This window comes from Epinephelus fuscoguttatus, linkage group LG7 (assembly GCF_011397635.1).
Source record: "Epinephelus fuscoguttatus linkage group LG7, E.fuscoguttatus.final_Chr_v1".
NCBI lineage: Eukaryota > Metazoa > Chordata > Actinopteri > Perciformes > Serranidae > Epinephelus > Epinephelus fuscoguttatus.
The window spans coordinates 38,790,548-38,862,636 of NC_064758.1; the positions used below are offsets into that span (position 1 = coordinate 38,790,548).

General features: G+C 41.3%; 2 protein-coding genes across 2 annotated transcripts; one reads left to right on the top strand and one right to left on the bottom strand.

Moving 5' to 3' along the window:
• Nucleotides 1–8,341: 8,341 nt before the first annotated feature.
• On the top strand, nt 8,342–23,648 carry olfml3a (olfactomedin-like 3a). The gene is made up of 3 exons (XM_049581419.1): nt 8,342–8,672; nt 12,135–12,447; nt 17,982–23,648. The coding sequence occupies exons 1-3, from the start codon at nt 8,562–8,564 to the stop codon at nt 18,764–18,766; spliced, it is 1,209 nt and encodes a 402-aa protein (XP_049437376.1). The 5' UTR covers nt 8,342–8,561; the 3' UTR covers nt 18,767–23,648.
• Nucleotides 23,649–26,580: 2,932 nt separating this feature from the next.
• On the bottom strand, nt 26,581–50,266 carry syt6a (synaptotagmin VIa). Its single transcript, XM_049580998.1, has 7 exons — nt 50,212–50,266; nt 49,016–49,409; nt 47,199–47,760; nt 35,391–35,511; nt 34,155–34,326; nt 30,949–31,099; nt 26,581–27,142 (listed from the first exon to the last, which is right to left on the bottom strand). The coding sequence occupies exons 1-7, from the start codon at nt 50,264–50,266 to the stop codon at nt 27,071–27,073; spliced, it is 1,527 nt and encodes a 508-aa protein (XP_049436955.1). The 3' UTR covers nt 26,581–27,070.
• Between the last annotated feature and the right edge of the window lie 21,823 nt (nt 50,267–72,089).

Consider the following 72,089-nt stretch of genomic DNA (forward strand, 5'->3'; position numbering starts at 1 on the left):
GTGATATTACATTTAGTCTATATGCATAATTTATCTTGATAGTTCTGATTATTCAACACTGTATTTGTCTTTTAATGACTTTTGTCGCCCCCTAGTGTCTCTCTAACCTATTGCATCAACGTTGATTACTAAATTAAGTGTTTGATATTTTTATTGGATCTTTTGTGACCTACTGATCAGATGTTTGGGGGGGGGTTATTAGCCTGAGAAAAGCCTGTAGTTGGTCAAAACATTGCGTATAAAGTTAAAGGAGTCGTACTTCCAGTGTGCAGATACATTCTGTATTGTAACTATTGATTTGTTTTGTGTCCGGCGTCTGTGCAGTTGAGGTTTTGTGGGTTTTGCAGGCTCAGTTTGTGGCAAGGAGAAACACTTTCTCACATATTGGGAAAAAGTATCTAAAGGAAAAAACTGTTAGCAGTGGAGCTCCAAACGATGAGGAAATCAGTTTCAGAAAAACACAACCAGTAATGTCCAGCTGAGAGGAGACAATGAAGCCGATCGCACTGGCGGTCAGTGATGGAAAGTAATTAAACTTTTAACAGAAGTAGGCTCGAATTTTGAAGCATTTGTGGTTTACATAAGTATTTTCATTTCCTGCTACTTTATATTTCTGCTCCACAACAATTCAGAGGGAAATATTTTACTTTTTTCACTACATGTGTTTATGTGTTTAGTTTTTGTGAAATAAACATATCATTTTGTAAACACTGCATTTAGTAATTTCTCAAAAAAGAAAGAAAGAAACCATGATAGATTCCATATACAGCAGATGGCACCATGTGAGTTAGTTTTCTGAACACATGCGTATTTCTGACGTGGCGATCTGAATCACTTGCTTTCTTTGCGCTGCCTATATTTACGCCCCTGGTCTGAGGCGCAGAGAGGTTAGATTATTTAATGTTTCACAAAAAAGCAAAAATCAGAAAAAAAGTCCCCAAATCTTCAAACAGAATTTTGTGGCAGAGCTTTATTTTTCGTCTTTCCTTCCCCATTAATCACCTTACGACCCCTCAGATTTATCTTGTGACCCTTTGGAGGGGCCCAGCCCTTAGGTTGCAAACCACTGGATGACCCAGCTGCATCTAAAGTAGTTGAAAGTGGCTTCACCTCAAACACTGATTAATCTGTATTAATGGTATTTTTTGTGAAATATAATACGTGCCATTTTTCTGTAGAACTAGCACTTTTACTTACTTTAAGTACATTGTGGTGATTATAATGTTGTATTTTACTTAGGTAGGATTTTAAATATAAAATAGAAATATAACTGTAAGGTATAAAAAGTAATATAAAACTTTCAATGGAGTTGTGTTGTTTGAGTGTTTCTTCCACAGCTGACGTTCTCACATAAAGACAGATGCTGCCATCTTGTGGATATTTTCGCAAAGAACCCATGCACCGTGGAGAGTCAGTGAAGCTTGTCACAGGACATTTCTGTCATTTCTTTCCCTTGAATAAATTGAATCAGTGAGTCCCACCCTCAAACAAATGTCTGGACTACAGTTACACCCTTTCATTGTGCACCAGCCTCCAGCTAAAAGGTTATGAGACTGCAATATGCCAATGTTTAGTCGAACATAATGAATCCTGAATGATGCCCTTTGATCACATCACAGTACAGTATGGTGCAATTAAGCAGATAATTAATAATAGATTAAAAATCCACACTGAGTGGCAGGCAGCACAGGACGCATGCCTCAAATCGATTTAGCAAAATGGAGAAAAAAAAAAGGGATAAAACTGTAATTACTCACATCAATCAAGAAGTATGATTGAAAAATAGCCTCTGGGGCATAAACACACACACACACACACACACACACACACACACACACACACAGCCATTGGCCTGTCAATGCTCTCGCCTGCCAGCTCCAGACAGGCAATGTGTTCCAGATTAGATCAAACTCCAGGTTGCCCATTTCGATTTCTAAAAGCAGCTGTACGGCACTTTGTTACCATGACAACACTCGCAGTCTGGTCTGCCGTCTGTGGTCATAAAAATAGACAGGGGGTTGTGGTTCAGTTCAGGACTTGCTGAGATCATAGTGGGCAGCAGACAATCAAAGGAGAGCATGATTAGGCCTCAGTCATTAGGCTGCTGGAGTGTCTGGCACCGGCCCTTAATCAGACAATTATGATGATACAGCATCAAGCTGCAAGAACTGAACCCAACTGAACTGAACTCTGACTTGGTGCTTTGTTTTCTGATGTGTAAACAGCCTCTAGCGATCATAGTTTGATCTGTTGTGACCGCCCCACCCAACCTACTTACCTGCCTCATCAGAGGGTAGCCAACAGGCCCAACAGGTAAAGGGCACATTTAAAGGGAACATTTCTAGTTGGTAAGTCAATCAAATGACTACAAAGAGACACAAAACAACCACAAAGAGACATAAAATAATCTCAAAGACATAAAAACAATTTCATAGTGATGTCACATGTTCCCAAAGAAAACAGAAGCGAAACAAATAGAGGTGCAAAGCGACCACAAACAGATGCGAAAATACCAAGAGGCACAAATTAATGACAAAATGGTGCAAACTGACCACAAAGAGACACAAAGCGACTACAAAGAGACACTGATCAACCGTAAAGACGGACAAAACAACAACAAAGATCCAAAATGACTAGAGAAATGCAGCATAATGACAAAGAGATGCAAAACGACCACAAAAAAAGTGACGTAAAACGACTTAAAAGAGATGCAAAATGACCACGGAAAGGTGCCAAACGGTGATAAAGACATTTAAACAATGACAGAGGTGCAAAAGCACAAATGGGAGGGAGGCACAAAATGACCACAAAGAGACACAAAAGAATCACAGAGAGGAGCATAAGAACCTCAAAGAACTGCAAAATGATTACAAGATGCAAAATGATCCCAAAGAAAAAGAGGCACGAAACGACCACAGAGACGATGAAAATGACCACAAAGAGATGCAAAGCACTGGAAAAAAAAGACAAAAACCAACTGTAAAGTCAGATAAAACAACCACAAAGAACTGCAATACAATGACGAAGATGCACAAAATGACCACAAATACATGCAAAGACTACAAAGAGATGCAAAACAGTGACTATGAGATTCAAAACAACCACAAAAAAGAGATGTAAAATGACTAAAAAGAGATGAAAAATTACCACAGAGACGGCAAACAACAATAAAGAGATTCAAAATGATGACAGAGGTGCAAAATGACTACAGAAAGATGCAACACAATGAAAAGGAGGTGCAGAATGACTACAAAGAGATGCAAAACAACCACAAAAAAGAGATGTCAAACGACTAAAAAGATTCCTAAAATGACCACAAAGACATGGCAAAAAACGATAGAGATTAAAAACGGTGACAACGGTGACCACAAAAAGATACATGATCCCAAAGAAAAAGAGGGACAAAATGACCACAAAGACACGCAACACAACTAAAAAGAGATGCAAATCAACTGTAAAGACATAAAACAACAAAGACGCAAAACGACCAAAAAGAGAGTGACAAACCGGTGCAAAATTATCTCAAAAAAGAAATGTAAAACAACAAAAAAGAGACGCAAAATGAGCACAAAGAGAAGCCAAACAACCATAGAGAGATTTAAAACCATGACAGAGGTGCAGAACAACCACAAAAAGATGCAAAAAATGAGAAGGAAGTGCAAAATGACCACAAATAGATGCAAAATTACCTCAGAGTCACAAATAGACTGAAAAAAGATGCAAAACAACCACAAAGAAATACAAAGCAATGACAAAGACATGCAAAATGATTAGAAAGAGACACTAAACATGGCTGATTTAATTGTATTTATTTTGCGTCTTTCAGTCCGGATGTCTTGCTCCTATGTCGGACAGGTGGAAGGCCTTTAACATGTTTGTATCCAGGGGCCTGTTGTCTCACAATCTGTCCACGTCTGTAGGCTACACGGAGTTATTTAAAAGTTTCTAAACCTGCCTCCTGGGGTGAAAGGTCAGACGTTGTCAGTCAGTGTGATCGCCTGTGTAATCAAACCCTCATGCACCGCTGCCTCTGCAGGGAGGACAATCTATAGCATATACACTGTTCGCTCACATCAGAGCAAAGCAATCTCCTTCCAAGCAGCAATGAAGTGTGATCGACTAATTCCAGCTGTCAGTGTGAAGAGAGAGCTTAATGTTGGAACCAACAAGGCACGGTGAAGACATAAATGTCCAACTCTTGTTTAATGGAGTAGAGTCGCCACTGCAGATGTTTTTTTCTTAACTTTTAGATAACTGTAGTTTGCTACAAGTTCAACAGTTCACATCGTAATGTTCAAACCTAAAACATGGTACTTCACTGGACTTTTTCCCCCAGAGTATCTTGACTTCTTCTTTTAATGCCTTTTTGTTTAATCTCCTTTTATTACCTCGTTCTTGTTGTGTGGTGTTGTTCTATAATAATGATGATGATGATGATGATGATGATGGTTTCGTCTTTTTAGTGAGCTGTTTGAACTCTGCTGGCCTTATATTGACCTTAACAGCGTGAGGGACTGGAAGCTCTGAAAGGAAATGAGAGACTTTTGATCAGAGAGTCTTACCTGCAGCCAAGTACACAGAGCCACCACAGCAGGTTCACCAGAGAGGGGAAGAGATGGCTAAAGCCCATAATACAAACAAACACAATGACCTCAGGGTGGTAGCACCTTAAACTGTGTGTTGTTCAAATTAAACACAATAAAGTTTGTTGTTTTTGAGTTTTGACGACACAAAACTGTTCTAAGCCCTAATATTATGACCATTGCAAGGTTAGTATCGGTACAAATAATGTACTTTTTATGAGTATTATCCGAGTAAAATGTGCCAATATTCAGCACACTCTCATCCAAACTCATCTCATATCGGCACTTTTTCAGTGGCCTTTCACATCTACATATTACGTGCTAGGTATTCCCCTTCGTCCGCTGTTGATGTTCCGGGAGACCACACTAGAGACTGGAGACCAACTTCGGGATGTCAACGAGAGCACATGGTTTAGTTTAGAAAAAAACATCATGGTTTGGCTCTACATTCATACAGGAAGCAAACAGTGGGCTCTTGGGTGAAAGTCCGGACTTTGTTGAACCCATCCGCCACCTCTCCCACTCACCCTATGGGGACTTTCTAGCTCCTTATATTGCCAGGTTACTGGCAGCGTTTTAAACTGACGCCGCCCAGTGGCGTATCATACCACCATAAACGGTGTCTTTTGGCATCAGTGTCTGATGCTGAAATCAGGAACCAAGCGGTGGCATTTAATGACTTCGGAATGAGAACAGGTTGCAATATCCGTCCTATTGACACAGGAAAATCTTTATTTGCATTGCTATGATCAATCTGTTATTCATTTGTTACAAGATTAAATCCTGGGATTGTTCTGTAAATATTTTTTAATAGATAATAAATAAAGCAAATTTTAATTGAACCATATCAATTTTAGGCTTCCCAGCAAGCATTTTTTGGTTTAAAAAACGTCTAATAGCCGTCTACATGAAGACCTGACATCTAGGCTAAATCACGGCTGAATTTGGGCTGTCAGTGAAAATTTGGTAGATATCTAACCATAGCCAAAGTGTAGACGTCATCAATTATATGGCTATGTAGAGACCATGTCCAAAAAATGGAGATAAACATATTTTAATTACTGTTGACTCTCCATATGTGATTGAATATCATACCGCACGCCATCTGCAATGGCGAAAATTACATTCAATCAATTTCAAAATTAAATCAGCTAGATTTGGGTTACATGTAGCTAGACTAAATCGGAGCTAAATATAGCCAATACGTGTAAATCACGACTATTGCTTGCTGGGTTAGGTCCCACCTATGTCTGGTTTAAAGTCAGCCCGTTCCAAGTACAGATACGGATACAGATAATTTAGTGGGATGAACAAATACAGATACAGATACAGATAACAATGAACTCCCTCATCCCTAAAAACTTTCATAGATCTACAAAAGTGGACATCCTTCTTTGCAGGTATCAGCTAATGTTTTCTCCCAGCCCAGTGGCCTTGATAAAATTTTGCCATTGTATGTTTCTGCAAATCACAGATACGTCACATTGGTACATTTCACACATGCTCAATAACAATGTTTTTAAAGTGATGAAATATATCTTCCTGAGACCCTGTGTCCTCATATGAGGGTATCACATTTTGAATTTACTTGACCTTATACTTCATTCTACTTAACTCAGTCCCATTGTCCTCGTTCGTGGACACTTTTGTGCCATCTAGTGGTAGTGAGAGCACAATACACTAATCCATGTAAACATAAAATGGCAGCCATCTCTGCCAAGTCAGTCTAAGGACTCATTTATGCTCCCTTTACGTATGAAAATGTATACGTCCATTTCAAACAATGTTACTGTCACTGCCCACATACTTCCATCCGCCCTTTACGTTGGCATGGATGTTAACCAATATGTCCACCAGGAGGCAGCCCAGCGTCAAAAGTTTATGACAACAACAAACTCAAAAACAAACATGGCAACTGTGGAGAAGATATTGATAATGTACCTCTTGCATAAAAGACAAAAACAGAGGCAGCGTTGTAGGAGGCGGTGGTCGGTGAGGCTGTTAAATACATCGCGACTGGAGGACGGAGAATTCTTTTCTCTAATACTGCCGATGAAAGAAATTGAATTGTTATTTCTTCTTTGTGTCTCACTAGAGCTACGTATCAGGTAGTGACAGCAACACTGCCCCCACGGTTCCCGGTGGTACTGCTCCGTTTGGCCCGTATCCGTAAGCTTTATGGAAACGTGCAGAAATACGGACGAAATGAACGCAGAGCACGGACAGAAGGCTCCGTCCGTATCCGGATCCGTATTTAACGTTGAGCATAAATGAGCCTTGAAGCTGATACCGACACAAAAGTCGTCAAGGTCCAAAACCTGATCACATTTTATGGTTGACACTTGATTGTTTATGATTAATAACGTTTGTAGTTTGATATGACAACAAATTTGGCCAATTTTAGCAACAGTACCAAGATAAGACACTGTTAACTAGGAAGTTCTTGTTTGAGGACATTAGGACTTTATAATTGTTGACAGTGTTTAGTTTTTTATACTTACTGAGTCCTACTGATCCCAAATAACTAGGAGAATTTAAAAATGCATACCAAACAAAAGTTCGGGTGTCTGGAGGATATAAGCTGACTTTTGTCATCGAGAGGTAGAGGAAATGGTGGGTGGCATGTCACTTAGGTGATGCCATCTTGGCGAGACATCTGCCAAGTAGCAGACCAACAACATCAGACGACAGGATAACCTTTTGGCAGCCTTCGCTGTTTGTCTTGAACCTGACTGTTTTTCACCGACCGGTCCCTGCTTTTCCAGCAGTTTTTGTGCCACCAACACGTGATCTTTTTTCTGACCATAACCAAGTGGTTTTTGTGCCTAAACCTAACCACACCTTCACCACAGCGTTGTTAAGAAAGTTTAAGTGTATCTGCTTTAAAATAATGTACAAATGTACGTATTCGTGGTTTGCAGAAGTGTACAATACAAACATTTTTTATGGCAATTGGGTGGTTTTCTCCACTGCAACAATAACAAGGATTTTATTTTGAGCTTAATGTCATCTGCCTCTCTGTCCCTCCCTCCAGCCACATTCCCACTTCCCCAGAACCCCTTATTGCCATTCTCTACCTGTCCACCAGATGTCATCATAGTATTCAATCCCTGCCCACCTGCTCACCTGCTTCCACTTTACCTCGTCAGCCATGCAGTATTTAACCGACTCATTTTCACTTATAACTGGCCAGATTTTTAAAGTCGCAAGGTAACCCTTCCTTTGCTCTCCAGCCTCTGAGCCCTGCAACCTTGACCCCTGGATGTGGATCTTGACCTACCAGAACCTTCCGCTGCCTTATCCCTGCTATCCTCTGGACTTATTAACTCTGTTTGGACTTGCCAGGAAGCTTCACACACTATCATACCTTCAAAAAACTGTTCCTGTCTGCCTGATTGTTGCCGTTCGAGTTCTCCTTTTGTTGCCTGTACTCACCAGCGCTGACAGGCACCATTTATTTCCTTGCAGAATCCAAAATGTTAGTTGTTTTTACCCATTTTCCCCCTGAACAATACCACTGTACCCTGCTGTTATCAACTCCATCTAAACACTGTAAGCAGCAACAGTTTACAGAGCTGTTTAGTTTTGTCCTGTCGATGCTATAATCCCTGCGTCCGTGCCAAAGACAGTGTGTACAACATGTGCAACAAACACCAACACGCACACATGCAGACTGGAGCACATTCACTTTTGGAGGACAGAGAGGGGTAAGAGGCTGAAGGCTCCTCCCTGAGAGTTTGTGAAAACATTCCAGCAAAGTGAGAGCGGTCAAAGAATTGGAAACTCTCACAGCGGCCTCTTATACTTACTCTCTGTCCTTTCTCACCTCGTTGCACATGTAGTTGCACTGTATACAGTGTTTATACAGGCTGCGTGAAGCTCTGCAGGGGCAACACGTCAAGGAGGGGGGAACCCGAAGGAACATCCAAAGTCTGGACAGACAAAGAAAACTCAGCTGTCCCCACTGATCGGCTCATAATGAAGCCGGTGTTTGTCCTTCTTGTTTCCACTGCCTGGACTTTGACTGGAGCCCAGTATTACTACCAGGGGCTGATGGATTATCTGGAGAACAGGTTGTTGGCTATTGAGGTAAGAAGCAAAACCCCTTTGAATGACTGATATCTGATCAATATACTGTAGATTTCCATGAGTTGAGTGATGGCACAGATCTCTACATGGAATTTTCTTTGGTATCTTTGATGCATAGCAATAAGAGAAAAAAACGTCAAGGATCATAAACTGAAAATAGAAAAAATACAGTAAAAACTACATCTTAAATATGTAAAATATGTTTTTAAAATGAAAAAACTCTGCAAAAGTTCACATTATTAAGTATAAAAATATTTCCAATGTGCAGAGTTAACAATCCCCCACCTAAAATGTGCATTGATCTAACCCCTTGAGTGAGATGTCTGAAGTAGTAGTCATTAAAAAATTAGATTTACAAGTTGATATTTTCCTGATTGCTTCCTTTTATGTGGATTTAATGTCTTATCTAATGCAGTCCAATTAATGCAATCTCTGCCCAGCTCATCAACTTTGCAGGGGCCTCCGAGGGAAAAGCAGACCATGCACACAGCATGCAGTTTCTGTCCGACAACATTACCATTTCTGCAAAGTTTCAAGACAATGACACAACGGTAATGAGTACAAGCTCAACCTTTGCTGCCTCGCCATCAAACATCGGAACAGCCTTAATAGAAAGATGTGTTCTGCAAAGGTAAAAGGAAGCTGTGCTACAACAAAGTGCCTCAGGGAAGGAATCAAATTACTGAGAGTTCAGCATTGTGTTCTTAAAGGGAGGTTATGAGACGGCAGAGTTTGTGTAAGGGAAGACTTTTGTTGGCTTACGATATGAAATGCAAGAGGATTACATGTCTGGTTGCCTCGGTGAGTAATTTCAGTGAACTCTCATTTAAATAATTCTTTTAATGTATTCTTTTGGAGTATATTTTCAGAGTCAGAAATTTTCTTTTTATCCTCGGTGCGGCTTGCATTGCAAAAATGACAATCTTAATGCTGTTATCCGCATGAAATGAATTGTCTATTTACAGCTAAATCCTGCTTTCTTCAGCCCCCCTGTGGCATCCCTGCAGTCTCACTTCCAATATGCTGGTTCAACTTCTGCATTGATATGAACACGACAATTCATCAAGCAAGTTTTCATTGAACTTTCATTTCCATTTGACCACAGGCCCACAGCAAGCAGCGAGAAAATGAAACTGTGGTGGAGGAGACAGTGGAGGAGCCGTCGGTGCTGTTATTACATCTTGCTCTGAATAATTTACCTGTCACTCTGAACATGTCAATCACTACGCTGAGAAACTGTGTTTCTGTTTGGTGATGGTGATAATGATTTGATTAAATCAGGACTAAGAGTGGACAGCTGCTCTGTGAGGCTTTAAAATGAGCTAAATACTAACATAGGTGATGCTAACACAGTGAGGTTTTGCAAACAGTTATTGACCATTTTGGTTTCGCGTGCTTGCATGCTAACATTTTGTAATCAGCCCTGAGCACAAAGTACAGCTCAGCCTGATGGGAATGTCACCTGATTTTTTTGTGTAACTGATTTCTTGGCCTAGACATGGTAATGCTGGTCCACCATTTTGGTCAAGACTAAAATAACCTCAACAGCTATTGGATGGATTATCATAATTTATTAGACATTCATGCTAGCCAGATAATGAATCCCACCAACTTTGATCCTCTGACTTTTCATGTAGCACCACCGACAGGTTGACATTTTGGGCTTTTAGTAAGATAGCCTATCTCAGCAGCTACTGCATGGATTCAAATTACATTTACACACATTCATGTTTCCCTCAGGATAACTTAAAATAACTTTGGTGGTTTCCTGAGTTTTCATGAAGCACTGTGGCACCATGGTTAGCATTATCGCCTCACAGCAAGAGGCATCCATCCTTGTTGGAACCCAGGGTGGGGATGCCCTTCTGTGCGGAGTTTGCATGTTCTCCCCGTGTCTGTAGCCAAAATTCGAATTAAAATCCCCTGATTCACACAAACTAAAATACGCTTGCTTTAGCCGGGTTTTGGTTGATTCAAAAAAATGTTGATTCGCAAAACGGGGGATGGAAACAGAAATGTTTGAATTAAGTCTGACGTAGCGCACCTCTCTCCATGGTGATATCCACACTCCGGGTCGGGAAGGTGGTAATGCATTTACAAGCTGGTTGCCAACCGCCAGAAAATGTAGAAGAAGAAGAATGCGAGACTTGTTTTGTTTCCGGTTCTGCGGAAAACTTGCGCAAGTTCATAGTTTTCACCAAAGTCCGTACATTTAATGGAAACACACAGAATGTGTATTTCTTTTTATGCGCATTTCCCAATGATTCGAATCACTTTTGGATGGAAACATAGCTAGTGTGGGTTTTCTCCGGGTACTCCAGCTTCCTCCCACAGTCCAAAGACATGCAGGTTAATTGGTGACTCTAAATTGTCCGTAGGTGTGAATGTGAGTGTGAATGTCTGTCTCTGTGTGTCAGCCCTGTGATAGTCTGGCGACCTGTCCAGGGTGTACCCTGCCTAGGCTCCAGCCCCCCACCGACCCCAAACAGGATAAGCGGCTACGGAAAATGAATGAATGAACTGGTCAATTATCAATCCCCTGCTAAACTAAAGACAGACTTTGTGTTCAGTGCTAATAATTGTAGCATGTAAGCATGCTAACGCCTTGACCTAAAATGGTGAACATGTGTACATGCTAAGCATCATCGTGTTAGCATTATCATTGCTGTGTCTCAAATCGCATACTTCTGTACTTACACTTAATATTTTGAGTGCATAAGTGCGTTCACACTGATGGAAAAATGCAGTGCACTATGAGTACCCGGATGGTGCACTCAAAACGGTCAAGAAGTTGAGTGTGGAACTATGGACACTTCTTGCCCTCAATGGTTGCCATCTTGGCTACGTAGCGGAAGGGGAGGGACCACTTTTCAAACTGGAAATGGCGGCCAAGGACTGTGCGACCATGAACGTCACTGCATTGTACAAATACACATGTTTTTTGCACTAAGCACCACTATACTGTTGTGTTGGGTATAAGTCAGCAGTATGTTTACTGGGTTAATTTAGCATTCTGTAATGATTTGGTACTGTGAACGATAATGCGAATGCTAATGCTAGTTTGCTAACTAGCTAACAGCTGCGGTCGTCATTTCCGGGAAGTGCACAATGGCCATGTTTGATTTGAGACAACGCTACCCTGTCGAAATTCACACACTACGCCAATAAGTACATAGTGCACATAGTATACTACATGGAAGTGTACTAACGGAAGTATGTGATTTGAGACACAGATATTAGCATTTAGCTCAAAGTACTGCTGTACAACCTCAGAGCTGCTTACATGGGTGCTGAGGATTTTTTTTTTTTGCCTCCATAACACACTTCAAATGCCCACATCGTGTTGTATGGTCACTCTGAGTGGTACTTCTATTTGTCACACCAGTGGCTCGAGTAAAAACCAGAGAGAAGACATCCTGCAGTTTATTATAACACTTGTTTTGCTGTGCCCATGTCTGCCAGGACCGCATGCAGTTGTGGCATGAACAATCCCATCGCTACCACACAGAGATGCTGGATTTCAAAAAGCTAACTGCTGAGGCCATGGATGGGCTGAAGAATGAGCACAGCATGATGTTCAAAGACCTGGAGGGAGCTGCGGCCCGAGTGGACCGGGTGGAGCGAGAGATGGACTACGTTGAGACCCAGACTTCCCCTCGGGCCTGCGCGAATAAAGCAGACAAGGTTGTGGAGCAGGGAGCCTGGGGGTTGCAGGAGAGCAGAGGAGGGGAAGAGGAGGAAGAGGACTGGGAGGAGCTGCGCTCCAGAGTCTCTGGTGAGCTGCAGAGAGGCACACACACACACACACTTCAGCCAAAAGCCCTCTGTGGGATGGCTGCGTTTGATCTTTCATTTTCATTCATAGCGGAGCTCTGGCACAGTCAGAACCTATGGGACATAAAGGCCGTATGTTCTATAGTTAATTTTAGCTTTACACATCACACCCGGCTCCACACCACACATTCTGCAGAGTTGCTGTCTTGGAAAAGCCGTGCGTCTGGAAAATGGGAAACAAGCACGCTGCTGTTACAACTCATTTAATGGAGTGCTTTGAGTCAGTTGAATCAGTCATGTTTTCCAGGAGAAATGTGGCTTGATGCAACTCATTTATTTCTGCAGAGTTACTCCCCTGCTTGCACTGTTTGAGCACAGCGTTTGTCTTTATAATCTCCAGATCCCAAGGCGTGCTGCTACAAACAATGCTGAGATATAACTGCAGCACTGAGTCATTCAGTCAGTGTAATGCAGAGACTTATAACCCTGTTAGAGCGTGCATGTGGAAGAGGAGTGAAACTAAACTTGTTAATTCCATGAAACACATCAGACTTTATGATGGCAGATTTCACTGAATGTGCACAGTGAGCAAAAAAAATCTATATTTTTAATTGGTTTCAAAAGCTTAGTCCCCAAAGATGAATCAGTAAATTCTCTGGTACCATTTATACAGACTCTCCTTTCAAAACCAAATGAAAAAATATTGATTTATATTAATTCACGCTGACTTAATAAGACAATCGATAGCACATAAATTCAAGAATTATTTAGTAATATGATAAATGGCCTGCTCAGAATCATAACGCCAGTCATGCTTCACATAATCAGGGGAGATTTCTCTTGTTCAGATGTTTTAATACGAATTAGATGATGGTACAATGCAGAGCAAAGGCTACTCCAGCGTCTCCTGCGCAATCTGGAGCTGCGTCTGTGTGTCTCTGCACAGAGGAGGGACAGGAAGCTCCCCTGAGGTCAGCGGCATTTCTCTCTGAGCTCATGTTCGCTCTGCGCACAATGATCCATTGTAAATGTTTGTCAAGTGACCCAAAACGAACTTCACCGTATTGAAGGGACCCATTTCAGATTTGTGAACATGATGTTAATTTCGCTTCAGGACACAACAGGGGGACATCCTTTGTTCGTGTGTTTGAGTGAAAGCATGGTATTAATCTTACGTCTTTTACTGAGAGCATCTTCGTGCCGTCTGTGTGCTGCGCTCATACTTCCTCTCATTATGAGTCTGTCTGTCCAATTTCCCCCTGACTGGTTTGAATTTGCCTTAATTTGGAGAGCCGGATAGTGACTGCTGCAGGCTGCGTGATGCTTTCTGAATGTTAGGTTGCAAATACACATTTCAGCTGAGGAGTGGAAGTGAAACAACTGAAACGTGCAAGTGGAACTAATCGTGCCAGCTGGGAGATTGAGATCTAAATCATTATAATGAGATTAACTTCACACCTGTGAGATGTTTTTTATAGTAATTGCGTAATTTCTCACAACAGATAGCAGCCCAGTCGCCAGAAGATGCTGGCATGTACGTCACTGCAAACCACGGATACATTACATTTGGCGTGGTGGCATGGTGGTGCAGTGATTAGCATTGTCACCTCCCAGTAAGAGGGTTCCTGGTTGGAACCTGGGTCAGTTTGGCTTTTCCCTAGGTACTCTGTCTTCCTCCCACAGTCCAAAGACATGCAGGTTAACTGGTGACTCTAAATTGTCCGTAGGTGTGAATGTGAGTGTGAATGGTTGTCTGTCTCTATGTGTCAGCCCTGTGATAGTCTGGTGACCTGTCCAGGGTGAACCCTGCCTCTCGCCCAGTGTCAGCTGGGATAGGCTCCAGCCCCCGTGACCCTCAACAGGATAAGCAGTTCCAGAAAATGAATGAATGAATGACTGCATATCAAAACAACATTTGTAAAGTGACACACATGGGCTGACATCTGGATATGAAGAGGATGGTTGATGGTGTGACATCTAGGTGACATGCCTGCCAAGCTGAGACCAGCAAACAACCAAAACCAGTTTTTTAGTTAGTCATTATTGCTGTGTTTCCAGCAGGGATTGTGCCACCAAAAGCAGGTATTTTAAGCCAAAACACGATCTTTTCGTGATCATAACGAGGTGGTTTTGTGCATAAACCGAATTGTACCTTAACCACGGCATTGTTAAAGAGGAACTAATGTTTTTTTTTCAACCTGGGCCCTATTTTCTGATCTACTTTTGTCTAAATGAGTGATAGGATGTTCAATATTTGACATTTCTCCAGTACGAAGCTAGGGCTGACCTGCCTGCAGCCCGTGAGCGCATGCTATATTAAATAATAGGGCACTCAGACAGCGTCAAACAATGTCAAAATACGTCATTGAAACTGAAGAGCGGACGAGGAGAGAGAGGGAGCAGCGACAGGCAGAGGAACATGTCCGAATCCAGCTAAAGGTAAACACAGGCGTTCATTTCTCCTTTCTGTTATGTTGTCGAATAATTATACTAACAATCCGAGCCTATCTGTGTGAAAAAAATGCTCTTTTAGTGGACGTATTTTGACGTTTGACGTTGTCAGAGTGCCCTATTATTTAATATAGCGTGCGCTCACGGGCTGCAGGCAGGTCAGCCCTAGCTTCGTACTGGAGAAATGTCAAATACTGAACATCCTATCACTCATTTAGACAAAAGTAGATCAGAAAGTAGGGCCCAGGTTGAAAAAAAACCCCTTAGTTCCCCTTTAAAACGTAAAGGAAACGTGAAGTTTTTTGTATCCGCTACGTCAGTGGTTCCCAACTGGTCCAGCCATGGGGTCCAGATTTGTCCTTAGTCATTAGTTCAAGGTCCACACAGTTTAAAATATTCAACATCATACTTGTATCTGGTTGTATCGTCAATCTAGTTTGCTGTGTCTGTTAAGTAGCTGTTCATTGTTCTCTCATTCAGTAGAAGGAAACGGCACTTCAAAATAAAACTCTGTGCTGGAAAGTCACTTTACTTCAAAATAAAGTGTGTTTTTTACAAACTTGTCCATTCAGAATGGACCCATGACCCACTTTTGGACCGCACCCCACCAGTTGGGAACCACTGTGCTCTGTAATGTGCAAATGTATTGTGTCAGCTGTTTGCAGGAACATGTAATGCCTGGTGATTGGGCTGTAAACTGACTGATCTGAGGTGCAGTGGTTTACAGTTATCCCTTTTATTTCCTCTTATGACACTTTAAAGCTTTAAATATTGATGAAACATAACGCCTGGATAATGCATTATTTATTAGGAGTTTAACTCTATAAAACTGTACAAATCTGCTGCGTCAGGACTGTGAGGATGTAGTGTGGTCGGTCTTACTCAAACCTGCTGCAATGAGGAGGGCCATACGTACCATTACTGAAGCCGCAGAGAAAGCCAGTTGGTGGTGATAGATAAAGAGGGCGAGCCTGTGGATTGCTGCTGCTGGGTCGAATCTGGGACTTGATCAACCGTGGATGATCACCTGGGTGCAGCGGTCTGATGTTGAAAGACCCGAAACCCCCTGTGACCCCAGGAACGTCACGGATGATGCACCCCAGTGCATCCTAGAGATGTGTCTTGAAACCAAATGTTTATTTCTGCATGACATCAAATGGAAATATTCCAAATGTTTCTGCATCACTTTACACATTGTCTTAAACATCCAGCCCATATGAATCTTCAGAAACTCGCTAACTATAACTGAGAATCTCCACTAGAAGTTAGAACAATTTTCTGGGGTTTTTGGCTGCACAGTGTAAGCGTGTAACTACCACACAGGAGGGTTGTAAGACCTGTTATCTCCATCTGCTTCTTACTGTGAGCGATGTGGTCCCACGTGAACAAAAGTTTCTGCCAAAGTCAAAACCGTTTTGGTCATTTAAGAGATTTCTGTTTTTGTCCTTGGCTGCTTTTCTCTCAGGGGGAGAGAAACCCATTTTATTTAAAGGTGAATTTGAAACCGAGATTAAGAAAGAAATCTATCTCCATCTCTTTATGTGTATCATAGTCAACGGAGACTGATATGAACTGTCCATTTGCTAAAACCAAACAGCGATTTTCATGCACACTATCATCTAGCTCATAATGGCTTATTTACAGGAGCTGTATGCAACATTCAGAGCCCGGGGGGGGGGGTCACAGGGGGCGGGTTGAGGTGTCACACGTTTTCCGTTGTAACCACTGTGTGAGCGTAGTGCAGGACGGCAGCAATTACATCACCAGTGGGATATACCCACACGTGCGGCTGGACCAGCTACCACAACAAACCAGAGAGAAGCTAACATTACAGCACAGACACAGGTAGCGTCTTTACTCTTTAATATCTTTACATAGCAAATAGTTGTTGGCTGCTGTATTGATGTTCCAAAAGTTGCATCGAGCAACTACAAGACCATTTTTACCAATCTCATTTTAAGATGAGTCAGCAGGAAACATTATTAAGTCAGCCGGAGACAGCGTTTTCAACCAACTCATGGCGCTGACGTTACTGCCAGCTTAATTAGCTCCCATTCAGTTTTCACATATGGGAGACTTTCATGCCGACAAAGACAATGTGACTCACATTTGGACCGCTTCAGTGATTTGGATCAGCTTGAATCTCTCCCTCTTGAATCATCAATAACAAAGATTAAAAAAACTGATAGAAAAGATCTGGTTCTTTGATGTAAGAAGCTGATGATAAAAGCCTCCGCACAGAAAAACTTTGCATTGCATTTGGGCAGGAAACATCTAATCACTGAGTTGAAAACTAATCTTAAAGATGCTTGACACAACATTCAGAGCATTAAAAGCACACCACTATTCGCTGAGTGAAGATATAGTCAAGTAATGGCATTCTGAGCCAAGAATGAAGTCAGACTCCCTCTGTGTGTGTTATAGTCTGAGCTTCTCTGTCCTGTGTTGTGGAGGACTGTCTGTCTGAGCTCCTGTGTGTGTGTCCCACTGGCTAACTAATTGCTGCCGCTCTCATGTGACAGTTACCACTGATAACGCCATCCTGTCATTGCAGAAGCGTAAAGCTGGATTTATACTTCCGCGTGACGCCACACCTATGGCATAGGCTGTAGGCTGTGATGCAAAGCCTGACGTGCACCTCACCAGAAATGTAACACGTTGTGGCGATGCAGACCTCCTGTGTATGTCTGTAAGCTAAAAACTGACAGTGCTCGCCTCCCCTTCTGCAAATGTTCCACCAAAACAAGACCCCACCCACCCATCCCCCTCGCCACTGTTTTGCAATCACACCATCGCTGGATCCTGGGCTTTGAGCCGCCCAAGATGATTGTGATTGGTTTTAAGATATACAAAAAAGTCGCCGCATTTTCTCCCTACAGTATAGCAGAGAGATGATGTGTGCTTCCAGACCTTTCTCTAGCACTGATACAGCACTGTAGAGATGTCTGGCTTCGTTAGACTATGCTACGTAACACTGAGGACATTATTTAACAGTGAAAGCTTGACGTGTGTAGCAACAGTACAGTAAACAGTCACTTTCTTAATGCACAAAACCTGATCCCTCTGTTTGTTGTCTCACGGCAGACTGTGTTGAAATCATCTCTGGCATCAGATCAGTGAAGATCCTGAAGAGAGTCGGCAGTCCCAAAGGCATGTGGACCAGAGACCCAAGGTCGTCCAAAGTTTACGTCTTCAATGGGACATCAGGAGACAGCATCTACCAGTTCATCTCTGTGCGAGACTTTTCCAGCTCTCCTGGCGTCACCAGCAGCCGACAGATCAGACCTCCCTCTGAGTGGAGCGGCCCAGGCAGCGCTGTCTATAACGGCTATTTGTACTACATACAGCAGGAGGCTGATACAGACGTGCAGGTGGTCAAATATGACCTGCTGAGTGGCTCGGTGACAGATGTTGCCATGTTCCCCATGGAGAGCCACGCTGCGGTTTACAGCCTCAACCCAGAAACTGTTGCGGACCTCGCAGCAGACGACGAAGGCCTCTGGCTCCTGTACGCCTCCAGCGACAGTGAACCAAACATCAACCTGGCAAAAATGGACCCTGACACGCTTGATATAGAACAAATCTGGGACACCCGGTGCCCACGGGAGAACGCAGAGGCAGCTTTTGTGGTGTGTGGGACCGTCTATGTCGTTTACAACACCCGCATGCCCAGCAGGTCCCGAATCCAATGCCTGTTTGATGTCAATGACATGGTGATCAGCGAGGAGGCTCCCCTGATATACTTTCCCAGGAAGTACGGAGCCCACGCCAGCCTGAAATACAACCCCGAGGAGAGACAGCTCTACGGCTGGGACGATGGCTACCAAATCATTTACAGACTGAGCATGAAGAAGAAGCTCCTGGTGTGACAGCAGGGAGGTGGTGTCAGGTTTCCACAGGCAATAATAAAGCAAAGGAGCGGTAAATTTATACACGCTATGCCGAAAAGTATTTCAGTAGCCTGAAGACTCTTCATTCATGGTAGATTTAAAGGTTCAGTGTGTAAAATTTAGGGGGATTTAGTGGCATCTAGTGGTGAGGATTGCAGATTGCAACCAGCTAAAACTTCTCCTGGTTAGAATTCCCTCAGTGTTCATTGTTAAGGAGGTTTTTACCAGGAGTTGAATTATCCGCAGAGGTCTGTTCCTCTCCAAAACAAACAGACCAGGTGATTTTCACAAGTAAAAAGCGAATAGAGGGGTTTCATGTTGAAATTAGTGTTTCTCCTATGCTGTTTTGGATGTCGCAGACGTTTTCTCGGATAACTTATGACCCAGATGTTCAGGAGGTTTTTACTTGGAGCTGACTTATCTGAGGAAGTGTTCTCCTCTCCAAAACAAATGCACCCGGTGATTAAAACCGATTAAACTCTGAATAAAGCAGTTTCATGTTACAAATCAGTGTTTCTCTTGCGCTGTTTGGGACGTGACAAAGGGCTACTAGCCGAGTAACACTTTGTCACATCTGATTTAGACTTTCAAGAGGTTTTTACCAGGAGCCGAATGATCCGCAGAGGTCTCTTCCTCTCCCAAACAAAGGCACCCCTTCATTAAAACTGGCTAAACAATGAGGAAAGAAGTTTAACATTAAAAATCAGTGTTTTTCTGATGCTGTTCAGCTCGTCAGAGACAGACAGCTAGCTCAGCACCTGCTTATATGTGCTCACCTTTTTACTGATTATTTAAATCCAGATGCTCAGGAGGATTTTACTGGGAGCCAAGTTATTTGCAGAGGTCTTTTCCTCTCAAAAACAAATGAACCAGGTGATTTAAACTGGTAAAACACTGAATAAAGAAGTTGCATGATCAAAAAAATCTGTGTTTTGCTGACACTACATGTTGTATAGGGGCTGCTAACTATGGTGGCCAACACAAAAACGTGAACAGCCCTATCTAGAGCCAGTGTCTAGTTTGTCCGTTCTGGGCTGCTGTAGAAATATGGCAGTGCAACCTGCCAGTCTATTCTTATTTTCAGAAAACCTAATATTATATTCCATTTCTGCCAAAGTATCCTCCTGATTTCTACACACTGGACCGTTAATACAGATCGGCCATAAAATCACACAAATTAGCCATTGCACTGCTATTTATTAATTTGACCTTTTTCTTTTGTGTGTAAAATACCAAAACAAACATGAAAATGCCACTTGGTTTATTAGAGGCTGTCAAGTCGTACTTGCTATGTGGTGTTCTGTGTCCTCCTCTCAGTTTAATTTGACCATTAGATTCAGACGAAATCTCATTTCCTTTGTGCCCGTTCCTGCTTGTTAAACCGCTGGCTGCGTCGTTATTATATGCTGTGTTTTATTGCCACAAACTCACAGCGTGGCGCCCATTTTTTTTTTTTTTTTTTGTCTTTTAATCAAAGAAAAGAAAATCATCTCACAGAACTGATAACACAGGGGAAAAAAACAACAGTCTTTTTCTGCCGCTGATTTTCAGACGTGTCGGAACAAAAGAACGACAATTTGTGGCTGAAACGATGTAAGATATTTCAGTTTACTTTATTACACACTGGGTCACTCATATGGTGAGTCTCGATAATGATCTAGGAACTCAGAGTAGACGTTTGTCTCGACTAACTGTTGATATCAATCACCTGCACATTTCTCAAACATTTCTATTATTACAAATACAAAATGTTCAATAAAAAATTGGAAATTCAGTGCTATCATAACAGTTGGAAGGGATACAAGATCATATCAAGAAACGTTACAATATTAGGCAAAGCTAGAAGGTCTCCAAACAGTCCATAAAGTGAGGCAAGTGATTTAACAGGTTTCTTCTACTATGAAAACACACCACACTGTCAGAGAAATATATGACCATCGTAAAGCACAGGTTTTAAAAACAAAATTATTACTCAACCACTTGTTTCAACACTAAAAGAAGATAATATAAATCTATGAATAATGCCATTATAGAGGAATTTTACCATCAAAACAACTGTGTGAAAATTTCAAACATTTGTGGAGGGGTGTTGATGTGATGGTGGATTACGTCAAGCACGAACAATAATGCACTGACTCCTTCTCGCTGTAACAAGTGCCAATTAGAGAAATGCCACTGCTCTGTAGATGCTGACCCGTCCACCCATCAGCTGCCCCCGCGCTGCCGTCTCAGCCTCCCAGACACACACTGGGCTACTAAACAGCTCAGACCCTAACTTACACATGAAGGAAATGGCTAAAACAGATCTGTCTGGGTCTGCTGAACGCATCTGCTCGCGTCTTGATGTCTGCCCACCGATTTCACAAGCTCTGTGATATATGGCTTATTCACTGTACAGTAGTTTGAGCCGTAGTATCACTCGTCCTCTGCTGCTGAATCAGGCACCAGCAGTCTAGACCAGTGGAAGCCACGGCCAAGAACATTGTTACATATCAGATTTAAGTGTCTGTCGAGATAATGCGGATGCTATTCAGTAAATTGTCCTCATATCAAGAAGACATGATCTGTACAAGCCGTACCAAATATAATCTGTGAATGCTTCCTGCCTGTATCACTCTGACTCTGTAACTCAACATTTCCCAGCCTGAATGTACTGATGGTATCTGTGCCTGTCCATTATAGCAAAACAAAACTATTACTGCTGAAGGGCAAACCTGAAACTTGAAGTCAATTTTAATAGAAGTCGAATTATCAGGATTTATTCTCATCACAGAGACCTGCATTAATCACTGTTTTTAATGAAAAGCTATAGACTGCTTTCCCTCTTACAGTAAACTGAGGATGTGTGTGCAGCAGGAGGGTCGACAACTCAATGCACCAAAGTCACAGTGGCTTATATATATATGGCTTATATATTTCCATTGTTTAGAAATAAAGAAACTTGCAGTTTTTATGTGTATTTTGTATGTGGCATCTTAAATTTCCAGAATTCGTATTTGTTTTACACACACTGACCGTCGGCTCTAACATGGCTTTTGCACTGCAGTGAAAAACTGTAATTGGTGGGGAAAGTTGGTGTTTCCTCTGAAGCAAAATGTGACAATAGACTTAGATTTAATCAACACTCACTCAGTTTTTAGATTGCAAGAATGGTGTGTCAAGTTTCCACAGTTTTTCAAGATAAACTGACAACGTAGGTAAAAAAAAAAACTTTGTTCTAAATTTGCGACCTAGATTAAGGCAACAAAAATATACAGATGAGTTTGGAAAAAAACATCATGGTTTGGCTTAAAGTAAGTACATTTGTTTCTAACAAAACATCACATGACACATGTCACTAGCATAGTGTGCTACACATATTAGCATACTATGTTATTAAAATAACTCGATTGGCTTTTGGTTTCAAGCAGAACATGATGGCACAGTGGTGCATTGGCTAGCATTGTCGCTTTACAGCAAGAGGGGTTCAAACCCCGGGGTGAGGGAGCCCTTCTGTGCAGAGTTTGCATGTTCTCCCCATGTTAGCGTGGGTTTTCTCCGGTACTCCAGCTTCCTCCCACAGTCCAAAGACATGCAGGTTAACTGGTGACTCTAAATTGTCCGTAGGTGTGAATGTGAGTGTGAATGGTTGTCTGTCTCTATGTGTCAGCCCTGTGATAGTCTGGTGACCTGTCCAGGGTTAGACTCACAAGTCAGTCTTTAGACGCTTTGCTTAACTAAAGACTGATGACTTTCTCCCTGATTTTGTGTTTAGATGGGCGGATACAATTTCAGAGTTTAAAAAACTCCCTACGTTGCAGAACCAATAGTAAATCCACAGGGCGGTCCTTCGGTGGCTCGCTGAACTCTTGTGCTTGTAAACATAGTCCGACTAGAAACATGTGTAGCGGTACAAAATGGCTCAGCCGCGCTTGCAGAAAACGCCGTCAAAGTTAGTGGATGTTTGTCGCGTTTGCGGCGACACATTCTCGCCAACTAAAAGAAACAAACATAATCTTTTACAGGGCCATGACTCATCCGTCCGGCCGGACTATAGAGGGAATCGCCTTGTTGTTCACAAATACTTTGGGTAGAAAACCAGCAGAGCTTTTAGTTATATATATATATATATACACACATATATAGCCTATATATCACATTTTTCACATCACTGTATCTCCGTTTAGACTAATCCAATGTTTGTAAAGTCTATAAACACAATGATTGAACAAACATTACTATTTCTGTGTGCACGTTTAGCTGGGCTAACCGTTAGCTGTTAGCCCTGTTAGCCGTTAGCGGTGTCTGTAATAGGTAATAACTCATTAAACGGTCTGTGAAAAAAATATTTTTTCCAGCGGTTATCTTAGTTACATCATGATTGACCTAGCAAAGCAGTTTTGTGTTGCTATGTGTGGTATTTATTCAGTTTTGGGAAATCACGATGTCTAGAAAGCATCAGTGGCTGCAGCTGACAGGGACAGCTAACAGCAGCAGCAAAGCTAACATCAGGACGTCATCTGTTAAAAGCCTCCCGTGGTCGGATACGACATGAAACTACTCCAGTTAGCTCAATCATGTTGTCACTAAGACATCCGCTGGAAAAAATATTTTCTTCACGAATGAGCACACGTTTGATAAAACGGAGTTAAATCTCTCTGCATCCATTTGCAAGCTCTGTGTGTTTGTTTCCTTGTGGACGAGAAAAGGGGGAGCGCACATTTCTGAGAAGGCGTGTCCTTTTCAAAAATGCAAGAGGCGTTGCTTTGTTGCCGGCCGTTTTCGCCAGTGTGTTAAACTCACTTTAGAAAGGAGCGTCCTCAGACTATCAGAAGGCGGAGATCTCTGATTGTCTGGTGGCGAGACTAGTCCAGGGTGAACCCCACCTCTCGCCCAGTGTCAGCTGGGATAGGCTCCAGCCCCCACGCGACCCCCAACAGGATAAGCTGTTACAGAAAATTAATAAATACGTGGCTTTTGGTTTCAAATGGGACACCAACAGTGGTCTCCTGAGTGAAAGTCCGGAGTTTCATACTAAAGCAGTTGCTTCAAGCTTCAGAAAACGCTGTGGCCTTGTGTGTCTCATACCGCTGCAAAGGGGTGTGCAGCGAGTATTTGACGAGTTGGAGTGACACAGGGTTGACTTAATGAATTAATTACGACCATATGAAGCAGGGGACTTTGTGAAATTGGGGCAGATGAAACATCAGATCTGTGTGGAATAATTACCATCATGTTTTCTATTTGGTTTTCCACCGCTTGAGGTTTGACTGACGCTCTTTTAATTATATTATGTTCGCATCTTCCTCTTCGGCAATTAGTGCCACCAACTGTTTATTTCAATGAACCAACTTCTAACATTTGCATTACAGTAGTGGATGGATACGAGCATTATTTTGTGTTTTCATTTTCTAGCTTTGTCAGAATTTGCACTACGATTGGATAGAAACCAGACTAGTAACAGTGTGAACTGTCTTACATTAAAACCGGCTTCGTTTCTTCATCCTGTGCAAAACTATAAGAGATCTTATTAAAATACGATACTATCCTCTAAAATACAACCATATAGGTTCGTTTGTACAAGCAGCAGTTACTACACATATTTGTGTTAATTGTAAGTCAGTAGCAAACATAGTTATTTTAAGCCATGATCTTTTTTTCTAGATGTAACCATGTAGTTTTGGTGCAGCTATGACCATTTAATGTCACCCATTCATTTAAAACTTCGACTGTGAGTGGTCATATCACAGATAATCTGTCACCCACTGGTAAGGGCGCTAGTTTTGAAACACTTCTGTGGATTGTATTCAGAGGAAGGAACAAACAACCTTGTGGTTTTATTGGTTGGAGGACCAATACACACATCACATTGGTCGTTTGTACAAGCAGTGGTTACTACACATATTTTCGTTAACTGTTAAGCGGCAACTTCTAGTAACTGTAGTTATTACGACAGTTGCAATGGAGGAAGTCAGGTTACGTGGCGCTTATGGTGGGAGGAAAGGAGGGAGAGGAGGTAGATGGATCAAACAAACACAGGAGGTTCATCCATGAGACCTGTGTTTGTGTCCAGTGTGAAACAAATGTCGGTTTATAATAATTTTAATAATGTATAATGTCGACGTCTGTCACGTTACATTAATTTACAAACACACATACTTCCTTTCAGCCATGATCTTTTTTCCTAAACCTGACCATGTAGTTTTGGTGCCGTTTCAATTAAAAACTTCGACTGTGAAGGGTCATATACGAGCTATTCTGTCATCGACCAGTAGGGGTGCTAATTCAGGAAACACTTTGGTGGGTTGTCGTATTCATAGGTTGGAACAAACGACCTATGTGGTCGTATTGGTGGTATGAGCTCTGACCTGAACTAATTATGTTTAAACACTGTGAGCTGAAAAAAGGTTTCTATCTTGGGACATTTTTCGTACATCATGTATGCCGTATGTGCATTGTCCTGTACCCCTGTATGCACACACATCTCAGTGCTCGGAAACAAAATTACTACGACTACTGGAAGCTTAAACTGGAGGAAAATTATGCATAAACCAAATTATTTTTTGATTTAGTTTTATTCTCATCACGAAGATATAACTCCCATTATGCAATACTTTTTAATTAAAGACTATTAATGCTTCACTGTTTTTCACCTGAATAATTAAAGAATCAGGCCTTAATTGAAATTTTGTGCATCTTTTATCTGACTAAAACTTTGAGTTAGCGAAATTAAAGCACATTAAATGCAGGGAACCGTTGAAGGAAAGTATCCTGATGAGAAGAAAACTGATAAAACAGCAGTGCCGCAGTCTTTTTCTTATAATCACATCAAATATCTTCAAAAAATAATCCATTTACCACACGCTGCAGATCAAGCATCTCGCTGGCAAGTTCAACCCGCTCTCCCTGTACAACATTATGATTAATGAAAGGATAAACATCAAGAAAGTTGCATGTTTCTAAGTTCAAAAGACAAATATGTTCACCTTTTTCTCAATCGTCACCACAAAGAAGCTACATATATTCAAAATGTCAGGTTTTTTTTTTTTTTGTTTTTTTTTTAAATCTTCACCTATCGTGTCTTTTCTGGCTTTAAAAAGAATGAAACATACAGATGGCTGTACATGAAACTATACACATCCACCAAAACCTGTTCAGAAAAAGAACAAGAGGAGACAACGAAGTGCTTCGAACAGGAAAACATGAGCGTTTGTGTGAATTTCATTTGGAAGAAAAGGGTGAGAGCTGCTCAAAAGCAAACACCAGAGACAGAGGTAAGGAAGTGTAAAGTGTGCTCGCAGTTTCCCTGTTTGCAGAAACCACCTTCAGAGCGCCATCGACAAAATGTTTATCCGAACTGTAAAGTCTGTCTGAGTCATTGTTGTGTCTAATGAGACATTTGTGCCTTTGTCAGGTAATTTAACCTTATACTTGTATCGAAAATTAAAAATTTGTTATAGAATTGAAATCACTATTGACACAGTTTGCTCTCATGTGAAAACCAATAATCCTGTTGTTGCTTCGTCTTCATTACATAAAACGTCTCGTCTCGGCTGCTTGTGAAAACACACTAAAACTGCAAATTGCCAGGTTGAGAATATTTTCCCTTCAACCCGCTACAGATCAGATAATTGCTTATGTTACTGATGAAACTTGAAGTACAGTGAACTCAGCTGGAGCTTTGAAATTCATTTGTTTTGCTATTCACAAACAATAACGACGAATGGAGCAGTTTAACATCTAATAGTTCCAAAATGCTACAGTTCAGTCTGGTTTTTATGCTAATACAGCACTTTAAAATTCAACAAGAAATCGCTTCAGATCCAGTTAAAGTCTCTTTTCTACCGCGGCCGAGTCCTCAGCACCACTCTGTGAAACTACCGCTGCTCTCCATCAAAGAGTCTCTGCAGCACAAAGCTGAATCTTCAGCGTCTGGAAAGTGTCCACGTGAGGACACTGAGATCCGTCCACCTCGGCTCGGACAGCTCCGTATTAAATGTCTGCACACCGGATGTCCAGGCAGTCTCCTCTGAGGACAACCAGGGCAGCTCTGGGTCATCACAACACCCACACTTCAAACCCTAAAACCCGAAAAGACTTCACTTCACACAACTAACCGACTTGACGGTGGTCCTAGATCAGTTCTTTGGAGTGCTCTGGGACCAGACTTGAGGAAGGGAGGGACAGTGAGAGAGGGAGGGAGAGACAGTGGGGTTGTGTTTCTCCTCAATCAGACAGACAGGAAGTGGATCAGCAGGAGGGAGGAAACCCCCTTCTGGGCTGCTGGGTCACAGGTGGCTCTGCTCAGGGACTAGCAGGGGGCCGGGGTGAGGGGCAGGAGCCTTGGCTGTCAAAGCTGGCTGTCCTCGCCTTCCACTGCAGGACACACAGACACAAGGAAGTGATTCATAACACATATGTTGCCTTTTTTATTTGCAGCACCGTCACTCTCAGGTCTCAACACAAGACACATATCAGTCTAACGGTGTGTGCTGCAGGAATATAAGAACAGTGGGCCTCATACACAGATTTTTTTCTTATTTTTGTTCTTACTTTCAATTTCTGGGATTCACCAATGTTCTCTTATTTCTACTCTTTTTATAGGTAAGAAAAAATGTGGAGAAGCACGGACTAATAGACTGTGGTGACGTCTCGCAGGCAGCCTGTCAGTCATGCAGCCCCGCCCTTAAATATGCGTAGCTTTAAGCCTTAAAAAAATGTAGCGTAAGTGTATTTTATTACAGTTGACCCCGTGTACAGTTGTCACGAACCAGGAAATTATATATGGAGACCAAAACCGTTTTTGTACCAGGCTGTAAACATGTTTATTCCTCTTGTAAAGTCGGGCATTTTAACAAAGGGGTCTGTGGGAATTGACTCACTCTTGGAGCCAGCCTCAAGTGGCCATTAGAGGAACTGCAGTCTTCTGCACTTTAGTGTTGGCTTCATTTTTCAGCCCCCCAATGCTGTCACTTAACGGTAAGTGATACACAGATTTTTTTCATATTTCTGTTTGTATCCACAATTTGTTCTTATTTTTTATATCTGGGATTCACCAATATTTTCTTATTTTTGCTCTTCTTATAGGTAAGGGGAAATTTTATGAGTAGTCGAGAGCACTCTGACCAAGACAGGAGAAAAACAATTTGTTTTCACAGTCCATAAATTGTTTGACTATTAGGTTTGAAAATGCATGTATGTTATCAAATTTAGATTCAACCAGTAGAATGGACACCCCATGTCTTTGCCATCGGAGCTGTTGCTTTGATTTCAACCTGCTTTGCTGCATGTCACCTCCGCCCTTCATTCTTGATCTTGATCTGTCTATCTATCTAAGGTTGCAAAAAAAAACTTTAAAAAATCAGATTATGTTTTAGAGTTATTATAATGATTAGATTATGGAATTTGTAGGCTAAAGAAAGACTATTGTACTTGTTCCACTGATCCCAATTACTGTGGTTTCAGTTGTTCATCCGTCTGCTGACCAGTGCTGGAATGTAACTAAGTACATTTAAGTACTGTACTTAAGCACATTTTGAGGTACTTTTACTTAAGTGTTTAATCTCATGCAACTTTCTACATCTACTCCGCTACACTTGAGATGGAAATATTGTACTCTTTACTCCACCACAATTATTTGATAACTTTAGTCACTAGTCACTTTACAAGTAAAGTTTTTTGGCACACAGACTATATGAAGATAAACAAGTGCAGCTAAGATGATTAGTTGATTGATTAGAATATTAATTGGCAACTGTTTCAATTAAAGTTTAATATTATTTTTCATGCAAAAACATTTCATGGCTCCAGCTTCTCAACTATAATGACTCGCTGCTTTCCTTTTCATTAATTTGATTGATTAAACTGATTTAATTTTCTTCAGCATTGAGTACTTACTTTTAATACTTAAATACACTTTCCTGATTGTACTTACACACTTTTACTTAAGTTAAATTTTCAATGCAAGACTTCTACTAGTAACAGAGTATTTTAACACTCTGGCAATAGTACCTTTACTTAGTAAAGTAAAAGATATGAAAACTTCCTCCACCACTAGTGCTGATGCAGACTTTGCAGTGTCACAACTGTGTAGCCATTCCTTTTTTTCCCCTGTAATGCTATCTGTAATCACTTTATTCAAGTTTATTCAACCGTAAGTCAGTGTCACTACTGCTGAAGTCCTTCTTCTTCTTACAGTCTTTTTTTTGGTGGCATCTCTCTAGATCCTGGGCATGTGCCTGAGTCATTGCATATGGCACAACACCTGCCCTTATATAGTGTTTAGGAGGCATATATGCTAATATGTGACTTATGATCAAGTGGGATTTAGCACACCTGGGTAAGAGCAGATTTGGATGCATCTGGAGTTTACTTCTTTTATTTTTTTCTCAGCAGAAAATATAAGAGAAGTTCAAGAGAATGTTGCTGCATGAGGCCCATTGTCTGATTTAACATTTATGTTTCCATTTAGTGCGGTAGGGGTTCAGGAAAAGGACTTAATGATAATAATTAAAAAGACTGAAAGCATTCATTCAAAGAACATAGACTCAAAAATTAGTATCTCACAGGATACCTGCATTATTATCTCATCAAAAACACAGACACAGTGTTATCATCTCTGTCTTGCCTCTTTATAGAATCAAAACAACAACAACAACAACAACCCCTTTATGCTCTCTTTTTAACCAGAATCAAGAATTACGATCACATCACAGTGATTTTAGCCTCTTTACATCGGCTCCCTTTTCGTTTCAGGGTTGATTTTAAGACCTTATTGATTATTTTTAAGGCTCCTCACAGCCTGGCTCCTGATTATATTTCTGACCTTTTAGCCCCTCATGAACTTATGTGTAGTTTGAAGTCTTTTTGTCTGTTCCAGAGTCCAGGCTGAAGACTAAAGGGGACAGAGCTTTTGAAATCAGGGTCCTGAGACTCTGGAACGACCTGCCTGAGGATGAAAGCCTGTCTGAGCCAGCGTCTTTGTTTAAGCCTCTCCTAAAAACATACTTTTATCTGAGCTGTCTGTCTATCTTATTGCTTTTTTATTGATTTTTATTCTTGTTTGATATCTTTATTTTAGTTTTGGCCCTCTTGTATTTTATCTTTTACTCTGGTGACAGTTTGATGACGTTTTAATTAATTTCATTCTCCTTTTTTGTAGTTTTATTGTAAAGCACTGAGTGTTATCATGATTATTATTACTATTATTATTACATAGCTGCAGAAAAAAAAGGCTAAATAAGTAAACAAATAAAATAGATGGCTTTTTCTTTTAGAAAAGCATTTTAAAGTATCATTTGTGTTAAAAATATATTTAAAAATACAATAAAATAAAAGAACATTGTTGATGGGATGTTTTGAGCCTTAGCAATGCAGGAAAATTACAGAAAATACAACATTAAAGAAGTTCATACTAATATATTTTGTCACTCCTGTTATTGTGGAGTTCCCATCATGCTCCGGGGGATGTAAATAGGAAGTATAAAGATGCTATTAATGTAGTGAGATCTGACTTGGGCTACGACTTTAGCCGAGTTTTTCAATTTAGCATCGATATTTGTTAGCGCTGCTGAAAGTTAGCGCCATTTAAAATATGCCGAATTAGTTAATAGAAGTTCCTTTTTCTATTAAACTAATAAAATTACAGACAACTATCACCGGATAATTTAAAAACTGAAGAAAAGCTTAAATCGCGATGATTTTCAGTGAAGTTCTGGACTCACAAGTAGCGTCTTTTTTCTTTGACTTCTACGCGAATTTAAGGACGTTTACTCGTGATGTACATCAAAGATAATGGCATCTTCTGAAAGAGTAAGTCACACAAAATTTAAAAATATATGTATCATGTTTGTGTGTTGAGATTTGACTGAGTTATGAGACCGAGAAGGAGTCCGGTTTGTGACGCAGTTAGCTTAATTGCCTCTACAGGCCGTTTATTAGACATTCCTGCTGTTGCTCCTTGTTGAGTGTTGGCGGGCATCCAAACTACATAAACGACCACTTGTATGCACTTGTCCCTTCGCCACATGCCTCATGTCACTCCCACTGTGCCCCTTAAACTCATAGCACGGTATAATTTAAACTCTTGGACGTGAAAATGACCATCCAAGCTCCTGAGTCCTCATCCAAAATGATATAAATATACAGAATGCTCCTTTAAAATGACTCCAATCCAAACCTACCTCCTTCTCAGACTTCTTGGACTCCAGCAGGGGGTGCCAGTGTGCAATGGGCTTGCGTGGATAAGCCAGCATCTCGTTCCAGTGGTCCCTGCCAAGTCCCTCGGCATGGCATCCAACCCTCATCACACCAATGATCTCATTATGACCTACCCTGTGGGGACACACATACACACACACACACACGTACTGTATGAATACATCTGACTTAACCTGACAGGACAACTCATACATCAAATTGTGTTTTTTGTCTAATTGCAAGAAGGACAGCTTGTAATACAAGGAGACACACATCTGAGTGTGGTTGTCCTGACGATTGACACAGTGAATCCGCAGCTGTTTGTCTCTGTGACTCATCTCAGGAAGGAGATCTTCGCTCCTTTAACAATGCCTGAAGTGTAAATGAAAGCACTATTAATCCCCTATTATTAGCACAGCCTGATTTAATCCTAAGCATGAGAGCGGACAGTAAATGAAACACAAGAGGGTAGGTTTCTAAATCGTGTCTGCTCCTTTTATACTACACAGTTAAAAAAAAAAAAAAAAAAAAAAATCAGTTCGACCTTTAACACACGTGCTCTCATTCTGTCAGCTGTCTGCACTTTTTCCCTTTCCTATTATAGCTTCATACTGTAAAGGTGCAGTGCTCTCTTTTTCTGAAGAACCACAATTGGAAAATGAGGAATAATTGAAATCTTTTTTTATTAATAATCTCCTCCAGATATATTTGCACAGAAATGAAAATACTGTGAGTATGCAAATATTGTTCATGTGAAAATGTAACTATGAAATATCTCCTACGCTGCTGAAACACACTTGTGTAAGTTGCATTTTGGACCATGATTAGCTCCAAAACTAGTTTTGATGCCCCGAAATTATGCACGTCTTACGGCGCATTCCCACTAGATCTGGTGACAGAGGGCGTCTCAGTGCTCTACATTCCTTTCATTGGAGAGAGGAGAAGCAGTCACGCAGTGCATGGTGGGTGTGTTGTGGCGAGTTTGATGGGATTGTGGTGTGTTCCCGGTCTGTCTTTGCATAAAGTAGACTAAATTCAGCTTTATGTATATTATTCCGTCCAAGGCTGATGCGTCTGGCTCACAGAACTTGGACCAAGCTGTCAAACTAGGTGACGTAGTTCTAAAATGAAACAAGATTCAGCTGATGCATTGCCTATTTCTTGGCTTTAATGTTTTTGGAAAGAGATTTTTGGATAGAGTCACAGAAAGTTTGTGAGCATGTTGTTTCCTGTTTGAAATGGCGAGCAGAGAACCAGGGACCGCCCAAGTAGCAGTGCATTCCACTGCTGGGTATGTCAAAAGCGGGAAGCCCATCAAGCTAGCAGTTAAGTGGAGTTAGTGTGTCCTCCAGCATCCTTACTGGATCTGGTGGAACTGTATGGTTAGGCTGGAGATAAACTTGCTTTGAACTATGCATTTGCGTGCGCATGATGGCTGCCCCGTGTATCCTGGCTCTGTTTGCAGCCTTGGTTTTGCATGTCCTCAGAAATGAAAGCTGTGTGTCCATAGGATTCAATACGTGCATAGCAGTAGAGGCAGTGTGAGAAACAAACTCGCCACTGTAACAACGTGCTTGATTTTCGTGGGCCTCACATATTATCTATAATGGTGCCACTTGTTTACATCATAAAAATTTACAAGTTCAAAACAGTTTGAACCATCAATTCTTTGATGTGCTCTCTGGCAGTATCCTCCAGTAACACGTGTACATAGGCAAGTATGTGACAGTTCTGTTCAGGATGCATCTGGTTGTCTACGTAATTTTGGTGGGCTTTTTGCCTTTATTTGATAAGAGCAGCAAAGGGCCGTGGATTGGAATCAAACCTGGGGCCTCTGCGGCAAGGACAAAGCCTTTTGTACATGGGGCGCCTACTCTACCAGGTGAGCTTCTGGGCACCCCTGTCTATGTGAATTTATCTATGAGGTATATCTCCTGCCTGACACTTAGATTTGAAGTTCCAGTGTGTAGGATTTATTTCAGAAATACAATGTATTACAATGAGTATGTTAACTTTACGCCCAGTTCAGACTGCACAGTTCAGCCCGCTTACAGCCCGACGCGGTTGTCGCACGGTGTCATAGTAGACGCCAACAGACTGGGATGCCTCATGACGTCCCAATAGAAAGTCTAGCATTTTTGATTTTCTTTTTCTTCGACGACCTCTCCAGTCACAGCTGTCATTTTGACCAATAGGAACACAGACTGATGTGCTGCTGTAGATAACTGTATGGAACTTGTTGTGGAGGATTCACTGACTTGCACGGTTTTCAGGCGGTACTTCAAGTGTAGCTCCTGCCATTTGGTGACACTTTTTACGTTACTACAAAGACTGTTCGACTGGGACATTAACACCCACAGTGACTGAAATAACAGTAATAATCAAAACAGGACGTGGACCAATGAGTAGTCTGTCATCACAGTCAGGTAATCCATAATCGCCTAATCTGACATAGGCCTTGTGACAGTCAGAGAGGACAAAAATGTTGTGTTGTCTGAACCTGGCATTAGTGTATAATCACCTAGGAATTGTTGTGTTTTGTTACTTTAGAATGAGTCATTTATATCGACACAAAGTCGTCTGTCTTGCACTGCAATCTACAGTAGCCCAGAAAAGACAAACCAAACACTCGCTCTAGACGGGGCCATTCGCATTTTTATGTTGGCCACTGTTGTTAGCAGCCCCTTTGCGACAAGTGCATCAGAAAAACTCAGTTTGTTTTTTCTAGAGGAGGCGACCTCTGCAGATGATTCGGCTCCTGGTAATATCCTCCTGAACAATGAATAATTAAGGAATTCTAACTGGGAGAAGTTTAAGCTGGTTGCGATCTGCAATCCTCACCACTGGATGCCACTAAATCTCCCTAAATCTTACACACTGTTCATAGGAGCTATCTCAAGTGTAAAATGTGTGTGTGGGATGCTAATTTGTCCTGTAGGGGTCACTGTTCTGTCATGGATGTCTGTCAGTAAAGGTAGGAACCATTCATTGAGGGACAGGTGTTGCTAGACGGAGGAGCACACATAGTTTTTTGACTGCAACGCCTAGCTATGTGAAGTCAGGTGTATGCTGCTCAGTGTAATGGTGAAAATGTGTACCTCTGAATGGTTCATGGACACAGATTCATGAATGTTTGCATGTTTTTCATTGAAGACTAGAGCAGTGAGAAATAAATTATGCATGTACGTACAAGTCGTAATCCATGACAGAGATGTGCAGGCTGACGTGGTCCATGCTGTCTGGCGGGATGTCAAAGATGATGGCCTCGTTGTAGGTGGGATTCAGAGTGTTCTTCTTTATGCTCGTCTTCTTCTTTTTCAAACGCCTCCCGTCACATATGAGCGACACTTTGACGTAGGGATCTAATCGGTGAGAGAAAGAGAGGATGGAGAAGTGACTATCAAAACAGGAAGCGCTGATAATTGAATCTCATCATGTTTCAAGTTATCCATCTTTTTTTTTTTTTTTTTTTTTTTTTTTTTGGGCGAAACTGCCAGAGCAGTAATTAGCATGAAGATCAGGCTTGTGGGATTATTAAGAACAGAGCTTTTACAAATGTTTGCCTTGACTGCCAAAACATCTTCAAAGAAGTCCGTGAAGATAGAGCCATCAGTGGCCTATTTCATCATCCAGCGTGTGTGTGTTTTTTCTACTTAAGCATGAAAGCAACCCTGGAGGAGCAGGCATCGGTAATGTGCATAAATGTAGATGAGTCAACGGCTTGTGTAAACACAGAGCATGAGAGGCCATAGATAGCTTAAACAGCATGACTGAGAAAGCTTCCTGATGAATGCTGATCTTGATCTGTATCAGTCAGTATTATAGTTATAGTATTATACCACGTTTTTAGTCAGATGTAAGCTGCCTTGAATCTATAAGCAACAAACAAGAGTGCTTGCTTCGCAGCCCAGTACGCTCCAAGGCACAACTTGATAGCTACTGGTTTACGACCCACAGATTGAGATAAAGGCAGACAGTTAAACCCCTAAAAACTGAAACGGGGATTAAAATTGGGACTCACTTTAAAATCGTGAAATGTCATCAAACATGTGAGGGGAAAAAATGCCACGTTCACTCTGAATTACACCTGAACCCTGGCATTTAATGCACAATAAATGTCACATTTTACGAGTCATATCAGTATTGTGGGGGAAAGTGGTAATGGAGAAGTGGAGCAGCAGTCTATTACAATAAACAGACCCCCTGCAACTATTTGCTGACAATGTCTTAATATTGCAAGTGTTGAATATTAATAACTGCTGAAATAAACAGAACGCAGCTGTGGAGACGGCTCTCCGCTGTTTGCTCACTTTATCTGACATGCTTACAATTGGATATTAAAAAGACGGATCATTCCTGTTGAGCCGCTGCAGCTGTATGTGAATCACACAAACACACACACACACACACACACATGCAAACACACCTGAGTATCCAGTGATGTCCATGGCCTTGAGGTTCCTGCACTTGATGACAGTAAGTGTGAGTCTGCCTGCGGTGGGCAGGTAGCATAGTGAGAACATGATCTCCCCAAGGTCAACACTTTCCTGTGGAAAAACACAAACGCAAGCAAAAAATCTCTTTGTTTCACATTTACATTCAATGCAGATGATCCTGAGTCTTGTACAAGTGTCTCATCCTCATGTTCTGTTTCCTGGATCAATACTGTAGTCTGCTCACACCATCAGTGTGGAAGTACTCAGATCTTTGACTTAGGTGAAAGTAGTAATGTCACAGTGTCGGAATACTGTTACAAGTAAAAGTCATGCATTCAAACTATTACTGAGGTAAAACTGCGAAAGTTATAGCATCAAAACATACTTGAAGTACACAGAGTTAAAGTACTCATAATGCAAAGTGGCCCATGTCTGTGTAAATATATTTTGGAGTAATGGGTTGCTTGAGCAGAGAATAAAGTCACGCTTCATACCACTCTTTGTTATGGTAGACAGTTGGGCCATGCTTGCATGTTAATGCATGTGAGTCACATATATGTACTGTATAAAGTGACCTGGATACAGTGTTGGAGGCGAGACCCGGCCTGTTCATTCCTATTAAAGCTGCTCAGTGGCACATGAAGCCAAAATCGGTCAAGAGTGCTCCAGGAGTGAGTCCTAAAACCTGGAAATTTAGCACTCCTGATTGCCTTGTCTTGAAGTCAGTGGCTTTTTGAATGTGTATTTGGTTTGATGCCTGAAATAAGGTCTGTGGTCAACACAAGCTTAAGAGACTTTCACATTTTGTTCTGCAACATAGGTAAATTTTGAAGCCTTTACGTGTCTTAAAAAGGCAGTTGCTAGCTAGAGGCTTAGTGAGGCTACAGAACATCATCACACTGAATATGGTTTTACAATCTTGTTGCAGTGGTGACATTAGGTCATGCGATTGTAGTGTAGTTCATTTATAGCCCAACGTTAGCTTTTTACTTCTGGTGATTGCATTTTGGCTTCAATAATCATAAAAGTAGTGTTAATTTGTGTTAAGTTATTTTGCTGAACACAACGTGTACGTATCATAAACATTTGTTTGCCACAGTGTTTATTTTTTGAGATAATCCAAAAAACCCTTTTGGATTTTTGTTGGGGGCACCTCCGCATTCGCCAACAAAAAAATGGTTATCTATCAGCACTCTATGGAGCAGGACCACTAGAGACTTCTGCTGACCAAGCTGACAACTTCCGGTTTAGCGCTTCGCTAACTTGAACTGGGATAAAATTATTTAACCCTGTGGCTCTTCTAGACTTTCCAAATGTCATCAGACTAAATGGTTTAAATCCTGATAATGAAGCAAGTCATTCAGTTGGGGTTGGGATGTGCATAATAATGTATCCACTGATTTACAGATGTCTCTTTCACAATGTAAATCTCAGGTAAAAAGTGTTTTTAGGGCCCCATGGCATCACATGATAAGTTTGGAAGTTGTAATTCCACTGTTTGGACACTACGAAAATTGGGTTCAAACCCCGGTACACTTCCTTGAGGCCTGGTGAGTTCCTGTGTGTGTATCCCCCTGGCTAGCTAATCGCCACTGCTCTGCACTGCGCTCATTTGGCAGTTACAGCTGATAATGTCTTCCTGACCCTCGGTGGTGGAACAACGTCTTCGCAGAATTGTAACGCCCACCCTCCGGTTCCCCTCTTATGTTAATACTGTCGGCTATTTAAGTCCTGTTGCCGTTGTTAGCACTGTTAGCATTATTAGCTGCCTTCATGTTGAGAGCCATGTGTAGACAATCCCTACTCAGACTCCTGATCATTGATATACTCTGCATGTCCTACATAACTCCTTTGACCTATAATAATGTAAGTTGATTTATATTTTGTATTAATAATCTAAATAGCAACGTAGCTACTAACTAAAGTTATCAAAATTATCGAAATAGTGGTGGATAGTCGTGCAGAAGAAGCATAAAGAAGCATAGCACCTGAGTAAATGTGCTTAGGCACGTTCCACCACAGGTGAAGACTAACACAAGGAATTAATATATTTGATGTAGCCCACCACAGGGTTATCTGCTATCCCTCTATCATGAAATAACAAAAACATGGCGCATTTAATGCCTCTTTGTTGCCACAAGGAATAAAACCTCACAGCTGAGACTGTAAACTAGTTCATTAGAGTACAGACTGCACACAAAGGTATATAAAAAGGTAATATGATGCAAAATAATGCAACTTCTCTATTTGCATTTTTGCCTTGAAAAATAACCGCATTATGAATCTGCTGTTTGGTTACTGCAGCTTTGTATTTAGATGAGGCACTGGAGGGATGCAGGGGGATGGTGAGTTGTGTTAAAGACAAATGGAGAATATTTGTTGTAAAGCACACAGCAAGATAGAGGATGAGTTGTGTTGTCATTTTGTCGCACAGGACATTTTATATCTTAATGTCCGCTTTTTTTTTCCTAAAGAAATAGTTTGACATTTTGGGTAAAGTGTTTTTTTTTTTTTTCAGAGATGATGAGCTTATTTTCGTATAAAGAGTGAAAGCAGTGGGAAACTGCTGGCCTGGTTCTGCTCAAGGCCTGGTCCCAACTGAAAGTGGCAGACGGCTATACATCATTTGATTTTATTAAAGGTTTTATTAAAGAGGGGGAAAAACTCTCTGAGGAAACAAGCTCTGCTGTCATTAGTTCCTACAGTGGTGCAGTTTATGTACCATAAACTCATGTCTTGTAACTCTCTGCAAACATTCATGAGGCTGTTCACACTTAGACGGAGGAGGTTAAAGTGGATGGTGCTGCATGGCTAACGAGCAAACTGCCGTTTTTACATTTCTGTTTGTCTCCAGATGAAACGAATGACATACAGTGTGATATAAGAGTATTAGATCATCAAAATTTGTGTTTTTTCTTATTAACAGGAAGAAAAAAGGTCAGAAATGCTTCCTCTCGTCTCAGCCAGCTGGTGGGGCGTGTCTGGGTTTGACTGACAGCAGCTAGCAGCCCTGCCAGAGAGCCAGTGTTACACCCCAGGGAACATGTCATGGTCAGACAGCGTGTTGTTAGTGGTATTTAAGAGTAACGGCCACGCCAGCATTTAAATGGACCAAAGTGACATTTGCAGGTGCGTTTACATGCTGTTTAATGTGCTGCAGCTGAGCACTTAATTAGCTGTCTGGCCTGCAGACTGATGTGAGCACTGAACTTTTCTTGGGTGCATGTTTGTTTGGTTGCTGGTTTAGCAAGCTGAAGAGCAGGATGTGTGTTCATGTGTGCAACTTAGAAGAGAAGGAGACTTTAGCAGGAAAACTAATGAATGTAATTGATGCAAAACTAAGGAGTGCCAATCTGAAAGGAGAACACAAGGCATGTTATTTACAGAGCAGATATGTTGGTTGTAGAAGACATACAGATGCTGTTTCATTTCAACTGGACTTCATTTTAGAAGGAGCAAAGCTAGCTGCTACTCTCAGCTTCTAGTCTTTATGCTAAGCTAAGCTACTCATCTCTGGGTTTCAGCTCCTTATGCTGCAATTAGGTATGTCAGAATCAGCTGATTTTGCTTTTGACAGGCTGACACCCATAAACCAGTAACTAACCAGTTGGCAAAGATTCTCCATTGACTCAGTGAGCCACCTCATTTCAAAGCACTATCCATTTAGAGAGGGTGAAATTTTAATATTTAATGTTTTTCTTTTAATTTAATTGTCTCTTGGCTTTGCTGACAGACAGCTAACTGAGGTCACACGCAGAAACATAGAGCCCACTGCCCACCCTCCTGTCTCCTCCAGTTAGCTAATGTTAGCTTAGCCTCTCTGCACTGCACACCTCCTGGGTTGGGTAGGGGCTAGCTGGTGGCGCTGCTCATTTGGCAGTCACCACATCTAATGCTGTCCTGACCCAATGGCGTTTCTGTGAAAACACTGTGCCCACCCTCTGGTCTCCACACAGGTCGCCCTGGTGAGTAAGTGGCTCAGTTAAGAGCCGCAAACTCCCTTTAGCATTTTTGTTAGCGCTGTTAGCAGTGTCAGCATGGCTAGTGGTGCTAAAATTGTTGACAGTGCTAAAGGGGTTTTGCTGCTCAAAATGCAGCTGCTTGCTTGCGTCCCGATGGTGCCCCCCCCCCAGGTTGCCCTGGTGAGTAAGTGGCTTCATTTAAAGCAGCAAAACCCCTTTAGCACTGTTAACTATGTTAACATCACTAGCCATACTGACACTGCTATCGGTGCCAATAGAGCTAACATTGTTCACAATGCTAAAGGGGGTTTGTGGCTAAAAATGAAACCACTTACTCACCGGGGCAACCTTGGGGGAGACTGGAGGGTGGGCACGTTTTTATAGCAAGGCTGTTGGGTCTGGAGGGCTTTACAAGTGGTAATTGCTGACAGAGTGGTGCTGCTAGCTAATGTTCATCTCGCCACCAGACAATCAGAGATCTCCGCCTTCTGCTAGTCTGGGGACACTCCTTTCTAAAATGTGATTAACACACCGACGAAAACGGCCGGCAACAAAGCAACGCCTCTTGCATTTTTGAAAAGGACACGCCCTCCCGGAAATGTGCGCTCCCCCTTTTCTCGTCCACAAGGCAACAAACACACAGAGAGCATGAAGATGGATGCCGAGAGATTTAACTCCGTTTTATCAAACATGTGCTGAGTCCACAAGATTGTGGAAATGAAGGACGTACAGCGACTTGAGCCATTTTGTATCGCTACAAGTGTTTCTAGTCGGACTATGTTTACGAGCACAAAAGTTCAGCGAGCCACCGAAGGACCGCCCTGCGGATTTACTATTGGTTCTGCAACGTAGGGAGTTTTTTTAAACTCTGAAATTGTATCCGCCCATCTAAACACAAAACCAGGGAGAAAGTCATCAGTCTTTAGTTAAGCAAAACGTCTTAAGACTGACTTGTGAGTCTAAGCTAACGTTAGCTCCCACTAGATGTGTGCAGTAAACTGAAGTGTAGCATTCCATTGTACTGGGAAATTGTAAAAAAAAATAATCTTCAATGCAGAAAACTACAATGAAACTTACTCAAGTTGTAAACTTGGGCAAGATCCACCCTGCCCGAGTTCTCCTGTAAACACACCTGATGTTACAGCAACATGTAACAGTGTTGTAGCTGCCATTTCGTTCAGTTTATTGGTGCTTGATACAAGCCTTTGTGATCATGTGTGTCTCTATCTCTGACCACACAAAACAATTGCATACAAGTTATACAACTATGTGCTATTGGCTGTGGTTGTTCACGCTGTTAGGCTTGACACCTGTTTACATGATTTTGAGCTGTTGTACATTAGTTTAATCAGCAATGATGATAGTTGATCTTTTACTTTATGGGCTCTTTCTCTTCACTTATAGTGGTGGTAATTGATGTAGGCCCTGTGTAGATGCTTGTGAAGCTCAGGGACGTTATATACAAACATTAGTTTGCTGTGGAGGTCCATGTTTTCCCGGGCAGATGCACTGAGATGCATTTAGATTAGAGGTCGGGAATACCAACTTGGAATTATCGACTTCTGACTTGCAATGAATCGATTGCAGCATTTATGCAGAGCTATTAGACTGATCTTCTCATTTAACCAGCATGTCTTGGTGATTAAATTATAAAGTTTTAAGAAGAAATATGAGTGAGAAATAATTGAGTTCAAACAGAAAATAAATTCTGATCTTTTATACCCTGATGCAGTTAGATGAGCCACAGACTTCACCACCAATAGTATGGAGCTATTTAATTGAGTAAAGTGAGCTGAACAACTGGGCTTCACTTCAAGTCCTTGAGGTCATTTAGCTGTCAGTATCTCCTGGAAACAATTTGGTTTCATTCTGAAATTATGGCCAACCTCCCGATAAACTCTTTTGCCAAATGGCGAATTTCATTATTCTCATGGAACTTTGATTACATTATCAAAAAAACATAAATTCTGTTTCCAAATGATGATCATCACTCAAGACAGAGAATTAAAACAAAAACAGAGAAGAAATCGAATTTACAGCTCAGCACTTTAACCTAATGTAACCTAAATTACCCACATCATCAGCGAGTGAATGAGTCTTTTTTTTTTTTTAAAGAGAATTCCATCACTTAGGTCCCTCGTGTAAGAATGTTTTCTATACTTTAAATTACTTTTGAGACGAGCAAAACCTGCCTACGAAAATATTAGCTTTTACTTGTGTGGAGACATGCTGTATGAGTCCCTACTGAGCTAATGAGAGTCCTGTTATCTGCCTCATGTGAGTTCTTAGCCTCATCCTATAAACAGTATTAAGGTCGCACAGACCCCTAATCACTCCGAATGAGCTCAGTGAGAACCCCACTGATTGGCAAACCCCAGCACGTCTGTCTGAGCGCTGCAGTCTTAACGTCTCCTCACACATGCAGCTGCGATTTGGCTTTCTCTGCTGTGGAAAGTGAGGGATTTCGTTTGAAGGGTGTGAAGGTTCAGCCGTAATGTGAGAGCGCAGCAGAAATGTCAAGTGTTGTAAAAGCATGAAGTGACACTTTGATTGTCCTTGTAGAAACACAGGCCGTTTTGATGCCAGTCTGTATAATCTGTACTGCATTAATCATATTTTAGCCATGCTTAGTGGCAAAGCGCCAGAGATGTCATTCTGTCCATCGATTGTCAGGTCAGTCCACCACCTTGATCCAGACTTTAACATCTACAGTATGTCTATAATTATAACAACACGTTCTTTTGGGTCAGGTCTTCAAATACCGATGCTTTCTCACTCCCCTTGGCTTGCGACATAGTGTTTTTATGTGACACACAGTTGTCTTCTGGGTGAAACATTTTGCAACCCATCATTTAAGTTGTGAAATGGTCATGGTTAGGTTTAGGCAACCAAAGTGTATTGTTAGGTATAGAGAAAACATTTTGGGTTAAAATAAGTATGTAACATGACCTAAAGAGGTCATGTGAGAGACAGAAGTACGTGACAAATGGATGTACATAACCTTACGATGAAACTGCACTGACTTTTGGTTTTACACAGGAAACTAACAGTGGTCTCCTGGGTGAGTCTATGTTAGTTTGACCCATCAGCGTCCCCTCTCTTACCCCCAATGTGAACTTTCTCGCTCTTTATACTACCTGAGTTTCTCTGAGCATCATATTGCCACAGATGGGTATAGGTTGGAGTTAGCTGAAAGCGCAGTTGGTCTCATAGAGATGCCAAAGGGTGCTTTCCGTGTCGGCATCACACACTGAGGGGCCTGATAAAGCATCTGTATTTGTCAACCTAGGAATGACAACGGGCTGAAAATAATATCGGGCATGCAGACATTGACGTTCCCCTGATGATGAGGTGTACTTACTCAATTTTCCTTTGGCGCCTCACTTATCCATTGGAATATCTTACAATCTAACGGAGGGACTGTCACAAATTTTCATACAGACATTCACGGCTCTTTGAGGATATATCGGATCCAATCACAGAATCCCTCAGCTACTGTCTGATGAATATATAGCAACAACCAATACCTCAGCAGAGCCGGTGTAGCCAGTGGATATCCTTTTCTGAGTGCCAGTCATTGTTTACAGTTAGATTAGCAACTTATACGTGAGTATGGCTGTCCAGATAACATTTTGGCTAATTTCTATAAACAGATATATGTATATAAATGCAGAATAATTAGAAAAAAATGAATCAGAAGCTAAATTGTTGTCAGACAAGTCAGTTGATTCAGAGATTGCATTGCAGTCAATGTGTTCTACCTCTCCTGCTCGGTTTACCTGCCCCTCAAACGTGACTGGTCAATACTACATGCTCTCCAAAAAGACTACAAACGGCAACCAGGACTTTTCCATAGCCTTCCAAAGTCCATCCACAGTTTATGAATACACGCAGTTATCTGTTAATCGAGACCATATCAGATCCTATTGATTTTGGTAACCCCCAAACTTCTTCTTCTCTTGATCTAGCGCCATCATCTGGTCAAAATATGCATTTTATTCAGTACTTTGGTTTATGACTTGATTGCCGTCAACCTCCGCTGTTCTTTGTGTTTAGTGCCAATTAACCATTGTTAGCATGCTAACTGAGATGTTGATCATTTGTGCTTATGATGGAAATGTCACAACAATAATAGTGCTGCAGGGATGATGTTTTTTGTAGCTACTTAGAAATCAACACTGCCCTGGTTCCCCTAACAAAAAGCCTATGAGTTTTTTTGTATTTTACGCTTTGGGGGAAACAAAAGTTTACGATACATGTTTTGTTAAGCAAGATGAACTTCAAAAATGAACACCACTTTTATGATTTTTGAATCGTAAATGGAATCGCTAGAGCTAAAAAGCTAAAGTTATGCTATAAACAAACTACACCATGGTAGCATGACTTAACGTCGCCGCCACAAAGACGCTGTAAAGCGGTGTTCGGCATGATGACGTTCTGTAGTCTCATTTTGCCAGTTGTTAGCAATTATGTTTTTTAAATTATGTAAAGGCTTCGAAATTTACGAGTGGGGTATTTACTGGCGTATTTTATGTTGTAGACCAAATACCCATTCAAAACACCAATTAACTTTCAGATGAGGGAACCAGGAGTGCTAAAATGCTAACCCATTTCCGGATTTTAGGACTTATTCCTGGTTCACTCTTTTCTACTGATTGCCATAAAGCTAATGTACAGATGCTCATGTTCCCCTTGGGATGAATTGTAATGACTTTGGTGATCTCCTGCCTTTTGATTTAGCACCACCATCAGGTCAGAATTACACAGTCTAAAACTGTTTTCTCTGTTTAATGCTAATTTGCAAACGTTGGCATGCTAACACGCTGAACTATGAGGGTTAACATTAACCCTAAACATCAGCACCTTAGCATTGTCACTGTGAGCATTTTAGCATGTTACATTAGCATTTAGCTGCTAGCGTGGCAGTAAACTCCTCATGAGTCAAGTCAATTACTTATTAGTCACTGACTGTATTTACATTTTCATCGCTGTATTCATTATACATTATGGATGCTTTATTAAAAGAGAATGATTACCTCTCTGTTTTAGTCACTTCCATGATAAATGAACTCAACCATTCAAGCTGCTGATTAGAATGTAAAAACCTCCCAAAAATAGTTTGCTCAGATCGTACACACATGAGAATTAGTCGAAAGTCAATAGGTATACTCCTCCCCTCCGCACTCTTTATCTTAGTAGTGCTAAGTTGGTGTTATTGATGAATATCTCTCCTTGATCTATGAACTGAGGAAAGCTGCTGGCTCTTTTCTTTCGCCCTTCCCTCGTCTGCTAAATACTGGTGTCTCTTCCACTCATTAAGCTGCACAGTGTTTATAAAGCAGCGTCTTTATCTTACCCTGGACTTGCCTTACACTCCACTTTCTGTTTGTTTTTTGTTTCTCCTGAACTCCACCATCTGTGCATTCTTTATGTTGCCAATCTTGAGTTTAATGTGAGCAAGGGACTTTGTCATAAAATCATTTGGTGGTTCAATAAAGTTTGTGTGCCAAGGAGAGGGCCGGTTGCTTTTCTGCCTTCTAAGCAATAACGTTGAGATTATTGAACAACCCTTGAAGAAGCTCAAGTTCAACAACTGAAGGAGGAAGAACTCTCAGATATAAGGGCTCTGTGGAGGTGATAAAGTGATGGGGAACACGTTGTTCTTGCAAAACAGCCCCTGGACATCATCTACAAGTAACAAAGCCAACAGAAAAATAATTGCGCGAGTGAGCTGTGAGTCAGATGTATCCTTTTATGTTTGAGATGTTAACACCTCCCGACTGCAGCCAGTCCCTTTATGTATTTTAATAAGTGAAAATTATGTTTATGTAGGAGAAAAAAACAAACTATGTGTCTGATTTTTGGTGATTCATTTGCTATTTTACTGCATTTCTAGTCATTTAATTCAAATTACAGGGCTGCTGCCAGGATTTTAATTCCCTCAACACGCCCCTTAAGCAATCAGAAAATGTTGGCCAGATATTTCTAATTATTTAGTTCACTGCTGCATTAGATTTTCTCGAAATTTCAATTCCCTATATGAAGATGCTGAAATGCTGCTCAGATGAAGAAATACTGCATCCTTTATTTACTGGCCTAAAAGTGGTGAACATTTTACATTTTGGTCCTGTTTTAATAGCATAGACGCAACACCCAGTGCAAAGTGTCAGGTCTTGGGATGGCGTGGGTGTCGTCAAGCACACTTGTTATTTTGGTTCATGGATGTGCAACAGCACAAGTTGCAAAAGGGCGAGTTAAAGTTGAATGTAGATTGGAGGGTGTGCAGATTAATAAATACACCCTAAGCCAGTCTTATTGCTCTGAAAAAGCTGGACCAATCACAGTGAAAGCATGAAAACAGCAGGTCAACAAGTAACTTTTCTCCTTTACTTTTGGCTAGCTGGTAGCTTTGTCGAGCTACTGCTGGACTGAGAGGCTACATCTGTCAAGCCGACTACCTTCAGGTTTTCTGATTGGACCAACTACAAAGAACAGAACTTGAACAAGACATCTTTGACGCACGCTGCTTGGGTTACCCACTGATGCCAACTCAAGGTAAGCCCCAAACAACCCACTACCAGCCAGCCTTTAAATTTCCTTCCTTTGGTCATTACCCCTAGAAAATGACCTTGGCCTTGACACTCATAAAGAGCCCATTGCCAGTCATTCTCATAACACAACAGAGTGACTTTGCACCAGAAATAGACCTGGTTCTGAGATGTCTAATATAAACCACTTACAGAATTCGCAAGGCCATAAAATCCCTGGAGAAGTTATTGTGTTATGGTGTTAACAGTCTCCATTGGGGTTTATACTGCAGTTTGAGACACGCTGCCTCTTGTCTGTTTACGGTTGGCTCTGTGTGTTGTCATGGATACGCTGTACACAAACCAACTCGCCAACACTTTGGAAGGCTGGTGTAGCGATACACCCTCAAAAGAAAAGCCCATGTTTCTGGTCAGAAGGAGAAACACACCTACTTTTAAACATTATGAAAGACTTGGATATCAACAGGATTTGCACAAACATTGCAACACCGAACTTTTTGAGAAGGTGGTTGAAGGGATGAGAAAAGGAGGCTGTGTTGGCGTGGTCGAACAAGTCTGAAAGAATCCTACTTTTATGCAGCGAAGCAAATTTGCAAGACGTATGTTGACCTGATAAACAACATTTCAGGACACATTAATCTGAGTATGCGTGGCTACATGTAAACAGGAATATTAGGGGAATAATTATTTTCAATAGCTATGTAATCAGCTTAGTGGGAATGTTGTCTTTTTTGGAATAAGGGCAAAAAATGTAATGTGACAAAAAAGAGTGAAAGGTGCCATTACTTTGTACAAGTTGAAGTTAATTTTTATATAACGAGTCTCATTTAAAGACTGCAGGTTTAACTACAACCTGTAAAATATTACTCCACTAATATAAAAACAAGCTCACTCCAGTTTATAATGCAAGAGTGATTGAATGAACAGCGATATGGGAAATCAAACTGTGGAACTGCTCAAACTGAATGACAGCTGACCAGATTGTCCGTTCAGTTATCTTGCATGCAGAATGTTGATTGTTTAGGCAATTAATCAGGCGTCATGATCAACTGCATGTCAAAAATCAACTGATCTGGCAGAAATTTGGTCACTCCTATGTACAGTATCTACCCGACTTTACCCTTCCCTCACATTCCCAGAAGATCTCTAGAAGACATGACCTCAGCGTGCTCTTTAGTAGCGCTGACCCTGGTTGTATAGATCGGTCATATGGAACATGAGTGTCTCAATACAATCAGTCATTTGATACTCGGTCTAGAAAAATCAGAAAAAGCCAATAGATTCTTACACTGGTGGCATATTGGATGTCCCTCCATATGTTAGTCTCCCTGGAGAGGTCCGACATCTCAAACAAGTTGTCCAGCACCACCTCCCCGATCATGTCATGCCGCGAAAACCGGTCAAAGTCAAAGACGCTCATATGGAGCTTCCTGACTGCCAGCTCATCGTAAGGCACAGGAAACTGGAAGCTCTCACTGAATGTGGGGTTGAGGGTCTTCCTGTGGACGCGAGTCTGGAACTTCTTGCGGTCAGGCAGCAGGTAGACCTTCACGTAAGGGTCAGATGTGCCGCACAAGTCCTTGGCTGGTAGATCTGCTGCCTTGAGAATGTTGACAATGAGGGCCTCGTTTTCGTAGTCGTACTTGAGAGAGAAGTTAATCCTGCCACAGTTTTTGCTGCTGCCGTTCTTGGACGAATCCTCTGATTCCAGGGCCTTCTGTTGGTAGAGCTCTGGCTGAATGCGGCCGATGCCGGTGGGCTTTTCATCATTGTCCACCACGTAGTCATTTCCCAGATCGAGACTGCCTACCTGCATCTGCCTGGGCAGGTGTCTTTTGAATGAATTGTGCCTGCAGGGACAGGAAAGACAGAAAGAAAGAGAGAGTGACTGACAGGGAATGTCTCGGGGTTTGTGGTGAAGAGCTGTAGGGCTGACGAGCAAGGAAACTCAAAACAGGGAAGTTTTGAATTCAAGGGAGGAAGGTTTTAAATTCAAGGGAGGGAGGCTTTGGATTCAAAGGCCTTGACACACAAAGCTGACCTCAAACCAGTATTGCTGACAAAGGGTGACGGATCGCGTCACCACGTGTCGCCTGACGTCTTCTATGAAAGTTGCATTTGATCCCAGCAGAAGAAGCCAGCAGCAAGCTGAGTTCTCTCCTGTGTGCGAGGAAATAACTCGCAGCCTGTGGCCTCTGTTTATACAGTTTTTAAAAATGCATGAAAACAATTATCATAGAAAGCTAGCGTATCATTCTCATGTCTCTGTCAGAGCTGTTATATGCTTCGAATACCGACTTGAGAATATGTCTGATTTGCATCAGACACTGTTAGTTTTGCTTTTCTATGCTCTGTGCTGGGTTTGTCTGCTCTTTTATGTGAGGAACAGAAAAGTAAAATAAAAAGTGTAGGTGAAAATGAGCAAGTCAAGATAAAACTGCTTTAAATGTATGAAATAACAATAACAACAACAGAGAAAGCCCAGCGACAGCTCATTGAGCACCAAATGAGGACCCGGGGGTGACCGATGATTTGCTGTGTCAGGACCCTAAATGGAAATTTCTGCTGCTTTAGATGTGCTTTTTAAAGTCTAGCTGCATAATCAACAGGACTACTGATGTGCACTTATTAACATGGTGAAAATGTGCAGTTTTGCTAGAATTACTACAGCATAATGTTCTCTTTTTTCTCCCCTCCATTTCATAAATTCTCATGAAGAAGCTCTTGCATATGATTAGCCTTACCATTATGAGTTACAAAGAGATGCCTCTGAGGCAACACGATCTACAGTATTTATTATAATTAACTTTGTAGATACCAAATTGCTTTGATAGAAACGTTCTCCCCTCATTAGTGAGGCTATATTTAATGTATTTGGTGCCTAGTCACTTAAAATATAAAGTGAATAGCAGTGAGGCGTTTTCAGATTTACATTTTTCCCTTCATTTTTAATGTTGGATTAATTGTCCTTTATACTACATGACTTCATGTCTTAAAATCTGCCCATGTGAGCATGCATGCGTGCTTCTGTATATCCTTAAGCTTATTTACACATGAATAACCACATCACAAACTTACATACACATGCGTGTATATATGACTAACCGAGTGGAGGATGTTGGCTCAGTGGTTTGCCTCTGCATGCGCTGTGTGCGGCGCAGGAAGTGCTCCCTCATGGAGAGCTGCACATCGGTGGGGATGTCGGGAGATGTATGGCTTATCTTCACCGCCGCCTCCAGGAAACCCATCGAACCCATGGGGTCCTTCACCTTCTCTGTCGCCATGGTGACCGGTGGCTGCTGCTGGGGGCTGGGCAGAAGGGGAGGCGACTGGAGTGGGCAGTCCTCTGGGTCACAGGCCGCGGTGAGGGATGGGCTGGGGAAACGGGCCTTAGCTCGCCAAGGCACACGGCACAGCTTCCAGGAGACGAATGTAAGGAGGCCCAGCAGAGCCAGGCCACAGACCACAAACACAACGAACAGGAGGCCAAAAGAAGCGTCTGGTGGTGAGCCGCGGGGACCGGAAACAGAGGATCAGACAATATGGACAAACAGATGGTGATTACAAGGGTGAGAGAGGAGAAAGAGAGAGACGGTCCATTAGGACAGGAATTTTCTGGTGCTATATCAGTGGTTTTTATATAAGACAACAAACAGCCAGCCAAGTATACTGGGAGATGTGCTTCATAAATATTAAGTAGCTTCCATTAGTCAGTTCAGCGAAGGGATAAGGAAAGCGTATTAATGTAAACAGAATTCAAATGTGGGTATCGTATGCAGTCATGCACATGTACACGTACAAAGATAATTTCTCTGACATTAGAGGTACAAGTAATTAAAGCCTGTCAAATGGTAAAAAAAAGAAAAGAAATATAATCTATATGAATTTTAAAGAAGTTGCTCATAGGAATAAACCAATGTGTCAGACGCCTTCCTCTGGGATTTTTACCATGAAACAGATAAAAGGAGCCGGGCACGGTCAAACTCATTTATTTTCCAGCATTTTGAATATGCTATCAGGGGAACAAGCAGCATACAAAGTCCTGGAGACGTCCCAGGAATGCTGACAAGCACTCTGCGAGGATTCACAAGGACTCGAAGGGGGAAAGAACAAACAGAAAACACAGTACTGTATCTCTGGCTTTTGCCTTTTGGGACACCTGCCAGAGTTGATTTCAAGTAATTATATTTTTGCACCTGATACTTGAAATGTTTTCTGCTCCTTCCGGCCGGGACTGAATTCAATTTTCTCAATTTTGCTGGAGTGTTCTTTTCCGCTCGAATTTATCTACAATAACTCACACTGAGGAGCGTCTCTGTGGCCTCTCAGAGGATCCCTGAACTCCCGTCTCCACATAACACTCTTGAGATAGCAGCACGCTGCTTCGAGGCACATTGCATTAGCTCTTTCCTAATATTTACCCAGCTCAACCTTTCCTCACTTCAGCGACACATGAGCACGACACGCGCTGAAACCTGCAGATGGGGTTCAGTTTTTAGAGAAAACGTGATTTATTAATCATGTTAAAAATCAGATAATGAGTAACATTAACACATAGCAACATTGGAATAAAACTCCATTTTAGGACGAAGTAAAAGTTCTGTTTCAAACTTTATGCAAACTTAACTATGCAGGTATTTTAAGCAAACAAGTATTAGTAGTGTTAGAGTGTAGCTAAGTACTTTCATTAAGGTACTTGTCTTGAGTATATCAATGTTACTTTAAACAACTCTGCTAATTAAATACGAATGAGACTGATATTTACTGAAGAATTTATTGATTTGTATTGTGACCCGTTGGAAGGGCCTGACTCTGAGACCCCGTATGTAAAGTAGTTAAAACTAGCTTCATCTCAACCACCTACAACAGTAAAATGATGCATCAGAACATCAGTATCAACAATCTTATAATGTCAGATACATCAGTCACAGGTTATGAGTTCTTCTACTTTTAATACTTTACATACATCTTCTTAATAGTATTTCTGTGCTTATTCTGAAGTAGGATTTAAAGGCAGGACTATTTTTGGACCCAATTTCCTATGTTTTTGTGTCTAAGTGACTATTGTGAACAGCAATTGTTCAAAGTGGTCCAGTTGTAAGAGAAACAGCAGCGACACAGGCTGCAATGTGATCACTTGGGGTATGTTCGCACTGTCAGTGTATGTCCACTGAAAGTGTTTGTTTTTGCCACTTATTCTAAGTGTCTGACAACATTACGGAAAGGATCCCTATATAAGTAAAAGTTTTTTTGTTAAAGTATAAGATCCTTTTTGTTCAACCAGAAACAGCCCCGAAAATCCCTTCACCAAACCCACCAGACTCCATTTAAATAAACTGTAATTTTATCATCAATCATCAGTTAATTCAAAGTTGACAGAAGCAAAATAAAACTCTCAGAAGCTGTCTTGGTTCATCTTTCCACTTTTCCAACAATCACCAACTGTGGTTTGGTAAAAATAAACACTTAATTTCCCCAATTAGATGTGTAAAATATGCTGGCTCTATACACCCAAAATGACTGTTTATTTAAATACTCTTCAACAAAAAGGTCGATCTCTGTTGGGATCTTTTCCGTATTGTTTTCAGACACTTATAATTACAATCTGAGCCCGTCAGTGGCAAAAACAAGCACTTAAAGTGAATAAAGTGGCGGTATGAACATTCCCTAAGTGGTTACACCGCACCCTGTTTTGCTGCTGCCAGCTAGAGTGTGGTTGTTCCAATTTGTGACTTAGACAAAAAAAACATGGGAAAATAGGGTCCAGGGTGAAATAAACAGAACTCACCCTTTAAGCAAATGATCTTAGTACTTATTCCACCACTGGGTATCAAATTAGAAATGCTCATTATGCAGCAGGATGACTATTTGTTGTGATGTTATTGTATTTGATCAAGGATGAACTAATCTGAGCTATTTCATGTACTGCTGGCTTTATTTGTAACAATGCATCATATTCTATTTAATGTAGTGGAGCAAAAAGTACAGTGTTTGCCTCTGACATGTAGTGAAGTGTAAATTTAATTCCACCTCTGGTCTTTGTTGTAAAATGGTTTTAGAATTCAAAATAACTCACATGTTGTATAACAAACTTTTATTGCTTTTATATCTAAACTATCCTTATTTGACCAAAAGGCTATGAAAAGACTAACATTACCCCCACTAATTGAGATTTTTCATGTGAAAAACTAACTAAATGGAGTGTCCACAAAGAATTTATAGCTTAGTCAAGCAGTGGACAGGATTTCAAGTCTGGAGGATTTGTGCCTGAGGAGGATTTCTCAGCTGTCCACAGCCCTGGCCTCTCCATGTCATCTGAAATTTCACACAGCTCCCCACAAAGCTTCGTCTTGACTGGACTGTCGCTCGCAGAGTCTTCATCCGCTGTCACAGCAAATCGAAGCAGATCCTACGCTGTGGTACTGAAATACGAGCGCCTGTGGTGACAATCATTCGCTGCAAAACGCGTTGACAGGTCAGAAATGTGTATGTGAGTATGTGGCTTTGGATTGTTTTACTTTTTTCCACTGCAGCAGAATCCTTCAAAGTGAAGTATCCACTAAAGTGGAGGTCTGACACTGTGGGGACCCCCCAGACTAAATCAAGACGTTTGATTGTCTTACGTCTGTATAGTAGATAAATCATGCTGCAATTTTTGGAACCATAATGCTCTGGGGGATGGAAGCAGGAAGTATAACTTCCTGCTTCGATTAGGCTGTGGGCCACATTGTTTTGGCCTGTATATTAGTTTACATTTTGGCAAGTTTGCACCAAAGCATGGCAAATTAGCAAATAGCAGTTGTTTGCAATATGTCCATAAATACAGACAACTATCCCTGATGATTCTCTGACAGGTTTTGGACTTAAAAAGCACGTTTTTTCCCCCCCATTATTTCTAAGAAGATCTATGGACATTTATTCACAATGGATATTGGAGATGATGAGGTTCCCTAAAGGCGTAGATCTCATTAAATCTAAAAATATGTTTTTTTGCCTGTGTGTTCAGATTTTACTAAGTTATGACTCAGGAGGAGGAGTGTGATTTCTGACAAAAAATGTGGCAATCAGGCAATCGAAGGGTTTTAATGGGACAGCTCACCCCAAAATACATATTTTATCAATCTAGATTGTTTTGGTGTGACTTGCTAAGTGTGGGAGATATCAGCCGTAGAGATGTCTGCCTTCTCTCCAGTGTAATCGAACTAGATGTTTCTGAGTTTCCGGGTTTGTGGTGCCCAATCTGCCAAAAAAATACATTTGAAAAACTCAACACCATTAGGTGTTTTAAGACCAAACAGTTCTGAGGACTACCTGAGAGAATTGGTGCACTACGGAGCTCCCCCAAGAACTACATGGCTTCAGCGGGATTTTTATGTTTGCATTTGCACCACCAATAGGAATGCTGAAGCGAAGTACTTTATTATAAGCTTTTGTTTGTGTTTTGTAGTTTACACGGCTAAAAGCCTTCACACACTGTTAAACAAAATTACACAGAGGAACCTTGCACACTGAGTCTGGTGCGTTTCATTGTTCTATTCGTTGTGACAATTTGTAATACGAGACCAAATGAAAAGACACATCCTTCCCTACCTCTCTCCACAGGAGTTACCTTTCTGGCTGTTGGCACTCTCTCCGCATGTCTTCGCACATTCTGTCTGTGTGCGCACTCCACATCATCCACCTGATTATTATTTTCTGACTTCTGACTGAAAGTAGCTATCTGAGCTATGAAAGAATACTGTGCGTGCCATTCCTCTCTCTTGTCACAGATGTGTTCCGCCACAACATTTTCTTCGCTGGTGAAACCACTCTCGAAAGGCTTCTGACGGATGCAAAAACCTGTTCCAAAACTTTTATGACAGGCGTCGCACTCATTGTGCAAATGTGATTGTGAGGTCGTATTTATTTTGAGACGTACAACTTTTGGACAAAAAGCACTGACACAGTGTGCAAGGCTTAAAAAAGGAAGTTCCTGGTCCCGCATTAGCTGCGTTCGACCAATTTCCATAACCTTGCGTCATTCACGGTTCCACTTGTGATGGTAGAATACCTACTCCAAAATAGAAGCTTAAATTGTCCCTCAGAACAGTGTTCTAAGAACTACGATGGTTCCTAGTTTCCTGCTGTGCGGACACAACAAAAATGGGGGTTCTTAGAACTATGAAAAAGTTCCTTCGGTCCAAAAATACCTAATGTCTTTGAGACTTCATGACCTGGTTACTTATCTACTCATGGACATGAGGCTCGTGCCTCTGACTGCATGAGATGTAAACATTAATGGCATCCTCCTTGGCTTAGCTGTAACATTTGCTAGCTCAGCGGTTCTAGGTGAGCTAGCAGTAGTTGCACGCTTCCGTCTGGGTGGATGTAGTTCAGAAGAAAGAAAATCGTTCCTACATGAAACTGCTCACAACAAGGTCTGTGGATTATCTTGAGTAACTGGGTCATGGTCTCTGCAAAGAGAGTTTTTCAAATGCATTTTTTTTGGCACTTTGAGCACCACAAGCTGAGTGCCTTCCAGTTTCATTCCATTTGAGAAAGGCAGACATCTCTACAGCTGATATCTCCAACACCCAGCAACTCAGACCAAAACAATCCAGATTGAATAGCCTCTGTGAGCTGTGTGTCACAGCCACTGCTGCAGCTCCAAGTGCTTACCGTCTTGGTAACTCAGCCAAGTCAGCGGGCCAAACTTTGGTAACCAGCTTCCTGTTTTTTTATGAACATGTGCATTCATCTGTCTCCTTCACATCGAGCAGTATTTCTTGCTAAGTTGAACGTCTCAATCTGGAAACCTCTGAATCAAAGTACCGCTAAAAAATACATGAAATGAAGTGTGAGCAGACGTGCAGACATGATGAGTGGGAGTGTTTCTGTCATTACCTTTTGATCACATCACAGCTGCAAAATTACTTTTTTTAACTTTTGAACCCTGTTTAACAGATGCGGTGATTTATGAAGGTATGAAAAAGATTTTGTTTTTATACCGTATGATAATCACAACAGCTGTCATCAGTCTAGTTTGGTGTGATAAGGTCAGTAAGAGAACTCCAGCGCTGCGATGCCTACAGTACAGTAAGTCATCTCTACCATAATGACTACAAAAATAGACGCGTTAATTTCTCAGTCCTTCTCTTACCTTCTAGTGCTGAGGAGGCGAGACATATTGTATGAAGAGAGCTAATGATGCAGTGATCGTGAGACTGAGGGAGGCGTGAGTGTAAGAGAAGCAGAGAGTGATTGAAAAGCCATTGTTCTTCCTCTCCAGACAGATGGGTAATGGAGCAGAGCTGTGTGAACATATTACTCCCTCTGGACCTGACAGCGTGAGACTACCCTGACCTCAGGGTTTAGCAGACTATTAATGATCACACCCACACCATGAAAGAGTGGACTATGGCTAACCTGCAGTCAATCAAAAGGGTATTTTCGGTTCCTTTCATGCTGAAAACACCTTTCACAATCAATACTTTAATGGCTGAATCAATCTCACTGTAAAGCTCCTCCAGGTGGGGTGTTATGGTCAGGTGCAGAGAGCAAGGAAGTGAGGCACCGCTGAGTGAAAGGTTGCTATTAAATTTTTAAGAATAAAAACGGTTCAGGTATTGACCTCTAAGCTAGGTGACTTGTGTGGATACAGTGACAGCTCCATTGCTCTAAAAATGTGGCGTGCCTACCCTTTCCAACAAGCTGAGCCAAATCAAGCTCTGCAGCAAGCAAAGCAACCGGTGGCTTTACTCCGCCTGCTGCCACTCTACATGTTTCAGTACGATTTATTTGATTCAGCTGTGGAGTCAAAGTTTCTTATTCATGCTGCTAGTCCCACCGAAACAGGGCCTGGCTAGACATTATCAGGTGTTTCTCAGGGTGCACAAATTTAATCAAGGTTTGTTTTGAAGTTGAGTCGAAGAGCAAAGTGAAGCCTGAGGGCTTTTCCTTTTCTTTTTTTTTCTTCGTCAAGCGCTTTCAAATCGAAACCTGGTTTCCATAGTAACCTGGTCATTAGAGAGAATATGCGCTCTCTCTGTTTGCTGTTATGAGTTGACTCATCTTCAACAGGGAAAGTCCACTTCACTGAAAATGGTACACACAGGTCAGAGGCGTCAAAATGCCGTTTCCACTGAGTACGTTACTTTGCACAAACTGCAGTCTGAGGTGTGATGGAGAAACACACAGGCTTTAAGGTGGAGGCAGTGGTTTTATTGTCTTAGGTCTATAAGGGACTCTGCTGAAGTCATTGGGGGGTTATGTAACTTGTCTTTTTTTGCTGAAGGGAGGCTGGTCTTTTTTTCTTTTGATTTTCACCCCAGATCCATGTTTTATTTCAGCCTTGCCTTTCGAGGTTTGTTGATCAAATAGCCAATATGTCAACTTTTGACAACAACTCAATACACATGATCTTTACTGGTATAAGTGGTTACTCATTATCCCTACCAACAGTTATTTCCACCTTTACAGTGAGGGATGAAAAAGGTAAATGTATCAAATAAAGTTAGACTGTAATACTCAAGTTAAAGTACGAGTTGGGCCCAGTTCATTCAGCCGGTGGAGGCAAGAACAGTTTATTTAGCAGTTCTTAGAGACTTGAATATTGACCATTCTTTTAGCCTATGTTTTCCATATATTTGGCAATTGCTAATTAGAGTTGCAGCAATATACCGGTTTTTAGGTATACTGTGATATTATGATATTAAATTTGACGGTTATCACACCGTCTACATTTGCTATCTATGATATTGAAAGAAATGCAACTGGGCGGAGAATCTCAGCTTTATTTGCAAATGGGAGACCTTTTACGCCAAAAAAAAAAAAAAAAAAAAAAAAATTAAAGTTCAAATATAGCAATAAAACATTTGTTCAACCAACAAAAAATGCTCTGTTTTCATTCTTTTAAGTGTCATTTTGACTTATAACAATCATAATAGTTCTCTGATACCATGTTACTCTGAAACCCCGGTCATCATACTGTGAAAATGTCATACTGTTGCAACCCTAATGCTAATACAATATTCAATGTACATTTGACCATTTGCTAAACCCCTGGTGCAGTGATTTTTCTCCTTTCCAAGACCAAATACAAAAAAAGCAAAAGTGGAAGTAATGTAATGGATAAAAAGTGTGTGTACGTGCTCTAACGTAATCTGCAAACATTAGCATGCGCGGTTAACTAGCTCAGTAGGCTGCAGTCTTAACCTAGCATTAGTCTAAAGGCAAGGAGCAGGTTATTACAGGTTACGATGGGAAATACCTCATGTGAGAATGAATAATCTTGAAATAATGTACTGTAGTACTTGGGTCAGCTAGCTCTGCCTGTGCTGCTTCTTTCTTTATTGCCATTCTTTTTGATAGGGTGGTTTTAACCCTAGTTACGTTCATGACACTGAGCTAAGAAGACTTTTGTGCATATTCAAGTTTACAATGAATCGGCTTAAGGCTTTAAACAGAGAAAATTAAATTAAAGACTTTTTGTATCAGCATTTGCTGTCACTTGCTATGTACAAGTAACGGTTGTCTTTTCAGCTGACAAAATTCGCTGTTATCAGATAGAAGTCAGAGGTCTACGTTTATTAACTTCTGTGTGAAATAGCCAACACATTCTCACTTCGACCTCGCCACATATTGACGTTTGGTCATGGACTTTTCACATCAAGATATGACATGCAAGGTACCCTGGCTGTGTTGGTTGTTGATGTGCTGGGACGCCTTGTCAGGTTCTGCCTGTTACATGTATTGTCTTCTTTCAAAATTAACTTACTAACTAAACTGAAACTAAATGAAACTAAAATACACTACGTCAGTAAAGCACCACAAATTGATGTTTTTTTTCTTCAGCACCACATGCATGTAGTTGGGTTTAGGAAAACAAGGTTTGGCTTTACAGTCTGATGGGAAGTGAACACTGGCCTCCCGGGTGAGAGTCGTGGTTGCTGGACCCATCCACCACCCCTCCTGCTGGCCCTACTCAGACTTCCACCACCTTAACTTTCGTTGTTGTCCCACTGCGTTTCCCCTGACGCCGCTAGGCGCTGATAAACACTAATGGCTACCGGCTGCGTATCATGCCGATGTGAAAGTACAGCTTTTTTTGTCGGTTTATGACGCCAGAAGTCATTGACCAAGAACTAGATTTCACCAACTTCGCTGTGAATGCATAAAATAGCAGACCTGTTGTTTTAGAATTAGATAGATTTCAACTGTTAATTAGCGACTGTTGCAGAGTGGTGCAGGAATGCGTCCTAAAATCCAGAAATGAATTAGCATTTCATCACTCACTGTTGCCAGGTCTTGAAATCAATGGGTTTTGTATGTAGCACAAGGTAAAAAGAATATAAAGTTTTGAAGCTTTAACTTGTCTTAAAAAAGAGATGGTTGCTAACAAGTGACTAAATGAGACAACAGAACGCCTTGTTTAGGTGGTGACGATGAAGTTTGTGTACAGCCTAATGTTATATTTTTACCTCTGGTGATCATAAAAGTGGTGTTTTTTGATTGTCGTGCAGAACAAAATGTCTTAGTATCATAAACCGCTGTTTGCCACAAAGCGTAATTTCTGCATTAATCAAAAATCCAATGGAAAACTCATTTGCTTTCTGTCAAGGGAACTAGGACGATGTTAACTTCCAGGTATGCCTACCAAAAAAACTTCACTCCTGCAGCACTCTGTTGGTGTAAACCGAATAATGTGCCATGAATTCAAGACATAGCAACAGCAACTAAGGGGGCGGGGCTTATCTAACACTCAATTGGTGGCTGTGTGAAAATTTGATGTGCTTTCTGTCCTTTAGGTATAATGATAAAATGACTTGAATCAATGCAGTATTTTTGCTTTTGTTGACATGTTGCAGCTGTGTTTTTTATCCATATTATAGTAATATTAATAACTCTTGGGTGGCCCTGCTTTTTTAATGAGTGAAACGTCGATGATCAATAGCGAAAAAAACGGCTGCTGTGTCGTGTACTGTTGGCTTCATTACCCAAAGGCCAGTGTCTGAGGATGGTGGTGAGTGCTGGTGAAGTCTGTGCCCTGTAGTCCACAATTACTCATGCTCTCTGCCTGTCACACATGACATCTGATGTGTCCGCAGGAGACAGAAAAGGGCTGCATAAAACATGTGAATGTGGGCGAGCAACAATTTATGAAGGAAAGTTAACTTTCTGATTTTTATTCCCTATGACTGATTTAATTTTTTTTTTTTTTTTAAATTAATATCCTTCTCAAAATTGCCATTTTACAGCATCCATAGACATATGCAACACATTCTGCAACAGTGGTATTGGATAAATTGCAGCAAGTGTAAAAGTAATTTCACCCCAAACATTTAAGTGTAAGAGGATCATGAGCAGTTGACTTGTTATTAATGGTTACAATTTGCAGAGAAAATTAAACTGGTTCGGGAGAAGTACACTGTAGACAACGGCCAATGATATTAAATGGAATTGGAAAAGTGCATCGACTTTGCACAACTGCTTTCAGTGAAAAGTAGGCTTTGTAGTTAACTACCGTCTCCTCAAATTGTAAATGTCTCTCGAACACACTTGTCTCAAAGCCGTCAGCAGTGGCTTTCCTGTCTTCTTTTCCTAAGGGGGCATATAATACGCTCTAATCTTGATGTGGGTACCTCAGCCATTTTTGGATTTCTGTATCCCATGGTGTCTCTTTCAGAGCAATCAGAAAATCCCATAATCCCCCAGATCCCCAAATCCTAATGTGAAGAGGAGTTTAGACTGCAGCATATCAGCCGGAGGTGTGAAGAGGAATTTGAGGCTGTGGAGAAAAACACTGTAGTTTCACACCACACCGAGGTGGGAGAAAGATGCTGTCTTTATGGAAAAAAATCTCTAAATTAGGCTCAAAATAGCATGTCGTAGTAATTATGCTTACGTAAAATATTTACAAACTCATTACTCAGTATTGATTGTTTTAATTTTGAGTTTGTCTGTGTAGAAAAAAGGGACTGTAAGCAAGTTTTAATGGTGTTGAGTAAACAGTGAGCGTAGCAGGGTTGGATAAGGATGTTTGTTCCAGCTTACTGAAAGTTGTATTCATTACAAAGTAAGCTTCCTCTCAGAGTGCCCAGTCGTGTTGGCAATAAAGATAAAAAAGACAGAACCTTTACAAAGACAGTAGAACTTTTTCCCATTATGGCAACTTAGCAGCCCTAAGCGAAAAAACTGAATATTGGGTACTACGTCAAATGCAGCGGTACGGACTTAGAGAGTTGTTTATCAGCTTAATCATTCAGTCTGGTTGACAGTTCCAACCTGCGAGGCCAAGATATACTGTCAAGTTGAAATATGTTCGGATATCTTAGAGCTGCTGTCTCGAGCAGGGTGGTGTTTTTTTTGTCTCCATTTTGCCAAAATATGTGACAGAGATGTCCTGTCCAGGAAACTGTCATGGTGAAAATGTTCAGACTGAGTGACAGCTGACGGATGGAGGCTACCTAAGGACAGATACAAGTTCTAAACCATATAAAACTTTACGCTCAGCACATGCATCTACATTATCTGCACTTTTAGTAAGCAAATTAATTGATTACAAACTCGTTAGGTAGGCTGATGTTTGTTCGAGATTAAGAATCTGACAGTGTTTTTCCTTTTTAAAACCAATGGTTTGACATATTGGGAAATTTGCTTCTTAGCCTTCTAGTGGAGAGATGGAAAGATCGATACCACTCTCATATATACTCGCTATAAATATAAGGCTGCAGCCAGCAGGTGGTTAGCTTAGCTTAGCACAAAGACTGGAAATGGGGGGAAACAGCTTCTTGGCTCTGCCTCAAGGCAACAAAATCCACCTGCCAGCGTCTCTAAAGCTCACATATCAACATGTTCTTGATACAAACTTGATTCTTAAGTGAACTTTGGAGCAGCGGTTCCCAACTGGTGGGTCGCAGGTCCATTCTGAATGGACTGTAAGTGTCTCGCAAACGTGTAAAGGTTGTAAAAAAAAAACAAACAAAAAAAAAACCCATTTTATTTTGAAGTACAGTGAACTTTTGGCATGTTTCAAGTGCAGTTTCCTGCTGTAGAGTGAGCGAGTCATGGACAGCGACTTGACAGAGACAGCAAACTAGCTTGACGACCAAACGTGACAGTGAATATATTCCATATACCATGAACTAATGACTAAGGAGAAATCTGGATCCTGTGGCTAGCAAACCTGAGCTGAAAGTCTCTGCTAATGACCATCGCTAATAACAACCTACTTGCTGTGTTGTCTGTTTATAAAGTCCAAATGTAGGAAGACAGCGAGTACTCACTCATCTTTAAATGGTTTCGTCTTAAGTATGATCATGAGCACACAGCTGAGAGGTTCGGTGGTTTGTTTACCCGACCTAACAGAAGTACATATTTAGTTAGGCGTGTTAGGCCTACATACCTCTCAAAGAAAAATACTACTTACTACAAGACGCCATGACCTAGGAAACTTAAATATGTGGGACTTCAACAGATCATCCCAGTCAAAAACAGCATAAGAGAAATCCAGAGTGAAGCAGTGCTGATGATAAAGCTGCTGTGTGTGTGTGTGTGTAACAGAGACAGGGGAAGGTTGAAGGTGGACTATTGCACCATGTTTCTGTAAGTTATAAATAGCTTACTCAAAACGCTGCTTTGTCACTTAATGACTTGCCCGCCTAAAACCGTGATGTTTTTTAAGAGGCTTACCCAAACTGACTGACCTGCATGCCACCCCGCACATCACTACACTTAATGCTACTTTATACTCCTACTCCTCTGCCTTTGAGAGGGAAATATTGTTCTATTTACGCCACTACATTCTCTACATTTATTTGAAACTTGGAGTTACTAGTTACTTTTTACATTGAAAAACATGTCATGATGCAGAACTGTATTGACTCCACATCGACAAACTGCAAGTTTACAATGCTCTTATGTATTTGTTAGTAATTAAAACAGAAGAACAAACCACCCAGTCTTTACTTTTACTTTTTTACATGTTATGGGCCTGGGATAAACGGATGAGTTTGTAGTAGTGTTGAGCGATATCTTTGAATTTTCCAGTCGGCCACCATCAGCCAAACAACCAATGATAGCCAATGTATTCATGCAGGTGTGTGTGTGTGTGTGCATATGTGGCATTATTTCGTTGAAATGTACTCAGTTGTTTTCCAAAAGCTGATATAGCCGTCCAATTGCCCGACGCCATAATGGAGCATTTCTAGACCATGGTATTTCTACTTTTACTTCAGTACTTCAGTCTGAGCACTTCCTCCACCACTGACTAAAAGTTAGTGAATCCTATTGAAGGACTTAACTTCAGCATTGGTTATTATATTATAGTATTATATTTTTTGGGATGTTGTGTGTGTGATATTCTGAAATAAGACCTCAGCAAGCCCCAGATTCTTATTGTGCTGCTTTCCACTTTGTGTCAGGATACTCCTTGCCAAATTTCATACTAGTATGACTGTTTATGCCATCGTAATGCCCTAATATTTGCATTTACGTAATTTTGCTAGAAGCATGTCCCAAAAAAGGGGTTTTGGACCCCTGGAGACCAAACGACCCAGAGTTGGGGATGCTCATTATCAACTTATGATGGCCCAGTGTAAAGGTTAACAGGAAAAAAGGTAGCAGTAAACATCATGAGGGCTGGACCTGACTCCTGGCCTATTAAATTACAGATTTTAACAAACTGAATTTGAATATGATGACATCATTCAGACTGATTTTTTTTTTTTTTTTTTTTTAGAAAACTAGTTTTAAATTAATTTTACATCACCCAAAAGGCGGGCGGCACGGTGGTGTGGTGGTTAGCACTCTCGCCTCACAGCAAGAGGGTTGCCGGTTCGATCCCGGGCGTGGGAGCCCTTCTGTGCGGAGTTTGCATGTTCTCCCCGTGTCAGCGTGGGTTCTCTCCGGGCACTCCAGCTTCCTCCCACAGTCCAAAGACATGCAGGTTAATTGATAACTCTAAATTGTCCGTAGGTGTGAATGTGAGCGTGAATGGTTGTCTGTCTCTATGTGTCAGCCCTGCGATAGTCTGGCAACCTGTCCAGGGTGTACCCTGCCTCTCGCCCGATGTCAGCTGGGATAGGCTCCAGCCCCCCCGCGACCCTCAAGAGGATGAAGCGGTTAGAAGATGAATGAATGAATGAATGAATCACCCAAAAGGTGCACACTCTCTACCTTGTGCTCCCACTGTCTCACTGCGTAATGACTTGAGTATGCTAACGGACTTCAGAGGGTTCATGCAATGTGCCGGCGCTCACACTCAATAATCCACCCATGAGAGACTCTCAGAAAGACTCTCAGAAAGCTGTTATCTCCTCCACAAGTGTGAAGTTAATCAAAGTGCAGTCTCTCTTCCCCTGCACGTCGTCTAATCCTCCAAACGGTGTTGTCATCTATCCAGGAAAGTTGGAATATTAAACTCGCTACAAAATTCAATACATTTTGGCTCGAGCACATTTTCCTTTGGGTGAAATGTGATGTGACTGCTATGTTCTGCGGCCAATCAGAAGCCACGGGGGAGCCTCCCGCCGAGCTGTGATTGTCGAGTTCAGTCCAGCATTAGCATCTGGTCCTATCACACAATTAACCTGCTTGTTGACCAGGCGCCCCTATCTCTGTCGCACAGCTTCAGCCTGCCAGGTTGCCTTTACTCATGAGGGCTGTTTGCCGAGAGCAAATGTTGAAATAGATTGCAGGGCTTCAGAGGCTGCTCAAGAGAAAATAAACATTAAAAATAGAAAGATTTAGAGCGATTTATGTTCACACTGTTGCATTTCTGTTGCAGTTAACCTTATGAGAGGTATACTGCAAATTCAATCCATTACTTGTTAGCACTTAAAAGACACTGGGACTTTCCTGAGGCAAACTGAAAATTGAACATTGATTTACTACATTACAGCGCTAAATTGAACCTTCTGTCTCAAAGATTATCTTGTTTTGAAACCTTTAACTGATGACATTTAACAACACTTAAAAAAATCTTTTGAAGCACCTTTTTAGGGGTGAAAATTTGATTTATTGTAAAAAAAAAAAAAAAAAATTAAATAGATATATACAGGAGTCTTAGGCGGTATCAGGGTGTTACGGTACACCGGGGTATTAAGGAACCCCAAGAATGATTTTCAGTGCTGTCAAAAAGTTCCTCTTTCTATTAAACAGATACGGAGATGCAGCATTTAGGCAATGTGTTGTAGGGCACAACATGTGCCACAAGGGGTCAGTCTCTCCTGCTGGGACAAGCAGCTGAGCTGAGAAAGATGGCGACTGCGAGTGGTGAGGATAACTTTGCAGTTGGGCTGCCCCCGACTAGACACTGTGCTACATTACAGAGAAATACAAAACCGTACTAATGAACCTTCATTAATATAGGCCTATATTTTATCTCCAAGTGCACGTCACACACTGAGCGAGCCGCCTGTTAATGACGCTGTGGGCTAATGGGCATGTAGCTACTTCCATGTCTCAAATGATACATCATGTTTGTAGTCGACCAGTGAAGATGAGTTTACATATCACCTTGGGTTCGTCCTTCACCTTCTCAAAATGATCCCACACTTTGGATTTCCTGCCCGACATGTTATTAACTAGCCTGTGGAATAACCGCAGGTACCAGCCCTGGAAATTAACCTGACTCCTGTCTGACTGCTGAGCGTGGACACTTCCTGTGTCTGTCCTTTCAAATTAAACTCCCAGTCAGTCATATAGATTTTGATTCATTTGGACAAGGTGCAGCTCTCAATAGAGTTTCACATTTGTTTTCGTTTTGTTTTGTTTTTTTCTGCCACTAAGTGACCAATGAAATCTTGCTGACTAATGACCTTTCTGATTGATGAACGTTGGGTTGACTATAAGGGGGCAGCCCTACTTTACAGGACTAGTGACAATAAAAAAAGAAAGCCTCTGCCCCCTTTGGAAGTGTTGCTATATCTAACTTTATAACTTTATAACTTATCACTTTAGATGTCTTCTTCCATCCATAAAAGTAGTTCATTAGCCACATGATTTTATTCAACATATCATCGCTTTTTAGCCCACTGATGTGTCGGTATCCACCACGGCAGAAGTGATTTGCTAAAATTAAATTAGAGATTAAGGATTCCTTTACTTCTTTCATGGCATATTTACAGATTTCATAAAATACACGCAAACCTATCTTTTTCCCTATTCTTTCCTTCTGTGAGTGTATTCGTTCAGCCAGGGTCGGGGTCTTGTATTTGACTTTTTGTTTTTGTACGGGATAATAAAGTCCAGGACAGTCTGACAGGTTTGGTTAAAAAACTACTTGTAAGTACGCCTGCGATTTATATGAAGTATAAATTAGTATTTCAAGCAATGCCAAGTCCGATTTCTGTGCAAGAGCACCCTATTATGTCTCAGTTCTGTCCCCCCTGAGACGCTGCAGATTTGTCTTGTTTACTCAAATGAAAAAGCATCAGCTATGTGACTGGTGGGAAATCTTCCTCTCTATCCTCAGGAAGTAAAAAGAAATGAGAAAGTAAGAGAATTTGTGTCCAGGATAAGTCTGGTGATAGTCTACATTTTTCTCACCATAAGCGAATACCATGAAAAAACAAAACCAGTAATGAGTTGGTTCTGTTAACAGGTGTTAGCAAGCGTTGTTACTGCTGGAGGAACTATCATTAAGTTTGTTCTGCCAAACTAGTCTCACATTGGTTGCATTAATATTCTTGTGTCTTGATCCCAATCATGCACATTGTTATGTGGGCACACTAACTATGGTCTGGCTAAGGTTAGGAAAAGATTGTGTTAAGTTTAAGCAAAAAAACAAACACACACTCGGTTAAGTTAAGGGAAGCCAATTTCCCGTCTCCAAAGTGTTTGTAAGTATGGCTTAGAAAGTTTCTCCCATCAAGTTTGGTTTTTATACATCGCAACCTCTAGGTGGCGTATGTCTCTTTCAGGCCTTGTATTGTGCGTACGCGATGTTTATAATTGATATCCCTGGTAATATTCTCTCAACTGCAGCTTGTTCTAATTTATACAGCACATTGAAGTTGAGCTTAAGTGCTTTGACCATGTGCTTTAATTTGGCATTCTCTACAACGTACAGTATAAGTGAGTTTGATCGGATATCTGCAGCAATGAACAGTCTAGAGCATTAGTTATTACTCGGTGGTTATTGTCCGAATCTGCAGTGTGAGGCTGCCTGAATGCTGTGGACTTAATTTTTAGTCTTTTTGTCTTGTTCCACTAATCGTCTCATTCGGGTGATGACGTCATGAGTAAAATTTTAGCAGACGTCCTGAGAGCTCCGCCTTGCAACCTATTTAGAGCTCAATAGGCTGCGCCTGCAGTGGTGGTGGAGGCAGCATGTTAGTTTTAGAAGTAAAGTCACTTTAGGGTCTAAAAAAAATCGCCAAATCTAGTGAGAAAAACACTGCTTTGAGCCATTGAGACAAAAACAGGACATGGAGACATTTAACATGGAGCTTCTGGAGCTTTTAGAGCCGTTGCCAGTTGGTTATCCAGCCTTTGTGCGCTATGCACCCATCCACCACCCTGTACTCCACACCCTTACAATCCTGCTTCCTGTACTAGCATTGCATATAGGCCTTGGAGATGCAGAATTACTGTGCTTAATACTACGGAGCTGAGACAAATACACCTGTTGAGCTTCATCCTTTCCCAGAGGTAATATCCTTCGTTTGGACAGTGACAGATAGAGATTTCTCCCCACAGTTCAGGTGTTACGAGTCGCTGACCTTGAGACACCTCATCATTGTCCTCCTCAGCAGCCCGACTCAGTTAGGTAACATTCCATTCCCCTAGCCACCTGACATGTGGTTCGTCTGCATCCTGCCTGATCCATCATCCACACAGTCGCCCCATCACTCTGTAGCTAATGAATTTTTACCGTACAGAGAGCTATAAATATTATATCCAATATGGAATCGCATGATTTGTTTTATATGAGATGTGGAGGATGGAGAATATCATAAACCAGCCGGAGTTAGAATCTCCATAACACGAGAACTCGTGAGACCAGCGGAGCAGGTGGACTGCATGATGCTGTCAAATAATAAAGGCTGAAAATTTACAACTTTACAAGGGTGGAGAACCTCTATCGGTGTGGCCCATGCTTCCTGCATGCCACTGTATGGATGTTTTAATTTCCAGAGGTATCACAGTAAAACTAACGGGCTGCAATCTGGCCCCTTGTAAAAATAGCTTAAGCTCATTTTCAGTCTCAGTAATTTTCATCACCGGGGATTTTAAATGGATGTGCTACATCCATAACAGACACAAGTTATAAGCGGTCGGTATTGCTCGATGATAGCTTTTGCTCCACTCAAAATGCTTCATTGCCCTGAAATACTGCATTGTTAATCATGACGAATAAATATGAGTAGCAGCCGCCTTGTCATGTGGAAAGAGAAGGTGTGAGTGATGTGAGTGATGTGGAGGTAGTGGGAAGATGCTATAGCTTCCTAATATCTCTGATTAGGTTTAGGAGAAATATGTGGGAGAAACATAATTGAAATGGTAATATGTTTTGGCACATTCTTAAGAGCCTATTAAAATGGTTGATTGTTTACCAGAGGCTGTGAGGGTAATGGGTATTTAATAGAGTTTGTTTAGAAGACAGAGTGAGGCAATAAATATGTATACATTACACAATACTAGTATTTTTCATTGTTGTTGTTGTTGGTAGTACAAGTAGTATTTTCATACAATTTGGGAAATACCCCCAGATGCATCATTTGAAGAGAGACAGATTAATGCTGTTGGTGAATTTGCAAAAGCTCTAGAAAAATAATCTTTAATAAAAAGACTAGAATGACCGCTTTGTGGTTGTATGCCATCACCAATAACACATCAAGTTACACTTACAGTTTAAATCCATGTCTGTGAAATCATGGATTTTTCATACACATCTTCCCCCCGGCAGCACAGACGGTTTACACAATCAGCACAGTTTCAGGGTGGACACCCAAAATTAGTGTCGCCAATTCAGTGTCTGACCAAATGTCTCCCCTTCTGTCCCTGAGATATGATGTTGAATAATGGCCAGAAATGTGTTTTTGCAGAACATTATGATGTCACAGTGAAATTGACCATTGACCTTTTGGATGTAAAATGTCATCACTTCATTATTCTATCCTATGAGACATTTGTGTGAAATTTTGTCAGAATTAGCAGACAAATTCCTGATTTATGGCCAAAAACATGTTTTGTGAGGTCACAGTGACCTTGACCTTTTGATAAAAATTCTAATCAGTTAAGCGTTGAGTCCAAGTAGATATTTGTGCCAGGTGTTCTTGAGATATTGCATTCACAATAATGCGACGGAAAGGGTCACAGTGACGTTGACCTTTGACCACTAAATTCTATTGAGTTCATCCTTGACACGAAGTGGATGTTTATGCCAAATGTGAAAAAAATCTCTCAATGCATTCTGGAGATATCCTATTCACAAGAATGAGACAGATGAGGTCACAACGCTCTTGACCTTTGATCTCAAAATCTAATCAGTTCATCTTTGAGTGGACATTCGTACCAAATTTCAAGAATTGCTATCATGAGAATGGCAATGATGGACAGGCAACCTGAAAACATAATACCTCCAGCCACTGCTATTGCTGGCGCAGAGGCAATCCACTGATTAGCTAATTTTAGCCTTGGCCATTTAGCATTGCACACCAACAGGTTCAGATGGGAGCTAATTAGCTTGCTAGCTAATGTTGCTGCGGGTTTTGGCAAAATTCCTGGTCTCCCTCAGTTGTCCTCGGTGAGAAAGCAGCTTAATTTTGAGCTGCCACGCCCTTTATCATTGTTAACTAACCTATTTTGTCACTGCTAGCTGTGCTGACCCTGCTAACGGCACTAACAAAGCTATCATTTAACAGTGCTAAAGGCATTTTGCCATTCAAAATTAGGCTTCTTAACTTGGGGCAACTTGGAGAGAAACCAGAGATTGGCCACATTTTTTCCATAGTGAAGCCGTCTCGCCACCATGGGCTGGGACTATAGGAAGGCTATCGCCAAATGAGTGGTGTTGTGAGCTAGCTGCCACGTGACTTGTTTGGTGCAGAATCATGGATGCATAAAGATAACTGATACAGCATTGGAGATGTTCTTTTTGGGCCACAAGGCATCATGTTCCACTGTTTGCATTGCAAAAATTGGCTTCAGGGCTGATGCATTTCCTGGCGGCTTGTGCAGAACGGCCAAGGCTAGCAACCCAAGTAGCATCAATACCTTTTAACCTTTGTTCTCAACATGATAAAGCATAGTGCTAGTGCTACTCCTAAACCGAAGAGTAGCAAAGTCAACAAATTAAAAACATTCTCAGTGCTTAACAGATTAACGATTAGCCTTTTGACTGGGGAAACAGCTAGCCTAGCTCTGTCCACATGATGCATCCAAACAAAACTCACTAGATGTTTTCTATGCATTAAATAAACAAGATATAACCTGTTAATAAGTGAGCTGTAAAGGTGTGAGTAGGTTAGTGGTTTCTGCTGTTTCTAGTCCTAATGCTAAGCTAACCTGCTGCCAACCATAGTTCCATATTTACCATACAGACACAAGTGATAACTTATCACCTAACTCTCGACTAGAAAGTAAATAGGCTCATTTCCCAGACTGCCAACCTACTGTATAACCTCTGTGACATTTGTCTTTATATTCAATTTCACCCATCCATTCAAAGTTTAATTTTCAACGACACATCAAATATGCTCTCTAAACGCCCTCATACAGTACGCAAAAAGATGCCACCACATCAGATTTCTTTGAGGGGGTTGGGACCTTGTTTTGACCTGACCTTTGGCCCCGGGGCCCCGAGTGATGGCAGCAAACAGTGAGTCAGCATAAGGAAATGATGCATCCATCACTCTAACTCTTTCGAATCAGCCGAAGTCTGACATTTGGGATGCACGTGCTCAGCAGTCGGCCGCCTCATGATGCATTATGGCTCAGCTGATAACATGAAGAATGGCGAGCACACAGTGTTTTATGACAGGGACGTTATCAGGCTGAGAAGAGCCCCAGGACTGCTCAGCAAGGCTGTTTACCTGTGAGGGTTTGGAGCTGAATCCATTCAAGTCTCCTCTCTCTGTTGGCCTGATCAATCAGATCTTGATAAATGATTATTGATCATGCAGATGCAGCTCAGCAAATTGCTGTATTGGATATGGTAGCTGTGTTTAGTATATGATTGTTTAAAGCTGAAACAAGAGTACTACTCTACAATTACAGAGAGGCAATAAATTAATCATTGATTCATCTTGTTCCTATTATTTTTGCGAGGCCTTTTTTATATGTTTAGTTCAGCTCCCAAACAAAAACCCATTAAAGCACTTTTCTCTCCTGTAAAACATTCTGGGATGCAACCTCCAACGCTCAAACTGTCCTTATCGACTTTCTTGTGTTTGAGGAAAACCTAAATTTATACTCTTCTGTATACCGGACAAACACAGAGTGAAAGAGTGCCTTTGGGGTGTTTTGGTATTATATCTGTTGGTGGTGTTTCAGAAAGAGGGATCACAGTGTTCAACAACATCAGGTTGTGATGAAAGATTTGGTTTGTAGCTGCAACGTGACTTACAGTAAGAAGCGAGGCCTGGAGCTTAATGAAATAAAAGCTTTTAAGCTCCCTGCCACTCATGACTGTCTTGGATTTCATATTTTATTTATTTTCTTGCAAGTTTAGATAGAGAGTGTAATTATGGAGCCATTTCATCAATAATTTGTTGGGGAGCTATATGGAAATGTTACTGGCTACATAGGGTTGAGGTTTGAGAGCATTTTATTGAATCTGAATCCAGTTCCAGATCTCTTGTCAAATCTTGTTGGGTAGTTTGTTTTGTCTTTAGAGTAGGGGTGTCACAGTGCACAAATTCATGGTTCAGTACCTCAATTTTTCAGTTATGGTTCAGTACGTTTTCAGCACAGCAAGGAAAACAATGCAGATTATTTATTTTGAAAAATGTAATCATTCAGTGGTGGCTCATAGACCATAATTCTTACTGTAACAGTTAGGGCACTCAAACACCGGCACATTGTAAATAAGAAAAAAACAAATACCAATAAGAAACAACACAATTGTCAGTGATGTAATATAAATATAATGCTCTATCATAAGTCTGCACCTGTTGATAACTCCTGAACTGTAGCATGCAGTTGCCATTTACAAAGGGCAGGTGCAATGGACTAAAATGAACACGTGAAGGCACATTGAAGCTCGAGGACTTTGACTTATTAATTTGGTGTTTTCCATGACATACGTCAGAGTATGTGCGAGTTTGGTTACACGTATAGAGCAGTGGTTCCCAACTGGTCGGTCATGGGTCCATTCTGAATGGACCGCAAGTGACTCTCAAACTAGTCAAGTTTATAAAAAACACAATTTATATTGAAGTACAGTGGATTTCCAGCACAGAGCTTTCATTTTGAAGTGCCATTTCCTGCTGTAGAGTGAGTGACTAACATACAGCTACTTGGTAGAGACAGCAAACCAGCTTGACGACATGGCCAAATGAAAATATTACGCTGAATGTATTAAACTGTGTGGACCTTGAAGTAATGACTAAGGTGAAATCTGGACCCCGTGGCTGGACCAGTTTGGAACCACTGATCTAGTATTAGTTATTACTTTGGTGGATCAGAATCTGTAGTGGAGGTCTGAACGCTGTGGGGAGGAGGACTCACCTTCCAGACCAAGTAAAACATTCGGGTACTGCTGTCTTAAATGGGGTGCTTGAAGTGTATCCACAGATATTCCTGACTGAAGCTGAACAATGTCCGCTTATAGTTTGACACAAATTGTTGTCCATCGAGCTTAAGTAACCTGGCTAACTGGGAGAGGCCGACTAGCACGACTTGATGAATGTAGCATACTAAACCGAACGTCATGTACTGAACATTTGAGGATGGGGACACACGACATTGGATTTTTTGCAGATATCCGATATGCCGATATGTAACAACTCATTCGGCCAATAACTGATACTGGTATTGATATATGCACTTTTTTTCCCCATTTAATTTTAGTGATCGTCAAGTCTCTTCTGTGGTGGAATTAACATCCTGTTATGTATGCATACTCTTATCGTGATGGCCCACCAGCAGATGGAGACATGAAATACAGTACTTTTCAATGTGTGTAATATTCATTCATTGTGCACATTAATAAAAAGCATGTTGGCCAGTTCATTCTAAAGCCAATATTGGCTGA

Excerpts from the sequence above, each read along its gene's own strand:
- olfml3a (XM_049581419.1), top strand. The coding sequence starts at position 8,562 with ATGAAGCCGGTGTTTGTCCTTCTTGTTTCCACTGCCTGGACTTTGACT. Across the intron at positions 8,673-12,134 it reads ACAGGTTGTTGGCTATTGAG|GACCGCATGCAGTTGTGGCA; the intron begins GTAAGAAGCAAA and ends CATGTCTGCCAG. Across the intron at positions 12,448-17,981 it reads GCTGCGCTCCAGAGTCTCTG|ACTGTGTTGAAATCATCTCT; the intron begins GTGAGCTGCAGA and ends GTCTCACGGCAG.
- syt6a (XM_049580998.1), bottom strand. The coding sequence starts at position 50,266 with ATGTGGAGACGGGAGTTCAGGGATCCTCTGAGAGGCCACAGAGACGCT. Across the intron at positions 35,512-47,198 it reads ACATCCAATATGCCACCAGT|GAAAGTGTTGACCTTGGGGA; the intron begins GTAAGAATCTAT and ends GTTTTTCCACAG. Across the intron at positions 27,143-30,948 it reads CCAAGAAGTCTGAGAAGGAG|TGGAAGGCGAGGACAGCCAG; the intron begins GTAGGTTTGGAT and ends TGTGTCCTGCAG.